Source organism: Silene latifolia, chromosome 11 (genome assembly GCF_048544455.1).
Source record: "Silene latifolia isolate original U9 population chromosome 11, ASM4854445v1, whole genome shotgun sequence".
Classification (NCBI taxonomy): Eukaryota; Viridiplantae; Streptophyta; class Magnoliopsida; order Caryophyllales; family Caryophyllaceae; genus Silene; species Silene latifolia.
Window position 1 is genome coordinate 26,986,007 of NC_133536.1, and position 72,089 is coordinate 27,058,095.

The 72,089-nt window shown below is 36.2% G+C and overlaps 6 protein-coding genes, 1 long non-coding RNA gene and 2 pseudogenes across 7 annotated transcripts; 6 read left to right on the top strand and 3 right to left on the bottom strand.

The window, feature by feature from the left end:
- The first annotated feature begins 2,986 nt into the window (after positions 1-2,986).
- LOC141611448 (deSI-like protein At4g17486) lies at positions 2,987-4,467 on the top strand. The gene is made up of 3 exons (XM_074429983.1): positions 2,987-3,500; positions 3,599-3,886; positions 4,019-4,467. Exons 1-3 carry the CDS (start codon positions 3,368-3,370, stop codon positions 4,291-4,293), a joined length of 696 nt encoding a protein of 231 aa, XP_074286084.1. The 5' UTR covers positions 2,987-3,367; the 3' UTR covers positions 4,294-4,467.
- A 6,164-nt stretch (positions 4,468-10,631) lies between these two features.
- Positions 10,632-11,969, bottom strand: LOC141613153 (uncharacterized). The gene is made up of 2 exons (XM_074431890.1): positions 10,962-11,969; positions 10,632-10,823 (listed from the first exon to the last, which is right to left on the bottom strand). Exons 1-2 carry the CDS (start codon positions 11,967-11,969, stop codon positions 10,632-10,634), a joined length of 1,200 nt encoding a protein of 399 aa, XP_074287991.1.
- Positions 11,970-18,936: 6,967 nt separating this feature from the next.
- Positions 18,937-22,032, top strand: LOC141613842 (uncharacterized). Its single transcript, XR_012529286.1, has 3 exons — positions 18,937-19,204; positions 19,859-19,926; positions 21,741-22,032. It is a non-coding gene; the product is annotated as an uncharacterized LOC141613842 (long non-coding RNA).
- A 12,612-nt stretch (positions 22,033-34,644) lies between these two features.
- On the top strand, positions 34,645-35,860 carry LOC141613846 (ethylene-responsive transcription factor ERF003-like). Its single transcript, XM_074432588.1, has 2 exons — positions 34,645-34,849; positions 35,282-35,860. Exons 1-2 carry the CDS (start codon positions 34,767-34,769, stop codon positions 35,745-35,747), a joined length of 549 nt encoding a protein of 182 aa, XP_074288689.1. The 5' UTR covers positions 34,645-34,766; the 3' UTR covers positions 35,748-35,860.
- A 2,287-nt stretch (positions 35,861-38,147) lies between these two features.
- LOC141611449 (ATPase 9, plasma membrane-type-like) lies at positions 38,148-43,052 on the top strand (annotated as a pseudogene).
- A 6,108-nt stretch (positions 43,053-49,160) lies between these two features.
- Positions 49,161-53,481, top strand: LOC141611450 (ATPase 9, plasma membrane-type-like; annotated as a pseudogene).
- A 742-nt stretch (positions 53,482-54,223) lies between these two features.
- On the bottom strand, positions 54,224-57,338 carry LOC141611452 (putative receptor-like protein kinase At1g80640). The gene is made up of 10 exons (XM_074429984.1): positions 56,999-57,338; positions 56,586-56,762; positions 56,172-56,413; positions 55,945-56,077; positions 55,791-55,854; positions 55,549-55,645; positions 55,301-55,403; positions 55,031-55,149; positions 54,720-54,809; positions 54,224-54,621 (listed from the first exon to the last, which is right to left on the bottom strand). The coding sequence occupies exons 1-10, from the start codon at positions 57,096-57,098 to the stop codon at positions 54,496-54,498; spliced, it is 1,251 nt and encodes a 416-aa protein (XP_074286085.1). The 5' UTR covers positions 57,099-57,338; the 3' UTR covers positions 54,224-54,495.
- A 3,012-nt stretch (positions 57,339-60,350) lies between these two features.
- On the top strand, positions 60,351-60,830 carry LOC141613154 (uncharacterized). The gene has a single exon (XM_074431892.1). It carries the CDS (start codon positions 60,351-60,353, stop codon positions 60,828-60,830), a length of 480 nt encoding a protein of 159 aa, XP_074287993.1.
- A 408-nt stretch (positions 60,831-61,238) lies between these two features.
- Positions 61,239-63,784, bottom strand: LOC141613155 (uncharacterized). The gene is made up of 2 exons (XM_074431893.1): positions 63,522-63,784; positions 61,239-62,877 (listed from the first exon to the last, which is right to left on the bottom strand). Exons 1-2 carry the CDS (start codon positions 63,782-63,784, stop codon positions 61,239-61,241), a joined length of 1,902 nt encoding a protein of 633 aa, XP_074287994.1.
- Positions 63,785-72,089: the final 8,305 nt, after the last annotated feature.

The following is a 72,089-nucleotide window of genomic DNA, read 5'->3' on the forward strand; positions in this document are numbered from 1 at the left end:
AAATCAATCAATTAATACACTCACGAATTAGATAAATCAATCAATTAATACACTCACTAAATGAGTAGCATATGCATTTTACTTTTTGAGGTTATATCATTTCCCAAAACAGTAGGTCTCATGAGAGACCGTCTCTCACTTATTTAGTGAGAGACATAATAAGGGAAAAAAATATTTAGTGGGTCTCTCACCCCATGTGAGAGATCTCTCACCCCATGTGAGAGGTCTCTCAATAACGCTATTGAGAGACCGTCTCTCCGGAATTTTTGTGTTCCCCAAAATAAGATTGAGAGGCAATGTTTTATTCAGAGTGAATGATAATTAATTTTTTTTTCCTTTTAGTAGAGAGTCAAATAGTTTCAGACGAGTATGGTTAAATGTAACCACAGTGGTACAGTCAATATTACAGCTTGTGATAACTTGTTTTTCAATAGTGGTCACATTTGGCTGTATTACAAAATCTCGTTTTATTGTTTCAGATCAAAATGGCCCGTGTTTGAAGCAAGACCAACTGCTACTTGAAATACACTTTAAACAAAAGTAGAATCATATATATTTCTCTAAAGCAATAGCAAAATTAGCTGACATGGCATCTCAAAATTTCATCTCCATCTGATGTGGCAGGTATTTAGAGCCATAAAGAGATTAATAAAGTGATTGGATAAAAAAATCAAAACAGAGTAAACTAAAGAAAGCGCATAATATGACATCAAGAATAGAATATTCCAATTTTATATTTAATGGAATATAGCACAATTTAATATTATGAAAACGAAAAAAGGAAAATCTTAGGTTTTCTTTTATATTATGCTAAAATCATAGGATTCCTTCCAAATTTGACTTGATTGTGCTACATGATTTTCCAAAATTAACTATTTATTACTCCGTATAAATCAGTAGTGATTAGCTATAATAAATCAGTAATTACATTTAATTACTTCGTTGATTATATGAATAAGAACAAGTCAGTTACGACCACACCACACATTAATCCAATACAACGGAAAATTTAGTTTATCTTTTGAAATTATTTTTTCAATATAAATATGCAATGCCATAACAACCGCAATCACCCTCCATCAGTTACATTTCACAAAATACTAAACACCAATTTTAGAATCGGTTTTTTGTTACGTGTACCATTAGAGCACACATTAATAATCTATCTAATTATTAATTTAGAATCGGTTTTTCTAACAGCCTTCCTTTGCACTCTCTTTGCCATACTCATCGGGATCGATTAATTGAGCAATGAACATGCGTCACAGTCGCTTGCTCTGTTAGTTTCGCTAATCAATCGCTTGCTCTGTTAGTTTCTCTAAAAACGTGTTGGAACTTAACCTTTCATCCCGATCGTGAATTAACTCTTTGTACCGATAGACAAGATGAATGAGACTATTACTAACCAATTGATTAAGTCTTACTCATGTTAATGAGCACATATATGATAATTCAAAATAAGTTAATACCTTATATCTTCAGTATTATTAAATCATTATATCTTCACTATGATTAACTAAATTTATTTAAAATATTAAAAGCAATCTTATTATTTAGGGTGTAACAAAACATAGTATATCTATACTGATGCCATGACTTCGCTTATACGAGATAATTTTTTTCTTTATATTTCAATTTCAATAAAAACAAATAAGAAACCACAATAAATGTTTAGAGGGTGATGAGTACATTAAAACACTTAAAAATATTTAAAACTTGACATTTTGTGAGGGTTATGAACACGCTTTGAAAATATAATTTTTACCACAAAGTATTACCCTCCGTTCTTAAATAAATGACGTTTTCATTTTATGGGGTGAGATTTTGAATTCAACTTCTACAAAAATATATTGACTGGAAAATTATAAAAATTACACCATAAAATTCTTTACGAATAGAGCTTTAATATGAGTATACATTTCAATATGTTTATTTTGAGAGATATTGAAGAAAGAATAGAGTATCTCGAAGAGTGAGAATGACAATTAAAAAAGAACAAAAGGGAATAATTTTTATAAATATTAATAATGAAATTATAATCTTTTATACAAAATATTTAAAAGCAGGCCCGTGAATTTTCACGGGTTTAAACTTAGTTACTTTGAAATCGCTAAAATTACGTAGTCAATTCAATGTAATTTTATATTCTACCTGCATTTTAAGTTTTAACAACCATCATTTCCCTTAAAAGGTGTATCATTCATTGTCTTTCTTAAATTGATTTATAAATCTTATTACAGTTTATAAAACCGGGTTTATAGGAGACTCACTACACAACCATTATTTTATCCTACTAAGGAATTCTGCCAAAAAAAAATTATATTGTAAAATACTTTGGTATACAACTACAATTAGAGCTCTACTACGATGCAAGGTAGCTCGGTCTGACCCAACACAGCCTGCCCCTCTAGGTCACGAAACTCCAGCTCGACCAGCCTATAGCTAGCACAGCCCGACTTCCCCCTTGGGTCGGGTTAATATTCACATTTCTTTGGCCAAATTTGGTACCAGCACTAAAAAAACAAAAACAAAAACAAGGAGCCCAGCCTGACTCGCTACTCAATGGGCTAGGCTCGTGCCCGTTCTAGCCCAGCCTAGTGCCCGTTCTAGCCCGATCTCATGTTAGGGTCGTGGCCAACATGCCATGCACCCTAGCCTACTAGCTCGGTCCATCCTGGCCCAAAGCACTGAACATCTGTAACTACAATGGACAAGAAATGACATAAACCTTGTTTTATTTACCTATATGAAGTAATACTTAACTCGTTTTAACCGTCTTGAAGAAGACCACATAATGACATCATAGGATTACCATGAAATATAATATACCCCACAAAGCACCATTATGAGTGTACGTTACTTTCTCCCCTAAAAAATGCAAAACGCCAATTCAAAATTCTTAAAATTCAAGATGAAGAGAAACAAGACAGCTAACAAAGGTGCGACCAACCCCCTTTTCTCTCCTATGATACTCCTTTTCACCCTTATTTTAATATAATCTCATAGACCCAATAATCCACCCCTAATTTACTAGGAACATTTTAATATTAACCAAACTAGGTGGACACTTCCATCTATACTATACTATCCAATATCCATGAGATCCCCAATTTCCATCATCATTTTTCTAAATTAACCCTATAATCGGGACCCGAACTTTTATCCTTTTTAGCGTTAAGAACCCGAACTTCTATTTTCATTTTAATAATTCTTTTGCTAGTAAAATTGCTCATTTTAGCCCAACACCAAAAACCAAGTGCTTAGCATGAGTGCATTTCTATACCACATAATAACACATATTACACATATTATATGTACATGTTATACATGAACTAGTGGAGTACACTAGTTATGATAGTAAGACATAATGTTGTGTAGGAGGAACTCTTGTGTTGACGTCGGGGGTTCGATTCCTGTTTATCTCAATGTCTACGATATAACACCCATCAATGGTTACGCGTATTGGTTTGGTTTAGGAGTCTACCACTCTGGAGTTCAAGGTAATGAAACGATATTTATATTAATAACCCGAGATACAAAACAAGGAAACAAATAAAATAATTGAAGTTTTATTATTTTCATTTTTTGGTTTTCTCAGTTCATGGAGTAGAGTATGCATTCGGAGCACACGAGTATCCAAGCACAGGGATTTTCGAAGGAGAGCCGAAACAATGCCAAGGATTTATGTTCAGGAAAGCGATTTTGGTAGGATGGACAGAGTTAACTGCAGAAGAAGTAAAGAAAGTTATGGAGGAATTGGCAAAGGAATACAGAGGAAATGCTTATAATCTTATTACCAAAAACTGTAACCATTTTTGCAATGATGCTTGTATTAGACTTTCTGGGAATCCAATTCCTAGTTGGGTAAATCGCCTCGCAAGAATTGGTAAGTTATACAAATATTCAGTCGATGCAATTCTTAACGCAATTTTTGTGACGGGTATCTAAAAACAATTTATTTGTGTTATTTAGCTGAATTTTGAAACTGATACTCAGATTTGGTAAAAAATTTGTGCAGGGTTTCTATGCAATTGTATGATTCCAGCAAGTGTAACGATGGCGAGAATCGGGCAGCAGAGGAAAGAACAGAAGATAATAGAGGAAAACAAGAAAGTAAAGAGCAATACTTCAAAGGGGTTAACAACATTATCCAATTCATCGTCGTCTACTTCGTCTTCTTTATCGCCTTCCGATAATACGACTACTTCTGCAAGTAAGTGTACACCAAAAAAGCGATTAGTAACTCCATCTTCACCTTTGATTTTGAGTTCTCCAACTATTAGCAGTTCCTAAAATATTGCAGATATAAAGATCCCATTTTTCTGGGTTCTTTTTTTGGGATTTAAGAATATTCTGTCACTTGTGATCCAAAAATGCATATAATTGTCTGTGATTTGGAGTTTTGGGGCATGTTTGATTGTATAGATCTAGTATTTATCAGAATGATTTCACCGCATTTAATGATTCACAGACAAAATTTACAGTGCTGCAATTCACGTTCTCGTCACATCTGTTAAATAATGTCGAGTTAACTCTTGTCAGCTCTAATCGAATCTAAATTGTAGAACTAAGCACAATGATCTCAGATGGCAAAAATGTGGTAAAACGTATCTCGTCAGCTCTAATCCAGTCTTGCATATGTAGAACTAAACACAATGATCTAAGATGGTAAAAGATGGTCAACATTTATAAAGCCTGGTGTGTAGAGTGACTGACCCGATCAAAATAGAATACCAGTCAAGTGGTTTATTTCATTGTATTGCATGATTGCATCTCGGTTTCGATCTTCATCTCATCGACCTTATTTCAGTTTACTTCGGTTCAATTTAGTTCAGCTTTAGTTCGGCCAACTCTTGTAAGTTCAGCTAAGTTCAGACTTTATAAGTTCAGTTTGTTTAAAGAGTTCTGGTGGAATAAAAGGAGGGCTTATTACTACACTTTCTAGCCTCCCAAGAAGTAAATAAAAGTATAATTAGACAGGAATCTTGAAAAGAGGGGGGGAGGGAATGGTGGAGAAGGGGGCCCAACAGCCCAAGTAGCTCACCTAACAAGAAAAGAGAAAGGAAATGCAACAGGAGAAGGGGAGTATAATTCAGGAGCCATGAATATGATCATGGTATTGAGCATAATTGTAGTAATTGACACATTTTTTAAGAAAGTATGTTTGGAAAAAGTAGAAAATTAATGGGGACCAAACTTTACTTAGATTTTACTGACTGTCTCTCTTGTTACTACCAAAAGTACCAATCTCATGAAATTGACCTCACCTTGATTTTGTAAGATCATACTTCATTTTCAAATATTAAATTCAATTATAACACTTACTACTATATTGATGATAGCAAGATTGCATTCATAGTTAATTGTTGTTGACAACTAGTAAATTGGTGAAGTGTTGAAGTGATTTCGATGGAGGGTAGGTGAATTGATGTCGATTTGAAAATGGAATGCGAATGACGGGCGAATGGTTGATTGTGTGAAACTTTAACCATTCACCCAGAGTTACCCTAACACGGTAACAATCTATTGATGCGATTGTAGATTACTATTGTGTACAAGACTTCTCTTCCTATCATGTCAATTAATTGCGCCAATAATACAAGAGGCAGATAACACCGCTCTGAATTATACCATGTCAATCGTTTTTAAGCATGAAATATATGACTATTTCTAATGCTCTCACAAAAACGAGAGTCATAGTCTATTTCGGAGTGGTGTTAATGTGTGAATCGTGTTTTTGGACTGTTTGACGTAGTTAAGTTAAATGTCAAGTAAGCTCTTACCGAAAATCAACTAACACATTTACACTAGAAAGAAACTTGACTTAAACTCATTAATGACTGCTCGTTATGGAGGCGTTTGCCATCCGTGAAGGGGTGAATAAAGGAGGGAAACCTCAAGGAAGGGAGAAAAACAACAATGAGATACCAAGACTCATCCGAAGATGGTACAAAAAAGTTTCATGTAAATGGTACTTTTAACATTCACCAGCACCATTAACTGAGTAGGAAACTCAGCGTTGCTGCAAGAATACAGTAACTGATATACTGTTGGTGATCTTTTACAAGTATGCATCAAACTATGAAGTATTGCCCTCACGAGTTAGAATGGAGTCGGAAATGTTAATTATTAAGACGGTTCAATTGTTTTCCTTGGTTCAAATGATTTAAATCAATAGTACCTCCAGGCGAAAAAACCCAGTCATTCTGACAGCACCATTATTCAGCAGATAGATAGGTTTCACTTTGAGTGGCCTTCATTCATTTATCAAACTGTCCAGGATTAAAGGCCTTGGTTGAAGTTGCTGAAATCTTGGAAATTTATCTGGAAAAGAACACAACCGCCTATCAGTTCCAATGATAATATATATTGAAAACTGTCATGCGGGTAAAGCATGAAAATTTGACAGAAGCAATAGGAACGACGACTATGCGCTTTCTAGCAGATTAACACCTTCTGGTTATCTAATGAATGGTTGGCTGGTCATTTGTTCCATTTCTAACGGAAGCAAAGACTCGCTATTCTTTGGGTGTGAAACACATCAAATAAAATAGCTCACTAAACTGCCTGTGTGCATCTGATACTTCCTTTAGTTGGTCGTAAATGAGGTCTTTAGAGCACTGGAATAATGTTGTCGTCTGCTGGCTCATACAACTTTGACTACTATTGCGCGAGAGTGTTTCATTGCATGAATAAACACATGCTGAATTTCAAAAGTGTAACCCATTCATCTTTCCTTTTACCACCACCATTTCCCTTCTATTCTCATTTGGTTTGAACTACATTACCCCCAAGAACAATCTCAATGTGTAAAATACAAGAAGTCATACATGGGAAGGATTGTGCCATTTTCCGCAATTCTGAGTCTTCTCAGTAAGTTTCATTTTCAATTTGCTGTTCAACAGTCCAAAGACATATTTTCAGTTCCGATTTCTGAATTTCAACTAGACTTACATGTGCTGCAACATATTGTAACAGTTACTGAGTTACAAGATCAAACATAATGCGTAAGGGTGCCCTCGAATCCTCAGTAAAAACCAAAGTGTTGAGCATCTATAATCCTGATTCCTGAAAGACTTGGGAGCAGACTTACTCAGTTGTACCAGACAGGCTAATGGAATATGTAAACAACTGCTCATTGGTTTCCGGCTTCTCGGAGCTGGCTTTACGTGAAGCTGTACACAATATATAAGAAATAGCCACACATGTGTTTCACTACTCCTTTCCATTCACAAATTCTAAACCAAATCTTACCCACTGACTCTATCGTGAGATTCGTGACCAAGTACATGAATATCCTTCATAACACATTGCGCTCTCATCACTTTGTCCTAATCATTTCTTTACCTTTCTTCAAAATCCCCTCATAGAAAAAATACTCTGTAAATAATTAATTGAGATGCATGGAGTATCATTCCTCACCAAAATTAATACGGAGTACTATAAATAATCATATGCCACGGCGGACAATGCTACAGAGGGATAGCATTTGGCATAGACCTGTTTATGGACACATTACACCCAAACCATTTATACAGACCACCACAAAAGAAGTGAATAATGTACAATGCATTTTTACGTACACCTAAACCGCTAAAGCCTCCCAAACTTGCACATCTATACAACAACAATATTAACCCAATGCCTCAATGGCCCCTAGGGCTCTCAATGATATGAGCCGGCTCGTTGAGCCCTCGGAATCAGCTCTGGCAAAGCTTGGCTCGTGCTCGGTCAAAACAAGCTCGAGCTAGAGCCGAGCTTGGCTAAATACGAGCCCGAGCTCAGCAAGGCTCGGCTCGGAAGCTCGTTTGGGCTCCTTTATAAATTGTTTATAAATTTTTTGAGTATAATCTTTATGTTGTAGTATTATGTTTATTCCAAATTATATGTTATTTAGACATTTATATACGTATATTGTTAAACACAATTAACTCACAACTCTTATGTTTCTCTTATTCCTCATATGGTTAAATAGTACAAACGATAATCATAATAGGGTTTCGCATACGGCCCAACATACGTTGTGGGCTTACAAAGACGATGGACTAAACCACTACAATACAATCTATTACCCCCCCCCCCCCACCCAAGTCGGAGCATACGGATTAAGGATGCCCAACTTGCGTACCAGAGAGGTAAATTGAGAGACACCAAGCGCTTTTGTGAGGACATCCGCCAATTGAACCGTAGTAGACACGTGAGAAGGAACAATAAGGCCATCTTTCATTGCGTCACGAACAAAGTGACAGTCAATCTCGATATGTTTGGTCCGCTCATGAAACACCGGGTTTTGAGCAATGTGTAAGGCTGATTTGCTATCACTGAAAATTTCCACTGGGTCCGGATGAGGTATATCGAGATCACCCAAGAGACCCTTCAGCCATTTGACTTCTCCGGTAATGGCACGAAGGGAACGGTACTCGGCCTCGACCGAAGATAGAGAGACCGTATGTTGCTTCTTAGTTTTCCATGCAATAGGAGAAGACCCAAAGTACACAAGTATGGACCGCATAGGTAATGTCCAGTCGGGTGACGGCTAAGTAGACAAGCCGGCCTACTAAACGTTGGTATTTCGAAGGATCAGCAAGAAAGGGACTACCACTCCGCCCAAGCTGATGATGTTGCTCAAGAGGAGTAGGAGCGGGTTTACATCCAAGTAGACCCACTTCAGCCATAATATCCAGCGTATATTTACGCTGACACAAGAAAATCCCATCCGATTGTCGAGCAACCTCAAGCCCGAGAAAGAATTTCAAATCCCCCAAGTCCTTCATATGGAAGCACTTGTGTAAATAATCTTTGAAGGTTACAAGAGATAAATCATTCCCGGAAATGATTAAATCATCCACATAAATAAGGACATTGAGGCGGATGGCGCCCTTGACAAAAGTGAACAAAGAATAATCGTAATAGCTTTCAGAAAAACCGTACCGTTTCAAGGCAGTGCCAAGTTTAGCAAACCAACATCGAGGTGCTTGTTTAAGGCCGTACAGGGATTTCTTCAAGCGACACACAAGACCGGGTTTAGGAGCAGTGAACCCGGGAGGTAACCTCATAAATACTTCTTCCTCCAAATCACTGTGAAGGAAGGCATTGTGCACATCCATTGGTGTAAGTGTCAATTCTTTGCCGAAGCCACAGAGAGGAAAGTACGGACTGTTGTCATTTTCGCAACGGGGGCAAATGTCTCATCATAATCCACACCCTCGGTTTGATGATTACCAAACACAACCAAGCGAGCTTTAAACCGCTCAATCGACGAATCCGACTTGTATTTGATTTTACACAACCACCGGCTCCCTAAAGCTTTCTTACCCGGTGGCAAAGTATCAAGGACCCAAGTCTCATTAGAGATCAAAGCTCGCATTTCGTCCTCCATGGCCTTGCGCCACTCACTGCTTCGAACGGCGGCCTGAAAATTTCGTGGCTCCGTGTGGGTTGTGAGTGCAGCCAAGTAGGAGCGATGCGAAGGGGAAAATTTATGACAGGATAAATAATTAGCTAAAGGGTAAGGAGTACCTGACGAGGGAGACGACACGAGAAGGCGAGAGGCGCTAGACGGACTACCATCGCTACTGTCGTCACTGTCAAAATCAAGCACATAGTCTTGATAATTTCGATTAGGAACCCGAGTACGCTGACCCTTACCGAGATGCAACTGGGCAGGGGACTGGGCCGAACCAGGGACATCCGAGATGGGAGAGGTCGGGGAGTCCGTGGGTGAATACTCGGCTGGAGAAGTCGGGGCAGAATTGGTAACCGGAGCAGCAATAGCGGGTTCGGTTTCGTCATGATCCCAATCAATAATAAGATTATCATAAGTAGCCGGAGTAGTGGCATCTAAAACAGGTTGGGGCGAATTCGGGTGGAATGGAAACTGATCTTCATAAAATTTGACATCACGAGAAACAAAGAATTCCCGCTGTTCCAAATCGAATAAATACCAGCCTTTTTGTCCCGAAGGATATCCCATAAAAACGCATTTCCGGCTACGACTAGCAAATTTATCACCCTTTGATTTTTGATTATGAGCAAAGCATAGCGATCCAAAGACTCGAAGCATGTCAAAATTTGGTAATTTACCGTAAATCCGAGCATATGGAGTGACACCATTCAACACCCATGATGGTGTACGATTAATAAGGAAAGCAGCAGCTAAAGCACACTCTCCCCAAAATTGAATAGGTAAGCAACTTTGAAAACGCAAAGCCCGAGCCACATTCAGAATGTGTTGGTGTTTTCGCTCGACTCGCCCATTTTGTTGAGGGGTCCCAACACAAGAGGATTGGAATAGAATACCGTGCTCGGAAAAGAATGGCTGCAAGGTATGAAATTCTGTGCCGTTGTCACTGCGCACAATTTTTATCTCGGCCGAAAATTGTCGTCGAATCATAGCAATGAAATTCTTAAATTTCTGAAATACTTCGGTTTTAGCAGTAAGTAAATAAATCCAAACACCACGAGAAAAATCATCAACCAAAGTAAAAAAATAGCGCGCGCCAGTCGTGGAGGGAATATGATACGGACCCCATAAATCACAGTGAATTATTTCAAATGCTTTCAAACTATTATTCGTACTTAAAGGAAAACTGTTACGACTATGTTTAGCTCGATGACAAACTTCACATGGTTTAGACAGAGAGTGCTCGTAAAAAAGGAAGATGCTTAAAAATTTGCTCAGACGGATGTCCTAATCTGTTATGCCATAATGTAAGAGAAGACGATCCAGTATGCGTGACATGGACGGATTCCACAGTAGCGCGAAGGTAGTAAAGACCGTCTAGCCGCTCACCATTGCCAATCGTCTCCCTCGTAGCCCGGTCCTGTATAGTACACGAAGTGGCATTAGTGAGAAATTCACAATTTAAAGCATCGCTCAACTGTGATGCCGAAATTAAATTGCAAGTGAGCTAGGGCACATATAGAACGGGATTGAGAGTAATGTTAGAAGTAACATTTACACGACCCACAAGGGAAGCGTGTATTTTCGAGCCATCAGGCAACCCAACAACACGACGCGGAATTGTTTGAACATCATTAAGAAGAGTAAAGTTACCGGTAACATGATGAGAACAACCCGTATCAATGAGCCACTTACCCGAATGATCATGAGTAGGTGTACCATACACATTTACCAGAGATGCGGAAGCAGTTGGAGAAGCAGCAGTCGACGTACCCGCGGCTGACGTGTGCACGGCATTACTAGCAGCCGGTTTCTCCTCTGTTCGGCTGCTACTGCCATCATCCCGAGATCGATCACCACCATTGCCACGGCCACCCCCACGACCATGTCCAGCAGAGCCACGACCAGAACCTCGTCTAGTAGCCTTAAGTTCATAATACCAATCCGGGGTTTCACCAATTAAGTCAAAGCACATGCTACGGTCGTGTCCATTGCGTTTACAGTGAGTGCAATGTAATTTTTGACGCTCAGTACGCGACAATTGGGACGATGGAGGAGGGAGACTAGTGCTATTCACATTAAAACTAGCAATTTCCAGTTTGGGTTCAGGAATAGCGCCAATACCACGGACCCGTTCCTCGTGACAAACCATATGGTAGGCCCGAGCCACCGTAGGGAGGGGTGTTTGGGCCAAAATAACGGACCTAAGAGACGAGTATGGCTGTGGGAGTAAGCCAAGCAGAAACGAGTGCAACCGCTCAGACTCACGGCGATCAATGTGTTGCTTAGCACTCGTGCAACTAGTACAACACTTGCAGTCAATTATGGGTTGATATTTATCGAGATCATCCCATAATTGACACAGTTTTCCATAGTAAATCGTAACAGACATACCTTCAACCTGACGACAATCGCGGAGTCCACCAAGGAGCTGCTGTATGCGTGACCCGTCAACGACGCCAAACCGTTCCTGTAGGGCATCCCACAGCTTCTTCGCATTCTCAAATTTCGGAAGGAGGGACTTAACCTCCGGGGTGAGGGTGATGGACAACCACGAAACCAACATGGAGTGAATTGTCTCCCAATCTTCATCCGTACAGGGGGCAGCAGGTTCGTATCGTACCGTTAACGAACGCAAATTTCCGTCGCGACCTTAGCGCGATACGAACATCGTGAGACCATTCATTGTAATTTTCGGGGGTAAGGCGAATAGGGGTGATAGAGTCGCCTGGTTTGTCTTGTGGACCGAGATAGTAAGGGGAGGATGGTTCAATTTTCGTGTGAGTGTTCACCGTTCGTCATAGCGACAGCGAGGGTTTTGGAATTTAGGATTTTAATTGTGTTAGGTTTCCTGATACCATGTTAAACACAATTAACTCACAACTCTTATGTTTCTCTTATTCCTCATATGGTTAAATAGTACAAACGATAATCATAATAGGGTTTCGCATACGGCCCAACATACGTTGTGGGCTTACAAAGACGATGGACTAAACCACTACAATACAATCTATTATATATTATGATATATTATGATGTAATAGTTTTTAGTATTTTATAATTTAGTTGTTTTTCAAAAATATTTATATTTAATTAGATTTAAATGGTGAGAAAGTGAAAATATATAATGGCAAAACGAGCATGATTCGAACTTGAGCCGAGCTCAAGCCTCAATTTTTTAGGCTCGACGAGCTTCGAGCCTGAGATCGAGCTAAAAAATTCGAGCCGAGCTTGAGCTCAACTCGGTTCTTTTACACACTAATTATTATTGGTCCCCGCAAATTGTAAGGTAAGGGGATCAGATGTAGGTCTATGGGCCATTAAATTCATATTATGCCTTGACCTCGGCCCATCCCAAATCCCATATTTGTATGATCAGAAATTCAGAATCACTCTTAAACACAAGAATCGAACGTCATAGTACCTTCTTTATACAACTAGGTTACTATGTTGACTTGCGTAGTACGTTGGATACTCCTACTGCGCAACATTATACTACCCTTGACCAGAGAAAACCAGGCCCAATTATACATCCTTTGGCCCAGAGAAAACCAGGCCCAATTATCCAAGAAGATTGACAGACACAAATCCGTATGCCCATTTGTGTTTATACTAGGTTATTTTCGAGCCCATTTTCTCCCCATTTTCTAAAAAGAAATGGAGAGGCAAGTTGCTATCAATGATCCGGATCGCATATTGACAGCATCCAACGATTCTAAATTTACGTATAAAAATAAAGGAAAATGAGGGTGAAAGGGAAATTATTATTTAAGGAGATTATGAGAAGAAATAGAGAGAAAAGAAATGGAGATGATCCATTTTCGTTATTTTCATGTGTTAGGTCTTCTATAAATAGGACCCTTTCTTTATTTTAGCAACTGTACATTCATCTTACATCAATCTATATATTTATCTATCTATATTAATAAAGAAAGCTTTTTTCGAGCGATTACAGAGTCTCCAACATTAATAAAACACCTCCAATTAAAATAATAAGTTAATAAAAGTAGATAATATAAAATATTCATGTTTCTATGACTACAGAATTTCGAAATAATCGTGTTTTTATGACTATGGAATTTCAGAATTACTTACAATCCCCTATTTACTAAATGAATAGGTCAATCTACGTTTTTCCCGCTTAAAATATTATCTTCTAATTGGGCTTTTACTTTTTGCATTCTACTGTGGACTAAGTCTAATGTAAAAAATGATTTCCAAAAAATATTATGTATAACGTTCTATTCTACTATGTGTTAAATGTAGATCATATCAATGATCTTGCCCAAAAATAATGTAACATTTGATTGCTACATATATTATTTGATTGCCAGCAAATGTAGATCATATATTATATTATTTGATTGCCCGGATAATGATTTCAGCAAAATATAACTTATTATCTTGCCCAAGGATGATTATTTGATTGCATATATTATTCTGCAAATTATAGTTGCTGAAATCATTATAAGATATCAGAAAATGTATATCATATCAATGATCTTGCTCAAAAATAATGTAAAATTTGATTGCCAAAAAATAAGTATAAAATCCTCAATCATTGCAAAAAAAAAAATATACGGTCAATCATTTCTATATTTCTACAAGTAAAAAATCCTCGATCATTGCCAAAAATTTGGATTCATATATTACAAATCTCAAAATATATATTTCACTAATCGAAATATATAAAATCATTGCCAAAAAGAATATATCGTCAATCATGCCAAATATTGCACATCAGATAATATATCTTCAAAAAATATCTTCAAATTACCATTACTCATAAGACCATCTTTCACCAATTTTCTATGGCTTCATCCCCTATTTACTAAAAGAATAGGTGAAACTCTAAATTTTCCCGCCTAAAATTTTAGAATCTAAAATTGGGTTATTATTATAGTCTATTCTATAAGTGTATCTTGAACTATAAATGGATATAATCTTTTAATTAGATATATTCATAAATTGAAATGCTCACAATCTGCACAAATTGATTTTCAATGAAAATATAAGAAACTGCGGATCAAAATTATAAATTAATAAAATATTTTAAAATAAAATGATTATGAAGAATGATCTCATTAAAATAGACATTTCTAACATTACTCAATCCTCTTGATTACCTTTTCAATATTGAGTTTTTTTTTTTCAAATCAAAATATACAGATGACGAATGCATAAAAAATTAATGAATTGTCAAGTTATAAACTAAAAAGTAAAACATCATATATACCGTGCATAAATTGCACGGGTCTATACTAATAATACATTAAAATGTGAAATCTCTATATATACCGCGCATTGCGCGGGAGCTAAACTAGTATTATATTAATTAATTAATAGAATAAGAAGAGTTTTTATGAGTTCAAACTTGTGTTTATTTTGTCCTATAAAAGAGATTATAGAGAACGTCCAATGAAGTCGAATCCCATTTAATTTCATCTTATTTCTTTCATAGCTTTTTAACCCTGTTCTTTAATGTGCACATCCTCTCATGTGGCGGGTTCCACAGAGGGCGAAACTAGGGCGTGAAGTCACTCCCGCAAGTGAGTCCACTAAGCCGAGGACACACCTCGCGAACATCATCATCAACCATTACAACACCAATACCAAACTCCAATCCAACAACAGCATTTAATCACAATATCAATCGTACAAACAATTACAACACAATCTTAAATCATTTAAACAATAAACCAAGTAGGGAAACCTTACCGTATCGCTAAACCATGCAAGTGCATCCGACAACTAGCCAAGCAAGACTCCGATGCGAATCCTACATGTAGTAACCATATTCTATTACTAGATTACCCCAAAAACCTACTGAAAGACAACAACAAAACGACGAATTATCTTGCGACGCGAACCGAAGTCGACAACGATGACATCCCGACCCGAAGACTCCAAGCATGAACCATTTCCCCTTCTTGGGTTAGTGTCTAGGCTAGATGAGAGAGTATAGAGAGGTGGGTGAGAGAGAGAGAGAGAGAGAGAGAGAGAGAGAGAGAGAGAGAGAGAGAGAGAGAGAGAGAGAGAGAGATAAAGAACCGTCGAAAATGAAATAAGGTTTACAATCTCGCGTTTTATAATAACGCGTCAACGACCCTGATACACGGTCGAGTATCTTCATACTCGGCTGAGTAAGCCATACTCGGCCGAGTGTTACCACCACTAGGCCGAGTAAACAAATACGTAGGTCCTTTATCCTCTCTCTTATCCATTACTACGAGTCTCCTCTGGTCAAACGGTCGGTCAAGGGGTCCTTAAACAGGGCGGGTATTACATATACACTCAATATTAGGTCGAGTATCGACAAAATAAGGGTCAAAGTAGACAACTGGGTCGAGTGTAGAAGGCCACTCGGCCGAGTAGGCGGCCACTTGGTCTAGTACATAGTACACTCGGCCGAGTGTCACCTGGGCATGATGTTTTCATTCTCAAACTCGTTTCCAAGCTTCCTATTTCATCACTCAATTAGACACTACAATAAGGTCACGATGTACACCGTGGGTGTTCCACCTGACGATTGGGGGGAAACTTTACAAACAACATTTATACTACCGTTCATAGGCCAAAATTTCACCTTACTACTTTCGCACTCCATGCATACACACTTTGCTTAAGCGGCCATACTACATAACATAAGAAATCAGGATACCTTAACGACACAATTGAGCCCACATGCATTACATATTGCGCAACATTGTACTACCCTTGACAAGAGAAAACCAGGCCTAATTATACAACCTTTGGCCCCTGATCCAAGAAGACTGACAGGCACAAATCCCTAGGCCTATTTGTGTTTGTACTAGTTTCTTTTCATGTGTTAGCTTTCCTTGTATAAATAGGACCCTTTCTTAACCAAAAGTTTAAGCTGACGGTTGAGATTCAATCACTTTGCATCTTTGGTCAACCAATGAAGAAAGTCCAATGGTGGTGCTACTCTGCAACTACGACGCTACTCTGCGTCATCTCGAGCACCGTCACCACATCGCACCTTACAGTCCCAAGCCGAACCGTCGGTGCTGATATCACTTGTTGAGTCCTCCGCAACGGGTTATATAAATAGGTGCATGAAACCAGTCCACAAGCAAGTGAGGTTCTATCCTAAAGCCAATTGGTGATAGGAGGAGTAGCCCAATTACTTATTCCCTCCTAATCTGAATGTTGGTTCTTCTTTCCATTTTCATGCTAGTCCGGTGTTGGTTCCCCTTTCCTTTTTGGGTAAGTTTTGTGTGGTTCAAACTCTATTCCATGTGGGGTAGAGTGTTTTGAGTGGTCCAAATTCATTTCCTTAATTTTGGTGCCCAAAAGAAAAAGAACCAACAGATTAGGAAGGAGTATAAGCTAGTCCCTTTACTATTATTCTAGTTATATGAAATAATGACCCTCACACACATGGGAAGAGACCTCAACAATACTCACATTTACTCCCTGTGAGAAAATCAAGAGCATGGCAAACAAGATTAATGATGATGGAAAAGATTATATTCGAAGTTCATGCTTTACACCAGGATACATCCAACCTTATATAACAATACAACTAAGACTCCTCCTTTGACCTTCCTAATTACACTTCTACATACATGGCAACTAAAAGATATTATACAACTGAATATGGAACAATATAATACACTGAATATATGGATGTCAATTTAATCCATATTTGCTCGATATGCTCTATATCAATATTCTAATACTCCCCCTCAAGTTGGAGCACTTGGTAAAGCGAGTCCCAACTTGAATAGTAAATGATCGAAAGATTCTCCTCCAAGAGCCTTTCTAAACAAATCCGCGATTTGTTCTTTACTCGGTACATGATGCGTGTTAATAGCATTGGACACCAAATGTTGTCGCACGAAATGACAATCTATTTCAATATGCTTTGTCCGATCATGAAACACAGGATTCTTTACTATATGTAACGCAGCTTGATTATCACAATACACATGCATCGGCTTAACATGAAAAATTCCCAATGATGCGAGTTAAGACTTAATCCATATTAGTTCACTTGTGTCTGCTCCCATCGCCCTGTATTCTGCCTCTGTCGTGGATTTTGCGACCGTCACTTACTTTTTAGCTTTCCAAGAAATAGGCGAACCTCCAATCGATACAAAATACCCACTTAAAGACCGCCTCGTAATGGGACAACTTGCATAATCCGAGTCACGATAACCACTAAGTTGATAATTCGAATCTCTCTTAAATGTAATTCCCTTACTCGGATTCCTTTTCACATAGCGTACTACTCTCAAAGCCGCATCCCAATGCTCCATTTTTGGTTCATTCACGAATTGAGATAGCACATGTACCGCATATACAAGGTCTGGCCTAGTTATCGTCAAATACACCAATCTCCCAACCAATCGTCAATACTTCATTACATCTTTTAAAACCGGGCCCTTAGCTAGAGCTAAGTTGTGTCGTGATTGTATGGGAGTATATGTTGTTTTGGCTCCCGCCATTCCACTTTCCTCCACAGTGTTAACTGCATATACTTTCTTTGATTTAGAAACAAACCATTCCTTCTATGAGCAACTTCTATTCCCAAGAAGTACTTGAGTTTCCCTAAGTTCTTAACTCCAAACTTTGCATCCAAGAATTGCTTGAAATTCTCACACGCCCTTTGTACATTGCCAACTATGATCATGTCATCTATATACACTAGAACCCCGATAAAAATTCTATTTCATTTTAGTACATTGCCAACTATGATCATGTCATCTATATACACTAGAACTCCGATAAAAATTCTATTTCATCTATATACCCATACCCCTAATGGGTCGGGTATGGGTCTCATTTTTTCAGACCCAATGGGTATGGGTCGGGGATGGGTCTTAAAAATATATTTCGGGTCCGGGTCTGGGTCTAAGTTATGAGACCCATACCCGGCCCTTAGACCCTTTATTTAAAAAAAAAATCAAAATCACAACTTTTCTGAATTCATAGTTGCATACGTAGAAACCCAACTAAAAGTCTCTTTCTTTTCCCTCATCCCATAAAGTGATAAAACTCAACCAAACTCTTCTGACAATACCACCACTCCACTCTACCACTATCACAAGAAAACCACCACCACAACACTGATACGCGACTGGCAACCACCTCTCTAATAGGCGGCGACCGACAACCACCATTAACGGCAGCCAGCGGCGGTCAGATGGAGACGACTATCAAGTACGATATTGATTTTTGGGGTCCGAGTTTGATTCTTTCACATGTATTTGGATGTAAAATTAATTTAGGTCTTCTTTGTCTTTCTTAATCTCTTTGGTATGTATATTGGATTTGGTAGTGTACAATATAGATTAATAAACTCATAATGTTAAAGTAGTATCTTGCTAATCCTCATTACTTAAAGTGGTAAACTCGACCATGGTGACCTGACCCTACCCTTACCCATAGCGTCCGGGTATGGGTCCTCAAATTTCAGACCCTTGCGGGTCTGGGTCGGGTACGGATCCAAAGGGAAAATTTCGGGTCCGAATCTGGGTCTAGCCGGACCCTGCCCATTGCCATCCCTAAACAGAATCGTTATTGCTTCCCCTTCCTGTTTTCTCAAACATTGCTCCATTTTCAACCAAAGTACTCCCTAAATATCTATGACATTAAACAAAGTACTTTTCTATTGAGTGAAAATTATTATCTTTATTTCTCATTTCTCATATATCCTTGTACAAAATTCCAGATATTTCTCTTTCACATATCTATCTTGGTCCATGTTTTAATTTGTATCTAATTTAAAGAAGATAGCAGGATGTGGATTTGAAGAAATTACTTCCTTGAGATAGTGTAAGTCTATAGATCTTCTGCTTTTTATTGTTTAGATTCATGGCATTTGGGATGAATATTGTTTCGATGTGTAATTTATGGGATGGGATGAAATTAGTTGATTTATGGGATTCAGATGAATATTTGTTTTGATATAATTTATGGGATGAGATGAAATTAGTTAATTTATAGCATTCAGGATGAATATTGTTTGGATATGGGTATTGTTTGATTGAATTATAATATGGACTTCATCGTAATATTATAATATGGACTTCATCGTGACTGCAACAAGCGAGAACAATTTGTGATATTATAATATGGACTTCATCGTTACTACTCTTAAATTATAAATCTACATGCTATCCTGATTAGTTTTGTTACAGTGACTTTTGACTTTCTTCAACGCAGGCGGGACTGCCCAAGTCCAACCCACATAATTCTTCTCGCCGATTTAATGATTTCTTTATTCGAATTTTCCGATTTCTCTGCTAATGTAACCTGCTCAAAATCTCTTGGAAGTCGTTTTTTTTAAAAATCGTAGTGATCATGATTTCACATGTGGAAATATTAAGAATGCATTTTGTGATTTATCAAGGAGTAACATCTTTATGCTTGATTCAAATGATCCTATTGTGCTCTGACTTTGAAACTTCTTCCTATTTGTGGGTTTAGGTGTACATCTGTATGTTATATTGTTCAATCCATCCAAAGCATGACTGTCACTCCACCAACTGAATCAGGTATTCCTTCTCATCTCACACTTTTATTTATACTTTTATAGTATTCATATAATTTCATTTACTGACGTTTTGGTGGGATTAATGATTCATAATCTTCCACTTAAAAATTAAAACTATACATCTATTGTATTTTTTCTGGAATTTACTTCAATTTACTGTCTTCTCCAGACCAATGCTAATGCTTTTCTTTAATCCCCGGTTTACTTTGACAACTTAACACCTTTAGTTTTTATCGTGCGCAATACTTTATTGCTTCCCTCAATTTGCTTTAGTTTGATATTTATTGCTACCTACATAATCCTACGGAGACTAGAATACAAAGTTGAAGTATTAAAGTGGTAATTAGACCCCTTAACTCTATTCAATTGTAAAATTAGGTCCCATAAGTTTCAATTGGAGCAATCAAACCCCTTAAATTTCACCAAAAGTGAAATTCAACCCCATTTTTAAAAATTTCACCAAATTCTTATATTAAAATCACTTTTAATACAATTTATCAATTATAAAATATTTCTTTTTATGATTTTAAAACTTTTATATTTATATTAAATATTGAGAATTATTTTTTTGAATTTTATTGTATATAGACAATTTATGATATATGTATGAATACTATACAAGTTATAAACAATTTACTAAATATGTATGTAAAAGTATTTTTCAATGATCAATAAATTATGAACAATTTCGTAAAGTTATAATTAGTACTTAGTATATAATAAATTGTTTAATACTAATATAAAATATTTTTCATTAAATTTTTTGTAAAAATTTTAAAAATGGGGTTGAATTTCACTTTTGGTGAAACTTAAGAGGCTAAATTGCTCCAATTGAAACTTATGGAACCTAATTTCACATTTGAACAAAGTTAAGGGGCTTAATTACCACTTTCGCGTGAAGTATTATAGTGTATAATGAAACAACTCCATGTAACTGACATCACTGTGTGTGCATATTTTAAATTTGGAAACGTTAGGAAAAAATGACTCTCCCAACATGTTAAATTGATGGATGTTTATCAATATCACCTAAACATAAATTAGTTTGGTTTATTGTTGTGATTTCCTAAATGTTGTTTGGTCTTACGATAGTTGTAAGTTCACAACAAGCATGTACTTTTGATTTCAGACTTTGCGGTAAGCCAGTAACTACTGATTTAATATATAATGCACTCTTAAGTACGGTGCTTTATAGTTCAACTCCCAATTTTTTCTTTATTTTGTCATGATTTTCTATTTTCACAATTTTTTGTGACGGCCATGGGTAGCCTTATAGTATTGGCCACTAATAAAAAAGGTAATAATAGTAAAATCATTTTCCGAACAATTGTAGTATGCCAATCTTAGATGTGAAGTTTAACATTAAGTTTAATAAATTTAATTTAAATGATTATTGTACATACATTTAAATGACCATGAAATGAAGTTGGAGCAAATTATTGTCGGTTTGGTCTATGAGAGGAAAAAATCTTCAGCATTTCTTAATTGGGGAACATGGCCATATAAGAAGTTAGTCATGGCTAATTATGTTTATCACAATAATTGTGAATACATTTTTTAATTAGTGATTGCTTAATGATCCGTGGCTTAAGAAACACACTTCATTTTTTTTGGCAGCGGTCGGCTTTTAGAGCTGTTCTGAAGCCTCTGATAACTTAACATTACAAGGACGATAGTTTACCTTCAAAATCAACTTTTGTAACAATAGTACACGATAAACTCCAATACAAGAGATTAAATGCTTACGTCGAGCAAGAGTAGCAATCGAATTACCTTTAGTAAATAGAAAATAACATCCTTCTCACTTTTGTGCAGATTTTACAAGACAAGTTTAAGAAGAAGACGGACAAGGATTATAAAACACGAGAATAGTACGCTGCTAGCCAAATAGATTTCTCTCAAGTCGGAACAACAGATTATCCAACGCTCTAGCGTACCAATTTTGTACTATTTGTAGCTTTGAGTCTTCGAGTTTCAGTCAATGTATTTCATGTGTACTTTATATTTTGTAACAATTTTTTTTAAGATACAGAAAAGACAAGGTTTGCTATACCTTCCAATTTCTTAAATTCGTTTTTTTATAAAGTTATTTTAATTTTGTGGGTAATTCAACCATGATCATCAGTTTTACTTTTGCCATAGTGTAATAAAATAATTTAAGGGGTGAGGAGACAATAAAATTAATTAGTCTTGCTGAAGACGGGTCGGAGCAAGTGAATGATAATGTCACTCACAAAACGGATAGGGGGGACCAATTAGTCTTGCTGAAGACGGGTCGGAGCAAGTGACGGATAATGCCACTCATAAAACGGATAGGGGGGACAAGGTGGGGCACCCTCATGTGCTTCTCACTCTCCTCTATTTGGGTCATTTGTGAGGAAAAATGGTATCCGTCATTTCAAAGTGACGGATACGTGCCGTCACAAATGAGATTTTGTGAAAATGAAATTGTTAACTAACATTTCTTATCAATGAGACCCAAATATTTCTAATGGTTTTATTTATATACAAATAGTTAGTCAGGCAAATGGTTTTTGCTAGAAGTTATCTATATTCTATAATTGTTAATTATTATGTAGGACGTAGTTGGAATAGAGTGACCAATTTAGAGTTGGGTAAATCACAAACTTAATTGTTCAAAGTTGGAAGAAATTGTATATGCTGTAGTGGTCATTTGTTGTCTTTTTCCATATTGAGGTATCTCAGTCATTTGTTGTCCTTTCTATTTTCTGAATGAACTTAATAAGCAATTTGATCATCCATACTCAATTTATTTCACTTGTCATTTAGTAATTGGCCCTTTCCTTTTTCCTTGGTCTTTATGCCAAAACCAAAGGACAACAATTGACCGGGACGGAGGGAATACATAATACTTTACATATCTATACAATAGTCATGTATTAATTATTTTTTTCCCCTAAAATTCTTCTTTATATACCTGTACAACTTTGCACGGGTCCTAAACTAATATGTATATCAATTTATTCCATATTTACTTGATATGCTCTATATCCATATTCTAATACCCTGTGATCGTGCTCTCGAAATTATAGGACCAAAACTAAAATTAACATACATTCCACACCATGGTATGAATAGTGAAACTTGTCATTCGAGCATGAAAAGCTCTAGGAACAATGATATATGACATAGCATGCGCAATCTTGACTTAGTCGTTTAACAAATGGAAAAGGAAATAAAATGCAACAAAGTAATTTGAGTTGGGTAGCAATAGATACAAGTGTTGTTCTGTAAATGATTGGCATGAAAACTATAGGTACTACATGATTAATAAACTGGTCCACATTCCACAATAAACCAATACGTACCAACTTTTTGAAGGTTTACATGAGTTTATTGATTGGTGATAAGGTTATGATCGTTCCTTTATTTTTACGTGCATGATTTATTGTGGAGTAAATCTCAAGTAAAGAATATATCAGATCTGATCCTTTCAGAAAGCGTGCCCCGACAATTGTCTACTAGATTAGTAGCTAGTACTTCGTTCTAATGTACGTCGGTTCTTTTCATTTCCTTTGTTTACCTTTTACTTTGTAAATTTTTTTATACACAAATTCTCATTGAAGACATGACATATCCGTCACAAGCTGAAGACGGATACCATTTTACCTCACAATATACCCACTTTTTCTCTCTCTGCAACACTATTCATGTGGTCCCCTTTCTCCACTAACCCATTTTGTTACCATTTTATCTCACAAAATATCCGTCACAAATGGTAACCCGTCACAAGGGAGACCAATTGTTTTTTATAAGAGTTATTTTAATTAAAAATAAATAAATAATTGATAATAAAAAAAGTATACTCCCTTCATTCAACTCCACAAGGTCATTATGCTTTATCACGTTTGCCAACACGGCTTTTACTCGGCAAATATCTTTAGTTACGTATTTGCAAAAGTTATAAAAGTTAGATATTTTTATTGTACTCTTAAAGACGAATCAAATAAGATCTCACATGAATATATTTTCACTTATGTATCGAGAGAAAATTGAAGTTGAATGTCCGCTTGTGAATAATGTGCAAAAGAGATAACGGCCTTGTGGAGTTGAATGGAGAGAGTATGTCGTAATCAACATGCTGCCATGCATGATGCACGTAAAAATAACTTAGTTTTGCTTAAATTAAAGTATAAAATTGATTTCTGTCAAGGATAAGCTTCTTGTACAAAATTGATCTTGTGATTTCAGTAAATCACAACCTTATCTAACATGGTGGTTCATCTAACATGGTGATTTTAGTAAATTTACTCTTTTCTATAAAATTGATTTCTGTCGAGGATAAGCTTCAGTAAATTTTATACTTTAATTTAAGTAACTGAAATTTCTGTCAAGGATAAGCTTAAATTATTGGTGATAAGGTGTGACACTCGATCGAGTAAGTGCGTGTTACGGGTTGTTTAGTCGGGTTTTGTTAATAATGCGAGGTTAATATTAAAGGGCTTCCTCACTTTGCTTAATCACTTTTTAACCTTCTAAAACCTTTCAAAGAAAAGAAAAGAGTTACGTAGTTCGCATTCATCGCATTATTAGCAAATTCCAAGGCAAGGATCGTCGAATTGTCTTGTTCTTTATATCGTCGTGATCGTCGTGTCAAGGATAAACTTCTTGTACAATTTTTATAGCATTTCGTTGAGTTTGGTTAAAACCCTAAATGGGTAGTTTTGGGCGTTTTGGATATATTGTATTGTTGTGGTGGTAATTATATCTATATATATATATATATATATATAGAGTGAGCATCCCATGAGTCTAGCATCTTAGATGAGTCTAGCATATCAATAAGAACCATTGGATCTAAAGATCCAACGCGCCTCATTGCTCCACGTCTCCTAAAAATTTGTGCGCTGAATATTAAAAGAGGAAGTCAAACGATACTTCTCATATTTAACAACTCTGTTTCTCTCTCTAAAAATCTCTCGCTCTCTCTCTAATCAGTTAAAGCACATTAATTGGTGAACTCGAAAAATAACTTTCTGTCTAAACTCTCTCTTACCAGGAAAAAAACCTCCAAAAGCAACCAAATTCTTCAATAAATCTTCAAAAACATCAACTTAAGATCTTCAAGTTGTTCAATCGCGAGTCTAATACTTCCGTTTCAACATAATAAAGAGGTATAAATCGATTATCTTTATGCGAATTTTTTAGAAATTGTTTTATTGTGTTTAATGTTATCACATAATTTAAACTTTAATTTGTAAGTTGTTATTGTCGATTTTGAATGATACGAAGAAAATGTTCAATTTGATTGTTGTTCTTCTAGATCTAGGGTTAATATTTTGCTCGAACTGAGTAATTGATTTTTCGCCAAAAAATTAGGTTTAATTTGATTGTTGTTGTTCTAGATCTAGAATTATATACATAAACTGACAATTGATTGTATGTTCGCTTTTTCGAACTTAGAAATTCAGAAATTAATTCTCGTTGTTGTTGTTGTTGTTGTTGTTGTTGTTGTTGTTGTTGTTGCTGCTGTTCTTCATGATGTTAATGTCGATTTTATGTTTTCCAACTGTTTGTGCGAAAAAATTAGGGTTAAGACATGATAAAATTCAGTAATAATGTTCGATTTATTTTGTGCTTGTTAAATTGCGATTTATCAAATTAACTTTTGTAAAATACTCGACACCTATTACTGTAACAATGTTACTGTAACATTATTATTTTTGTTGCATTTTCACTATAACACTGTAATAATGTTACTGTAATATTGTTACTGTAACATTGTTACTGTAACATTATTACTGTAACATTATTACTACATGCCATGATATAACTATTATTGAGGAATAGTTCATTACTGTTGAACTGAACCTGAAATATTATTATAACATTGTATATTTGATATTGTATGATTTAACTCAATTAAATTTGTTGGTATAACATTGTTATTAACTTACAAGAGATGTTGATCACTAATGATGGACCATTGGCTTTCACATATATTTTAATTATTAATGGTCGAATGTTTTATTTTGAATGTCAGGAATTTTGAAGAAGAAGGTTTGAGAATAAACCAACATAAAACAAGGCTCGCAAAGAGACGATGTATACAAAGAAGAGAAAGACGCGAAATCAATCATGAAGATATGAGTGAAAAAGGAAACGTTCTTGAAGTTAAAATGCTATTAGAGACTTTTAACGTTATGTGTGATTATGATGTAAACTTGTTGTAAACTTTTCACATTACTGTAATGGGGTATTGCAAATCATTTTAGCATATCAGGATCAGTTTGACTAGTGTGTATTCACTTGCCTTTTACTGTGCAAATAATTTAAGTTTGAACTTTTAACATTGTTTTAGTGTTACTTTGATGAATCAATATTGTTACCATAACATAATTACTGTATTATTATTACTTTAATGAGTAAATGATGTTACAGTAACACTTGTTACTTTCAAGATGAGAAAAATTAATCTCTAACATTACATTTTAGAACTACATTATACACCGTCTTATATAATAAACGAACTAAATAATTATTATTGTAACATTGTTGTCATTTAACATAATTACGATTAGCAAATTAGGTATTACTATAATGAATAAATGATGTTACAAAGAGCAATGTTATTTAAATAATGTTACAAGAGCAATGTTATCAGAATAATGTTACAATAATACTATATTACTCGATGAGTGACTGATGTTACAAGAATAACACAACTACTATAACGCTACGTAAACAAGGATTAATGGTTGTATTAAATATATGAGGAACCGCATACAATAAACAACATTAGACTATATGGTCTGTTTGAAAACTTGACAATACAATCTTAAAGTAACTAAATAGGCTATATGGGATTCGAACCCATACCTTTGTACAAGCTTTGCACATTGCTCTCCCATTTGAGCTAATAGCCTTTAAACTAACTACTCAAACTTTCAAATGAAATGAATAACAATAGAGGTATCCTCCTCCTACAAGCTTAAACTTCACAATGATATAATAATAGCCATTATTCATAGGGAGTTAAATTCTCTTTCATATGGCATAGATGTAAACATTGAAACAACAAATCACTTCTCTAATGTTTATCTATAATAAATGATCATTATAATGAAACAACTTCATCAAAAGAAGAAGCTAAATTAACATAATACAATTATAAAAATATTAGAATACAGTTTCACTATTATTGTAACACACTTACACAATTATATAGTAACAATGTTTCACAATTATTTCAAATTCGATTCGACATAAGCATTGACATTAGTACAGAATATGCACACAGTGGGTACCGCAATGAGAAACTAATGAATGTTACAAGAATAAAGAGAGATTACAATGTGGTGACATTAGCATTGACAAAGAGAACATGAATATTCACATAGGTGAAGCAAGGAGAAGAGCTCAAAAGCAAAGGAGTAATTAAATGTTTTCCAAAATTAATATTAGCGTAGCAGCGTATTGCTAATTTCAACGGGAAAACCAAGGACGATTTTAATCTACGGAAAGAATTAAGCGAATTTGCAAATAAACAACGATTACAAATCAAATTCGATCGAATTTGACGGAGAACAACACCGATGATAATGAAAGCAAAGGATAAAGCGAAAATTGCAAATTCAAGAGAGAAAACAACGATTATAATCAAATTCGATCTAATTTGACGGAGAAAACTAGGACGATTAGAAGCAAAGCAAAGAAAAAGGCGAATTTGCAGCAAAACATATATTATAATCAAATTCGATCGAATATGACGGAAAACAACAACGATTATCATGAAAGCAAAGGATAAAGCGAAATTGCAAATTCAAGAGAGAAAACAACGATTCTAATCAAATTTGACAGGAAAAACAACAACGATTATAATCAAAGAAAAGGCTAAAGCAAAAACAGAAAGCGATTACCTGCGCGCTAACTATTTTCAGTAGAATCGACATCCAAAGGAGTAGCAACAATAAAGCAAAAACTTAGAACGATTGAACTGTTGAATTAATTGAATGATGAATTGAAAAGTAAAATTATTTGTGTATATTTTTTGTTGGATTTGTTTTACGCGAGAACGAAGAAAAAAAAAGGGAAATTCGTAGAGAGAGAAAGATTGTGAATGAAGAGAGAGAAAGTGAAACAGAATTATAAGGTTAGCAGCGTGAAATCTGAGCCTTATGTACTCTAATTATAATTTCTGAGATTTAATCTCAGCCGTTGATTAGGAATAGATCTAATGGATGAGATTAAAATGCTAGACTCACCTAAGATACCTAGACTCACTTGATGCAATTTCTATATATATATATATATATATATATATATATATATATATATGTTATATGAGGAGGATTCATAGAGGAACGTTTTTTATTGGCTGCTGTGACGGTCTCGTGTAGTTGCTATTCTAGGTAGGGTTTCCCTACTCAGTATTGTTTACATGGCATTGTTGATAACTGGTTGTTGTTGTATATCATATTGGTATTGAATTGGATAATGGTTGATTGTATTGTTGGTTGTATAACTGTCTCTGGTTTACGAGGTGCGTCCTTGGCTGAGTGGAGTCACTTGCGGGAGTGGCTTCACGCCTTTGATTCGCCTTCTGTGGAACCCGCCATAGAAGGGATGTGCACATTTAGGAACTTGGGCTTATCGCTCGGATGAGATGAGCGGGGATTAGGTGGGAACGGTTGCGGTCCCCCACTGGCGGTGTGAAATACTTGTTGTGATGAGTATTCTGGCAGGACTACACACATTGTGTAGTCAGGTGTGTGGCGATATGATGGAGGTTGGCTTGGTTGAATTGCATTGTGGTATTGCCTTTGTTGGATTGTTTGTGTAATCAGTACTGACCCCGTTTAATTGTTTTAAAAACTATGGTGATCCATTCGGGGATGGTGAGCAATTATTGAGCAGGTATGAGTTGATGCGCATGGGATAACTAGGATGAAGTCATCACATGAGTCACTAGAGTCTTCCTCTGTGTCATGAACTACTTTTTTTTCAGTTGGTTTGAGGATTTTGAGATACAGTTGTATTTTACTTTATCAGTTTTGGATTTTGGATTTGTATCACTTTAAACTCATCTATTAAAGTATGTTTCGTTATTGTCTATTTGATATACATTACCTCGGGTAACTGAGGTGGTAGCTCTTCCGTGCTTTAAGTGGTCCTGGTAAGGCACTTAGAGTATGAGGGTGTTACAGTAGGAGTGGTGGCAGCACAGGGGGTGGTTCAATGGTGGTCTGAGAGGTGTGGGTCCTAGGAAGTGCAGCTCTGAGGAGGCGGTCTGGCCGACAAGGAGGGACGGTGGGGGGGGGGGGGAGTTGGTGCACGGTGGCGGTGGTTAGATGGTCGTAGTTGGAGTGAGTAAATTGAGAGTATAAATTGGAGTGAAATAAAATTGTAAATTAAGGTACTTTTAAGGGGCATAATGGTCAATCATGTCCATAATTGAGTAAATTATGTCCATGATTAAGCATAACCCCTTACAAATTTGTCATTCTATGGCTCACTCGCTCACCACCCATTTAACCCACCTAAACCCAATTAAAACCCAATACATTATTCGTGTGGCCCCATACAAAGCTTCCAACTTTACCCTTCACTTTTCCATCTTTACTTAAATAACCTCTTTTCCCTTATTTTGGCATTTGTCTGGATCGGAAGGAGTAATTCGTAGCCGTTATAAATTATACGGTTTGCTTCGACTGTTGAAAGACATGTCTAACTGCCCCCAAGACCGATTTAAAATGGGTCTCACATGTGAGGGGGAGTGTCAAGAATTATTTCATATAAACTCACAAGTGAGTGTCCCACATCGATAAAAGAGGAGAAAATTTACTACCTTATACTTATATAAGCGGGTTACTCCCTCTCCAGTCAATTGATTTTAGAATGAAATCTCCTTAGCTTTATAAAACATACTCTCTCTTTCACTTGGATGAGGTCACACCCGTTTCCATGAGTTAACAATTTCAAAGAAAAGATCGATCTATCAAATTTTAATTTTTTTTTTCTTTGTTAGGCAACAATCCCTCCATGCCCTTCTCTAGGTCTCTTCCTCCCAACGTATAGGTCCCTTTTAATCCTACCAATTATTGATGTTATAATGTTGATACATATAAATGAGTAAAAATCCTCTCCATTTCCTAAAAAGAAATGGAGAGTCCATTTCCTATCAATGGACGAGATTGTATTCTATTAACATCGAACGGTTCACGATTTATGCATAGAAATAAAGGATTAATAGAGTATGGAGAGGATAATATTATTAAATGGGTTTGTGAGAGGAAATGGAGAGAAAGGAAATGGAGAGGATCCTACTTGCATATAAATATCCTGGGAAATGTACATGTAGGGTTGAAAATAATGTAGGTAATAAGCAGGAATCCATGTGACATGATGCAACAAATCAAACCACCCTAAGTTCATTGAACCAACCTTCATTTTGTCCACCCATACGTATTATTATTTTTGCTTTCAACTCAATTTCTCCAAATTAAGTAGCACATGGCATTGACCTATCTAGTCACAATAAATGATGTAGTGATCAAACCAAAGGCTCATATTATCTGCTGATCATATGATAAGGCCCTGTTCTTTTGGACTGAAACTTATCTGATCTGAACTGAACTGAACTTATAGGATCTGAACTGAACTGAACTGAACTTATAGGATCTGAAGTGAACTTAAATTAAGTGACTTGAAGTCCAAAAGAACAGGGCCTAAGTCTCCCAACTTCCCACATCATGCACATATACAATTGTGTATAATATAGTCTTATCAAATACAGTTGGTCTCTCTCGCGTACCTGATCACAAATTATGACGGAAGAAATATTATCATTACAAGTATTTATTTATTAAATAATGGTTATATTTTTTATAAAATGGTCACATTTCTCCGTTACAAGCTTGTGACATGTCACAAACGAGAATTTGGAATCAAAATGCATGCAATATTTGGTATTTTGTTGTTTGAAACAACATGGTAGAGTATGGAGTATATATTATCGAGTCAACAATAGCAACTTCAGGTCCTCCTAGAAAGAACATGCATGAGAAAGCAATAGATAAAACACAAAATCTCATTTGTGACTAACACTATCCGTCACTTTGGAGTGACGGATACCATTTTACCTCACAAAGTAACCACTTTTTCTCTCTCTGCAACACTATTCATGTGGTCCCCTTTCTCCACTAACCCATTTTGTTACCATTTTAACTCACAAAATATCCGCCACAAATGGTGACCCGTCACAAGGGAGACCAATTGGAGATAAAAAGAGGCAGAGAAAGAGTAGGATGCATCATATTCATGAGACAATAATAATGAAGATTAACATGGTATTTTTGTCTTCATGTAACAATGTGTCATATGGTTGGTTTCCTCAGTTCACTAGTATCCGATGTCATCCATGTACTATTGTCTACTAATGTCAATGTTTGCATAATTAGTAATTACACATGAAATTTGAATATCAATACTAAAAATTATAACAAAGTTGGTTGATGTAAATGATAAGAACTCTCGTTTCTTTAATTAATTAGTTGTCTGAAGTTTGATTTTTGACTCTTATTAATGAAAAAATTAGATTTGGGAGGAGTCTAACCGCATTAAATTGCTTTCAGTACTGTGAAAAAATTGTCCCAGCTAGGGTGATAATGAGACGAGACATGTAGCTCGAGCTCTCCTCGGTTAAAGGTCCGAAGTATCGATAACGAATACTCTTTATCAACACCAAAAAAAATCCTAAAAGTATAAATCGTCAATAATAATATCAAAGGAGTTATAAAGACAATAGAATACATATATTAAAAGATTAAAATCCGTAAGATTTTGTTCATAGAATCAAAATAGTACTAGGTATTATGACTATTAGTTATGTGCTACTTGAATTTGGTTCGATGTATAAAATCATTCACGGGCTTTCCAACTAGTATTACCTATATTTATTGGGAAAATGACTCAGCGCTACTGGATGACACCCAATCTCGGCGTCACCCTCTCACATGCAATAAGTGGGGACCCCTTCAATAAAGGATACATGTGAGAGGGTGACATCAATCTCGGCGCTTAATTTCTGATAATTTTGTTAGTATTGTTTAGTTTTTATGAATTGGCGTCGGGACAATATAGTAGCAGGTGAGAGGAATTCGAATCTGAAGCCTGCATGTTATTCGCGATATATACCTCAATTTAGAAGAGATGAGCAAATAATATTGGTGTGATTAATATGTACTACTCCCTCCATTAACTCCACACTAACACTTTCTTTTTTCACATTTGTCAACGTGTCTTTTACGCGCTAAATATCGTTAGGTAGGTATTTGCAAAAAATATAAAAGTTAGATATTTTTAATGTACTCGTAACGACGAATAAAACAAGATCCCACATGAATATATTTTCACTTATGTATTGAGAGAAAATTGAAATTAAATGCTTAACTATAAATAGTGTACAAAATAGATAATGATAGTGTGGAGTTGAATGGATGGAGTACGTGATGAGTTTGAAGTTTCGAAATGTTGCAACATGTTAGGTGATTTGGTTATCAACCATGTGTTATGGATTTGGAAATATTTTAGTTCGTCTTGTTTCTTACATGTGCAATGATTTTAGACTAGATGTTTCAAATCATACATAGGTCTATTATAAACACTTCATTAAGGAATATTGGTAGATGTAGATAGCTTGAATTTGCAAATAAAGAGATGTATGTATTAAAAGAGAAAATAATTGGTCCATCTTGTCCTTTTCATTAATTGTAAAATGGTTGGTCATATATATGCCCTACAACTCTACAAGTGAATCAAACATACAACCCATAGACAAAATTTCAGGAGATGTTCTTGTCAACTAATATTCAGGGTTAGACAACACCCTAGGTTATATATACTTTCCCAAACATCTATAATGTGTTTGTTCTTCCTAAATTATTCTCCTCTCATTGTATTTTATTTGGCTAAAATGTCCATAATAGCAAGTTTGGTACCAATGAGTTGATAACATCTGAACAAGTATAATTTCTGTTAAACTTCACAATTACTTAATCGATGAGTTCATAACTTGAAGTCATATTCATTTGAACTAAAACCTGCTGACCTGCTGTATTAAATTGAGGGGGTGTTTGGTTCACCCAATATAGGTATGAGGTATGGGTTTGGAATGAACCAAACCCATACCATGTGTTTGGTTGACAAAATTGAAGGTTTGATACCCATACCTCAAACCCATGAGGTATGGGTTTCTCATACCCAAGGAGGGGGGTGGGTATGAGATTGATACCCATGGTATCAAATTACAAATATTAAAAAGTGATAAAAACAATTGTAAAAAAATCATTTTATATATTTATTTGATTAAATTTTCTCTACATGATTTAATAGTATAAAAATTATTATTAAAAATATTGTATTTTGAAGAGTTTTTAGCTTTGATTAATTTCTAACCCCATACCCCCAAAATTGAACCAAACACAAGGTATGAGGTATCAAGTTCCAACCCGATACCACCCAGGTATGATTCCCGATTCCAAACCCATACCCACGCGTGAACCAAACACCCCCTGAATTTACACTACCTAAATTAAACTTAACTACACTAAAGAATGAAAATGAGTTTAGAATTCCCAAACTAAAATTTACTTAAAAGGACTTGATTTGAAGTAAAGTGAAAACAAAAGAGGTTAATTTAGTAGTTGAGACTATATATACACAATGACTCACAAATGTTTATTGCTCTCCATGTAGAGGCGGCAATCATTGACGTCGCCCAAAAATACGATACGAACCCGATACGAAATTAGCGGGTTAGGGTTAAGAGGTGACCCATTTAATATAAGTAATATGGTTGATATGACACGACACGAAATTTAAATGAGTCGGGTTAGGGTTGATGTCTTTCGACACGAACCCGATACGAATAACCCATTTATTTAAAATTGTCATAATATATTTGGCTTGAGTAAATAATTCAACAAAACAACTTATTAAAAATAAGCATTTTCATTCATCATTTTTAGGATATTTGGGTTATAAAGCGTAATTTGTTGTATTAGTTTATTTGGTTAAACGGGTTAAGTGGGTTAAAATGACTTGCTTAAAATAAATGGGTTAAACAGGTCGGGTTGGGTTATAGAAAAATTAAATGGGTCGGGTTAGGGTTGAGACTAATGACCCGTTTATGTAATTGGGTCGGGTTAGGGTTGAGGTAATGGTGAGCCGTTCAACATTGATACGAACACTACACGACATAATCTGTTTGGCAGGTCTATCTATATAGTTTATTATTCATAAATAACTTGATAATAATAGAGCTGAAAATGACCTGAACTCGAATTGACCGAAGTTTACTTAACTAAAAAATGACTAGATCCGAACTGACTCGACTTAAACCCAAACAGATTAATCCAAACTAGCTCGACTCGAAGTCAAACTATAATAAAGACAATAATGATCCTTGACCACAAACAAATTGCCTTTTGTGACTGTTCATATACAAGGCAACGCATGTTCTAGTGTTAGCCCAAGATCCAACAATCTAAACCTTTTGATCATAAAATATTAACAAAGACAACAACCCATGAAACCAAAGTTACCATTATTCATTATGATTACCTTCATAATAAAGGATCATGATCACAATCTTGAAAAAAAAACCCCAAAAAAACAAAGATTGGTCCCACATGTATTCATTGAAATGCCGCAAAAATTGCCTACAAAAACCCCTTCCCCTCCACACTTCACTCTCCCTACTACTCCAAACACAACACACTCTTTTCTTCTTATTAACAAACTTTCTACCTTAAAAATCCTCAAATACTACTAAGAAAAGAAATTAAACGTTTTAACAAGTTTCCACACCATTTTGTACGTATGGCTAGACCACAACAAAGATATAGAGGCGTACGTCAAAGACATTGGGGCTCTTGGGTCTCCGAAATTCGCCATCCCTTATTGTAATTTCCTACTCCTTTAGATAACCTTGTATAAAACCGTTGTATAAATACAATATAAATAGTTTCAATAATTACCATTAAGTACTACTTCTATTTTCTTGAATTAACCCCAATAGCCGACTTTTTCCGCATAAAAAGTGGGTTTATGGGGGTTTACTCGCTAAAATGGAGGGATTACTAAATAAAGGGATTGATAACATCACTTTCAAATATACTATGTCACTCATTTTAACCATTTGTTTATAATTATTGCTCTAATAAAGTAAGTGACAGAGTATATTTTCGAGTGGCGTTATCATCCCTTCATAAGTTACATAACACTAAAAAAAAAAAAAATTCATACATGATCTTATTAAGTCTCGTGTTTATTATCGTTTCAATTATCCAAAATATACAACGATCTTATATCAGTCTTGTATTTGGTTATGGCAGGAAAACAAGGATATGGTTAGGGACATTCGAAACAGCAGAGGATGCAGCAAGAGCATACGATGAAGCAGCAAGACTAATGTGTGGGCCCAAAGCTAGGACCAACTCCCCTTACAATGGAAGTGGGTCCCACTCATCATCTTCTTCTTCTAAGCTTTTGTCAGCAACTCTTGCAGCAAAATTACATAAATGCCATCTTCAAGCAACCCTTCAACTAACCAAAAGACATGATCATCAAGTTGTTGCTAATAACAATGTGGTTAGTCCTAGGGACAATAATGTCATTTACAATGGAGAGCGGATTGAGGACGGGTTTGTGGTCGAGACGCCGGTGAGTTCGCCGGAGGGGAGTTGGGTAAAGGAAGAACAATGTCCTCCTTTACTTGAAGATGATCACATGCTTATTGAACAAATGATAGAAGAGTTGCTTGATTATGGTTACTTAGAGTTTAGCAATGCACAAACTTAGTACTAGTGTATAAAAGATATTAAAACATTTTCTCATAAATCTCTATTTAATGCTTCTTTTGTAATGCTAATGTTTCTTGAAAATTTAAATAATTTTTTTTAGTACAATGAAAATTAAATAACACTAAATCTCATTGAAGACGGACGATATCCGTCACAAGCTTGTGACGGATACCGTTTCCTGTCACAAAATACACATTGAGAGGTGAGTGAGAAGCACATGGGGGATGCCCCACCTTGTCTCCTCTCCCTTTTTGTGAGAAAATTTCAACTTGTGACGGGATTAGCTCATCACAAACAAGACGCTTTGATTAAATAAATACAGGAGTGAGTGACGAATATGATAAATTGAGGTGTAGAAGTCTGGTCCGATTGTAAATTGATGACACCATGTTCTATGCTAGATAGTTCACAATAAGTGTTACAAGTATAACTTTTAAGTGTGATTGACCAAAGTTTATTCCGTGAGTATTATACAGCAAATAAATATATTTTCATATTTATCGTTTTAATTTTATTAGATGTTCTTAAAGTAAAAAAAACATGTTTTTCTTTTACAAATTGAAAATCAATTTTGTTATACTAGAAGAAAAAGTTGAATCATAGTACACAAGATAGGACAAATTTGAGCTACTTTTGACAAGAGTGGCTACATACTTTTTTTTGGGTGGTTTTCTAAAGTGTGAAAAGAGAGGGGATAGTATTAGAAGGTTCAATATTCCTCATTTTTTTGCTTTATTAAAGAGTCAGACTCCTTTTTTGCTTTGGATGTATTGGGCCTTGTAAAAAGGATTAGGAAATTTTCCAACATGAACTATACAATGTCAAGCTCAAGCATATGTATTGGTTTCAAAGCAATTTCCAAGTTTATTTTTCTTTGTGAAAGTAATAGTAACAAAATTTTACACTCAATATTATGGAGCTAGACCTGATAAAACTGACCGATTTAAGTGATACGACCTGAATAATCCTTCACACATGAATTGAGGACCCGAATTTGACCCGTTATCTGAATTGACTTAATCCAATATCGGTTGACTAGATGTTTATTGAAGCACACTTATCATTATCACTAATACCTTGTTAACAATTGAGCCGAAAATTACTCGAACCTGACCCTCTATCTAATCCGAAATTCGAAATTGTCTCATACTCGACGGGTTGACCCGTAAGATCTATATTGAATTCATATACTCCCTCCGTACCAGACCAAAGGTAACACTTACTATAAACGGACGTACCACACCAAAGGTAACATTCCTTATTTGGCCCATAACATTACCAAGTTATCCTTATACTCATTTGATATTTACACAAAATGTCATTACATACCCCACCTACCAACCCACAATTAAACCCACAATTACATACCCCACCTATTTTTTCCCTCTTTACCCTTACTTTTTCCACTTTTTCATAAATACTCCAATTTTCCCTACCTTTGGTGTGGTACGGAGGGAGTACTTAAGTAGTTAAGACTATTAAATAAGGTATATAACATTAAAAAAATGTTATAGGCATAAACGGTCTTATCCATCTTGACTTTGATAATTAACTTTGATATCAATGTTTTCAAACATATCTAAAGGTGCAATGTCAAATTTGCCATGCTTAATTATCATCAAAAATATTTTATATTTGTTTTCGTAATAACATATAGAGTAGTTGTTTTAATTATGTGTAATAGAACATTCAAAGACGACCATCAATATGAAATGAGAACAATGTAGATGAGAGAATAAGGTCGTATCGATCTCAATATTATACATAAACGACGGTGTTGGTTCATAGTCACATTTGCAATTAACTTGAGAAGAAGTAATTTGTGTATTACTCATTTACTCCGTATATACTTATGTGGTACGTTGTACATTATACTACGGAGTACATCATTTTATTTTTTCACTTACTAATTACTATAAGGATACGCTATTTACAACACAAATATTACTTCCATTTTTTTAGACTTTTTTAGGCTTGTATTTTGATGAGTTTGTTGAGATCTCAAGACTCTCAACCAAGTAAGATTAACTAACTCATAAACTCATAATAACACCTAAAAAAACTTATATTAAATACAAATTTAGTATGTTACTATAAATGTTTCATCTAATTTTCTAATTTGGAATATTCCCACATTCCATAATTAGCATCACAAAAAGTGTAAATCAAACAACAAAAAACTAATCAAATGACAAATGTCATTATAAGATATAAGCCCTAATGCGAAACTAACTCATCCCAAAATTGTAGTGTAAAGTGTAAACTGTTATTAGCTAACAATTCTCTTATTTTAGAAACTTTCTTACTATATATATTACCTCATTTTAACTCGAAAACACACAACATTCAACACAAATCTTCTCTTTAAAACCCTCAAACCTCTTAATCATTTCTTCACAACACAATTAAACTAATTAATATTTTCTATCTTTCTTAATTACATTCTCATTTTATGTTATTTCTTAATTTCTTCTACTAATTCTAAAGAGTAGACTTCATGGCTAGCTTGGAGGATATCAAGAAGGAGAATGTCGACCTTGTAAGATTATTCACTTCTTTTTTATCTGTTTTTTTCTAAATGTAGATCACTAAAAGTTACCTATATCGAGTTTTAACATAAAACATAAAAGTAATGTATAAACATTGTTGATCATAATCGATAAAGGTCACTAAAAGTCGTAAAAATGGTTACTAACGTTATGAAAATTGAAAATGATTATTCGCTAAAAGAGTAATTGTCGCGCATTAGAATAAAAAAAAACGCGTCAGCATTAGAAAGGTCGTCTAATGTCGTGTGAATTCGATTATGACAATGATGCATGTAAACAGGAGAGTATTCCAGTGGATGAAGTATTTGAACAGTTGAAATGTACAAGAGAAGGACTGACAGATGATGAATGCAAGAAAAGGCTAGAGATTTTCGGCCCTAATAAGCTCGAAGAGAAGACGGCAATCACTTACATTCCCTATTTTCGTCTTCTTTTTCATTTTCGACTACTTGTAATCCAACACTAATTATAATGCTGATATTTTTTCCCTGTGAAAATTCAACAGGAAAACAAATTTTTGAAATTTCTAGGATTCATGTGGAATCCATTATCATGGGTTATGGAGATGGCTGCTATCATGGCTATTGCCTTGGCAAATGGAGGGGTAATATCATCGACTCATAACGATTCACTCATTTTCCTTATTCTTCTTATAACTTGTGTTAATGTTATCTAATTCTGTTTAAAACAATCTAAAAATACAGGGAAAACCCGCGGACTGGCAAGATTTTGTGGGAATAGTGACATTGTTAATCATCAACTCAACCATAAGTTTCATCGAAGAAAACAATGCAGGGAATGCGGCTGCTGCTCTAATGGCGGGTCTTGCTCCTAAGGCAAAGGTGCTAAGAGATGGGAGATGGAGCGAAATCGAGGCAGAGATTCTAGTTCCAGGAGATATAATAAGCATCAAGCTAGGAGACATTGTTCCAGCAGACTCACGTCTATTGGAAGGCGATGCTCTTAAGATTGATCAGTCTGCGCTCACTGGGGGAGTCCCTGCCAGTGAACAAAAGCCCCGGTGATGAAGTATTCTCAGGGTCAACCTGTAAGCAGGGTGAGATCGAGGCGATTGTTATAGCCACTGGTGTTCACACCTTCTTTGGTAAGGCTGCACACCTTGTTGACAGCACCAACCAAGTGGGTCACTTCCAGAAGGTGTTAACAGCAATCGGAAACTTCTGCATAGTCTCAATCGCAGTTGGGATCGTAATAGAGTTAGTAGTTATGTACCCAATTCAGCACAGGAGGTATAGAGATGGAATTGATAATCTGTTGGTGTTGCTCATTGGTGGAATCCCGATTGCTATGCCCACAGTCTTGTCTGTCACCATGGCTATTGGATCACACCGTCTCTCTCAGCAGGGCGCTATTACCAAGAGGATGACCGCCATTGAAGAAATGGCTGGCATGGATGTTCTCTGCAGTGACAAGACTGGAACTCTCACTCTCAACAAACTTACTGTTGATCGAACCATGATTGAGACTTTTAACCCTGATGTTGATAGGGACACTGCTGTTCTCTATGCTGCTAGGGCTTCTCGTGTCGAAAACCAAGATGCTATTGATGCTTGCATTGTTGGAAATTTGGCTGACCCTAAAGAGGTCTGTTTTTTTTTTACACTTCATTTTCCTGCAAACATGAAAAGTAATTGAGCTGACGCTGAAAACGGCTTATATATTTACAGGCTAGAGCCGGAATCACTGAGGTGCACTTCCTGCCCTTCAACCCAGTCGAAAAGCGTACAGCAATAACATTCTATGACAGCAAGGGTGATTGGTATCGCATAAGCAAGGGAGCTCCCGAGCAGATTATTGAACTCTGCAACCTCGGTCCTGATGTGAAGAACAAGGCACATGCCATCATTGATAAGTTTGCTGACCGCGGTCTTAGATCTCTTGGTGTTGCTCTGCAGGTAACATTAAAAAAAAAAAGTAACTGTGTTCGTTCGTCTAAAATCTGAGACCATCTGATACAAATCTTTTAATGACAGACAATTCCCGAGAAGAACAAGGAAAGTGCAGGAGGACCATGGAGATTTATTGCTCTATTGCCTCTATTTGACCCACCAAGACATGACAGTGCGGAAACTATCAGACGAGCACTGAGCCTTGGTGTAAACGTAAAGATGATTACTGGTGACCAACTGGCAATCGGTAAGGAAACAGGTCGTAGGCTTGGGATGGGTACCAACATGTATCCTTCATCTTCCTTACTTGGTCAGCACAAGGATGAAAGCATAGCTGCCATACCAATTGAGGAGCTCATTGAAAAGGCTGATGGGTTTGCCGGAGTTTTCCCAGAGCACAAGTACGAGATTGTGAAGAAGCTTCAAGAAAGGAAGCACATTTGTGGGATGACAGGAGACGGTGTGAATGATGCTCCAGCCTTGAAGAGGGCAGACATTGGTATTGCTGTTGATGATGCCACTGACGCAGCAAGAAGTGCGTCCGACATTGTCCTCACTGAGCCAGGGCTAAGTGTGATCATCAGTGCAGTGTTGACCAGCCGAGCCATTTTCCAAAGAATGAAGAACTACACCATTTACGCAGTTTCCATTACTATCCGAATTGTCATGGGGTTCATGCTTATTGCTCTTATCTGGAAGTTTGATTTCTCTCCTTTCATGGTTCTTATCATTGCCATACTCAATGACGGAACTATAATGACCATCTCTAAGGACAGAGTCAAGCCGTCTCCTACCCCCGATTCTTGGAAGCTCAAGGAGATATTCGCCACTGGTGTTGTCCTCGGCACTTACCTTGCTGTCATGACTGTCATATTCTTCTGGCTTGCTCATGACTCTGACTTCTTCACAGTAAGAATGTTATATTATGATATTATCATTTTCAGATTACAATTCGTCTAAAATCACTCACTTACCATAATTATCACGTTTAATGATGAACAGGAAAAATTCGGTGTAAGAAGCATTAGGAACAATGACAAAGAACTAATGGCCGCTTTATACCTACAAGTGAGCATTGTGAGCCAGGCGTTAATCTTTGTAACTCGATCAAGGAGCTGGTCCTTCATTGAACGCCCTGGTGCTTGGCTCGTTATTGCCTTCTTCATAGCGCAACTGGTGAGTTAACAAATTGAATTATTTTGATTAGCTTAATTGATGATCTCTGTAGCACAAGGCAAATTAATCAGTTTGTTTTTCGTTGGGGTTGAACAGATTGCTACAGTAATAGCAGTGTATGCAAACTGGGGATTTGCGCATATCACAGGCATCGGTTGGGGATGGGCCGGTGTGATCTGGCTATACAGTATTGTCTTCTACATTCCTTTAGATGTATTGAAGTTCATCATCAGGTACACATTAACGGGCCGTGCCTGGGACAACCTCATTGAAAAGAAGGTAAACATTACATATCAACAGTACAGTACAGTCCTTAATTCTGCTCTCGGACAGGAATGTATAATAACCTTGTGAATTCCAATGTTTATAGACCGCTTTCACAAGCAAGAAGGATTACGGACGAGGTGAACGAGAGGCACAATGGGCTGCTGCTCAACGTACCCTACACGGCCTCAATCAGTCAGGAACACCCGACATACTAGCTGACAAGACTAACTACAGAGAGTTATCTGAAATCGCTGAGCAGGCCAAGAGACGCGCTGAGATTGCAAGGTTGAGGGAACTCCACACACTGAAAGGACATGTTGAATCAGTTGTCAAGCTGAAGGGACTAGATATCGATACTATCCAGCAACACTACACAGTCTAAGGCGGAAGCAAGAGCGCTCCAGTCAAAATTTCTACATATGCATCGTACCAAGAAATACATAAATGAAAGACGAGGAAGAAACAAGAAAAAAAATGTAAGCTAGCTATTATTTGTTCCCTTTTTTTCTTATTCAATTTCCGAGAGGATGTTGATGCAAGGATTAATGGCAATAAACCAGCCATGGAGAGTTCACTCGGAGAAAATCCACGGCACTTTAGAGGTCACTTTGAAATATACTATGTCACTCATTTTAACCATTTGTTTATGATTATTGCTCTAATAAAGTAAGTGACAGAGTATATTTTCGAGTGGCGTTATCATCCCTTCATAAGTTACATAACACTAAAAAAAAAAATTCATATATGATCTTATTTAAGTCTCATCTTTATTATCCTTTCAATTATCCAAAATATACAACGATCTTATATCAGTCTTGTATTTGGTCATAGCAGGAAAACAAGGATATGGTTAGGGACATTCGAAACAGCAGAGGATGCAGCAAGAGCATACGATGAAGCAGCAAGACTAATGTGTGGGCCGAAAGCTAGGACCAACTTCCCTTACAATGGAAGTGGGTCCCACTCATAATCTTCTTCTTCTAAGCTTTTGTCAGCAACTCTTGCAGCAAAATTACATAAATGCCATCTTCAAGCCACCCTTCAACTTACTAAAAGACATGATCAAGTTGTTGCTAATAATAACAATGTGGTTAGTCCTAGGGACAATAATGTCATTTACAATGGAGAGCGGATTGAAGAAGGGTTTGTGGTCGAGACGCCGGTGAGTTCGCCGGAGGGGAGTTTGGTAAAGGAAGAACAGTGTCCTCCTTTACTTGAAGATGATCACATGCTTATTGAACAAATGATAGAAGAGTTGCTTGATTATGGTTACTTAGAGTTTAGCAATGCACAAACTTAGTACTAGTGTATAAAAGATATTAAAACATTTTCTCATAAATCTCTATTTAATGCTTCTTTTGTAATGCTAATGTTTCTTGAAAACTAAATAATTTTTTTTAGTACAATGAAAATTAAATAAATACATGGGTGCGTAACAAATACGGAGTATGATAAAATGAGGTGTACAAGTCTGATCCGATTGTAAATTGATGACACCATGTTCTATGCTAGATAGTTTACAATAATGGGGTGTTTGGTTGGGGCATTTGGAATGGATTGGAATGGATTCCATCCATTCAAGTGTTTGGTTGGACCCTTTTGAAATGGAGTTTGATATCCAAGGGGTTCTAATTCATTCCAACCCTTTGGAATCTCATACCTTAGTCTCAACTCATGATTCTAACTCCATTCCACTATATACAAACCCTAAAATTGTAAAAGGCAAGAAAAAGAAAAAAAAACTTTAAACATTCAACGTAATATCTCCAATAGTCCAACTCTCCATTGATATTTTCTTAAATTTTCATTGTCATGTACGTAATTAGCTTGCAAGTTTCTTTTTTTTTTTGTTTGATTAAAATCTGGGTACGTACATCGGTACGTAGTACTGGATTTGCTCTTCAATTATGATGCTTTTTTTGTAATAGTTTGTTCTTCATACATACAAATATATGATTTATCATTAGCGCATAATTTATTTAAAGCAATTTGATACCTAATTATATATAAGCTACTCTTCGATTGAATTTGTACGCTTATGATAATTTTTTATGGAATAATTGGGATTTTTGATTTTCTTATAATCTTGTATTAATTAATTTTAATAACAAATAATATTGTAGTCATTAGTTATAATGATAAAAAAAAACAAATTGATTTGAAATTCATTCTAAATGTGGACCAAGTTACAAAAAAAAAAAAAAAACACTTACAATCCATTACAAGATCAAACCAAACAAGCATTAAAAGGTATGAGGTTTTAACTCCATACTACATTGGTTTTAGAATCCATTCCATTCCATTCCAATTATTTGAACCAAACGGCCCCTAAGTGTTAGGAGTATAACTTTTATGTATCGATTGACCAAAGTTTATTCCGCAAGTACTATATAGCAAATAAATATATTTTAATATTGGGTAATGCTAAATACAACCCAGTGGGTTATATTTAAACATTAAATACCTTTTAATTTGGGTATTAGTTTAGGAATTAAGAACTAAATTACACATTAACCAATATAATTAATGCATATATTAAGAATTTATTTCCTTTTTTGATTTCTTAAATACAACCCACTGGGTTGTATTTATCATTACCCTTAATATTTACCATCTCAATTTTATCAGAAATTCTTAAAAAAAAAAATACTCCCTCCTAGTCTAATTGTTGGCTTCCTTTTTTCACTAAAACTTGGGAGAGACGGTCTCTCACTAAGTTATTGAGAGACCAATCTTTCGTACCCTTTTATTTGTATTTCGTACCATTTTTATTGTTGATTGTGACATAGTAATTTTGTACCTATATACATAATAAATGTACCCATTTTATCATTAATCATGATTTGTACCTATTTTATTACCTTTAGTACCACCTTTTCTTAAAATTGTACAATGGTCTCTCAATAAAGTTTATTAAGAGACCGTCTCTCAGGAGACCTACTCTCCTTTTTTTGGGCACCAAAATTAAGGAAATGAATTTGGACCACACAAAGTATCATACCCCACATGAAATTGAATTTGCACCACATAAAACATACCAAAAAAAGAAAGAAAGGGGAACCAACACCCGATTAACATCGAAAAGAAAAGAGGAACCAACAATCAGACTAAGAGAGTATATATTTTTCTTTTTCAAATTGAAAATCAATTTTGTTATATTAGAAGAAAAAGTTGAATCATAGTACACAAGATAGGACAAATTTGAGCTACTTTTGACAAGAGTGGCCCATTGCTTTTTTTTTTTTTTGGGTGGTTTTCTAAAGTGTATGAAAAGAGAGGGGATAATATTAGAAGGTTCAATATTTCACATTTTTTTGCTTTATTTTCTTTATCGTTGCCAAAAAAAAAAAAACATTTTTTTGCTTTATTAAAGAGTCGGACTCCTTTTTTGCTTTGGATGTATTGGGCCTTGTAAAAAGGACTAGGAAATTCCATAAAGGGCCGATAGATGTTCCAACATGAACTATAGAATGTCAAGCTCAAATATATACTATCCTATTTATTAAAGGAACAATTATAGATAGGGATGGCAATGGGTCGGGGACCCGACCCAGACCCTGAGCGTCGGACCCTAATGGGTCGGGTACGGGTCTCATTTTTTCAGACCCAATGGGTATGGGTCGGGTATGGGTCTTAATAAAATATTTCGGGTCCGGGTCCGGGTCTAAGTTATGAGACCCATACCCGCCCCTTAGACCCTTTATAAAAGAAAAAAAATCAAAATTACAACTTTTCTGAATGTATACAGGGAGACTGTAGAAACCCAACTAAAGTCTCTTTCTCTTCCCTCATCCCATAAAATGATAAAACTCAACCAAACTCTTCTGACAATACCACCACTCCACCACTGACACAAGAAAACCACCACCGACTGGCAATCACCTCTCTAATAGCCGGTGACCGACAACCACCATTAACGGCAGATTAATAAACTCATAATGTTAAAGTAGTATGATTTTTTTTTTTAATATTATAGATCATATAGCTGTTAATCTTATTACTAAGGTGGCTGAAACTCGGACCCGCGGGTAGACCCAGACCCTACCCTTACCCATAGGGTCCGGGTATGGGTCCTCAAATTTTAGACCCTTACGGGTCTGGGTCGGGTACGGGTCCAAAGGGAAAATCTCGGGTCGGGTCCGGGTCTAGGCGGACCCTACCCAGACCCTACCCATTGCCATCCCTAATCACAGAGCATATGTGTCGCTCTGTGGTTAAAAGTCAACTATTCAAAGTGGGGCCTTTTCTTTGCTAATTTTAAGGAGCCACTTTCTTTTACGGATTTAATTACACAATTTGATTTGTTACTTGCCAATATGAATTGTTCAGTCAATTAGTTACAATTATAATAAAAAAATTAAACAACTTGAATAATCAATGTAATTATACTATAGTATACTAATTATAATTTAGCATCATCATACAAATATAATATAAAATTTGTTATTATCGAGATAATTTAATAATGGTATACCATAACAATACTACCACATGTATGTGATATGGGAAAAAATAAGAACACTTATATTTTTTCAACTAATTAAACCGAGTAAATAAATAGAGAAAACGTAGCTATATGAAAATTATGTTTAAATTGTGAAGAAATATAAAATAAATTGGATTTCACAAACAATGAAATGCAACATTTTGTAAAAAAATATGTATATACCTTAAAACACATAGAAATAACTCTTCAATAAAAGGCAAATTCGATTATAGCAAAAATAAATGAAGTAGAATTTATATAAAAAAAATAGTTAATGCACAAAAATGTTGTAGATCAAATTATTTTGACATGCAAAACAGAACTACCTTTTTCACTACAAATATCAATCTCACAAAAAATTAGTCGGAGGATTGGAGAGGTAATTGCTTGCCTAATTGATATGGAGGTGAGTTACGGTATTCACATAGGGTTACAGCTTAAGGGTGAGGAATTTTAGTGTAGGTATATTTATTGAGTGGAATTTTGGAATGTTGACTATTTGTAAAATACATGGGCCATATTCTTTTCACTAATTCTCATTTATTACGGGCTCTTTTCGTCAAAAATTATGACGGACCTAAATGTGACCATTTCTATGAAAAAATGTGACCATTATTTGATAAGTAACATTTTATAAGTGATTATTTTTATCATAATGTGGTCACATTTAGGACCGTCACAATTTGTGACCGTCATAAGAGAGACCAACTTTTTTTTAGCAAGTATTGCCCGGTAAATTTTGAGTTATTGTGTTTTACACATAAATTGTTTATACTCCATATTTTTATAGGCTAATTAACATCTTTATTGACAAATACACTTGTGGGGAAAGTACTGGCTAAAAGTTTTTGCGATTTTAAAATTATATCACTGGTTCGTATATCAAATTTTACATCATATTTGTATAATTATATGACGGATTTTTATATTTAACAATTCGACAAAATTGTTATAAAATATGCACGGGTCACAATTTTTATTTTGTCCTATTTTCATTGGTTAATACTACATGATTTGTACTAGATGATAAACGGGGCCAAAAGTTCTCATTTTAGTGCACCGGTTCTCCAAACATGCACGCACGAGTTTGACTAAATTAAAAATGAGTATAACAATTTGCACGGATGACTCGTGCAATTTGACTAATTATGTGTTATTTTTTTAATTTAAGTAATTTTGTTTCATACACCGCTTTATATCATTTACGCTAATTGTAATTTAAATTTATAATCCAAATATAAAATCATAATATGACTATGCGAAACTCAACTATTACTTAGCTTTTGTAATATAAAATTGTCTAAAAAAAGGCAAAGAGCTATTATTGCTTTATTTTTAAATTTTATTTCTAAAGATAATTAACTTTAACAGAAAGATTATTAATCAATGTAAAACGCATCTTAAAAATTTACATTTTTGTATAGTAACAAATTTAAAAGAGCATACTCGTGCATTTTGTATGGGTTTAAGACTAATATAATTAATATTGCACGGGTTATACAACAATTCACATTGCTACAATATTTACTTTTGTTATGCTTTGATATATGACTATATAAATTGTAATTTTATTATTGCCATATTTTAGATATCCTCGATAGATACAATTTTGGTAATTGCTAACGAAACATTGAGAACATGAAATATGAGTTCAGTTAAAGACCAACCATTATTAACACACCTTGCTACAACATTCTAAATAACAAACCCGTGCAATTTGCACGGATTTAAGACTAGTTGGTTTCAAAGCAATTTCCACATTGCTTTCCAAGATTTTTTTTTTCCCATTGTGCAAGTAATATCAAAATTCAAAACTAGTATAGATATCGCGCATACATGCGCGGTATATATAAACTCTTTATTTTTTAGTATATTATTTATTTATACATTTTAATTTAAACGTCGTTAATTTTTCCTATTTCATCCCTTTTATTTTCATATTAGAAAAAGTAAAATTGAATTGAAAAACTAATCAAGAAAACTGAGTGAAGTCATGAAATGTGTATTTTAATGAAAATATTATTTTACCACAAAAGTAATAATTTAAATTTATAAAATTTCTCAAATAATTTTAATGATTTTGTTCTATAACAAACTAATAATATCAGTTTGTAATTCTTTTTTATACTGGGTAAGTTTGTATTAAGTCATTCTCTAATAGCACTAATAAAAAAATTTAGACATTTAAAATTTTTGGATTTTTATCAGTTATATTTTATTTTAATTCAATGATTATAATTTAGAATTTAGAAAAGATTATATTTTAATGAAAAGATAGGGTTATCATATAGAAAAACCCAAAATATTTTAAATTTGTTTTCGTAATAACATAGAGTAGTTAGTTTTAATTATGTGTAAAAGAACAGTTAAAGTCAACCATCAATATGAAATGAGAACAATGTAGATGAGACAATAAGGTCGTATCGATCTCAATATTTTACATAGATGACGACGTTGGTTCATAGTCACATTTGCAATTAAACTGAAAAGAAGTAATTTTTGTATTACTTCGTATATATTTGTGTGGTACGTTATACACTATACTACGAAGTACATCATTTTGTTTTTCACTTACTAATTGCTATAGGAATACGCTATTTCCAACACAAATATTACTTCATATTTTTAGACTTTTTCCGACTTTTTAACGCATGTATTTTGATGAGTTTGTTGAGATCTCAAGACTCTCAACGAAGTAAGATTAGCTAACTCATATACTCATAATAACACCTTAAAAAAACTCATATTAGATACAAATTTAGTATGTTACTATAAATGTTTCATCTAATTTTCTAATTTGGAATATTCCCACATTCCATAATTAGCATCACAAAAAGTGTAAATCAAACAATAAAAAACTAATCAAATGACAAATGTCATTATAAGATTTAAGCCCTAATGCGAAACTAACTCATCCCAAAATTGTAGTGTAAAGTGTAAACTGTTATTAGCTAACAATTCTCTTATTTTAGAAACTTTCTTACTATATATATTACCCCATTTTAACTCGAAAACACACAACATTCAACACAAATCTTCTCTTTAAAACCCTCAAACCTCTTAATCATTTCTTCACAACACAATTAAACTAATTAATATTTTCTATCTTTCTTAATTACATTCTCATTTTATGTTATTTCTTAATTTCTTCTACTAATTCTAAAGAGTAGACTTCATGGCTAGCTTGGAGGATATCAAGAAGGAGAATGTCGACCTTGTAAGATTATTCACTTCTTTTTTATCTGTTTTTTTCTAAATGTAGATCGCTAAAAGTTACCTATATCGAGTTTTAACATAAAACATAAAAATAATGTATAAAAATTGTTGATCATAATCGATAAAGGTCACTAAAAGTCGTAAAAATGGTTACTAACGTTATGAAAATTGAAAATGATTATTCGCTAAAAGAGTAATTGTCGCGCATTAGAATAAAAAAAAACGCGTCAGCATTAGAAAGGTCGTCTAATGTCGTATGAATTCGATTATGACAATGATGCATGTAAACAGGAGAGTATTCCAGTGGATGAAGTATTTGAACAGTTGAAATGTACAAGAGAAGGACTGACAGATGATGAATGCAAGAAAAGGCTAGAGATTTTCGGCCCTAATAAGCTCGAAGAGAAGACGGCAATCACTTACATTCCCTATTTTCGTCTTCTTTTTCATTTTCGACTACTTGTAATCCAACACTAATTATAATGCTGATATTTTTTCCCTGTGAAAATTCAACAGGAAAACAAATTTTTGAAATTTCTAGGATTCATGTGGAATCCATTATCATGGGTTATGGAGATGGCTGCTATCATGGCTATTGCCTTGGCAAATGGAGGGGTAATATCATCGACTCATAACGATTCACTCATTTTCCTTATTCTTCTTATAACTTGTGTTAATGTTATCTAATTCTGTTTAAAACAATCTAAAAATACAGGGAAAACCCGCGGACTGGCAAGATTTTGTGGGAATAGTGACATTGTTAATCATCAACTCAACCATAAGTTTCATCGAAGAAAACAATGCAGGGAATGCGGCTGCTGCTCTAATGGCGGGTCTTGCTCCTAAGGCAAAGGTGCTAAGAGATGGGAGATGGAGCGAAATCGAGGCAGAGATTCTAGTTCCAGGAGATATAATAAGCATCAAGCTAGGAGACATTGTTCCAGCAGACTCACGTCTATTGGAAGGCGATGCTCTTAAGATTGATCAGTCTGCGCTCACTGGGGAGTCCCTGCCAGTGAACAAAAGCCCCGGTGATGAAGTATTCTCAGGGTCAACCTGTAAGCAGGGTGAGATCGAGGCGATTGTTATAGCCACTGGTGTTCACACCTTCTTTGGTAAGGCTGCACACCTTGTTGACAGCACCAACCAAGTGGGTCACTTCCAGAAGGTGTTAACAGCAATCGGAAACTTCTGCATAGTCTCAATCGCAGTTGGGATCGTAATAGAGTTAGTAGTTATGTACCCAATTCAGCACAGGAGGTATAGAGATGGAATTGATAATCTGTTGGTGTTGCTCATTGGTGGAATCCCGATTGCTATGCCCACAGTCTTGTCTGTCACCATGGCTATTGGATCACACCGTCTCTCTCAGCAGGGCGCTATTACCAAGAGGATGACCGCCATTGAAGAAATGGCTGGCATGGATGTTCTCTGCAGTGACAAGACTGGAACTCTCACTCTCAACAAACTTACTGTTGATCGAACCATGATTGAGACTTTTAACCCTGATGTTGATAGGGACACTGCTGTTCTCTATGCTGCTAGGGCTTCTCGTGTCGAAAACCAAGATGCTATTGATGCTTGCATTGTTGGAAATTTGGCTGACCCTAAAGAGGTCTGTTTTTTTTTACACTTCATTTTCCTGCAAACATGAAAAGTAATTGAGCTGACGCTGAAAACGGCTTATATATTTGCAGGCTAGAGCCGGAATCACTGAGGTGCACTTCCTGCCCTTCAACCCGATCAAAAGCGTCGCAAGAATAACATTCTATGACAGCAAGGGTGATTGGTATCGCATAAGCAAGGGAGCTCCCGAGCAGATTATTGAACTCTGCAACCTCGGTCCTGATGTGAAGAACAAGGCACATGCCATCATTGATAAGTTTGCTGACCGCGGTCTTAGATCTCTTGGTGTTGCTCTGCAGGTAACATTAAAAAAAAAAAAAGTAACTGTGTTCGTTCGTCTAAAATCTGAGACCATCTGATACAAATCTTTTAATGACAGACAATTCCCGAGAAGAACAAGGAAAGTGCAGGAGGACCATGGAGATTTATTGCTCTATTGCCTCTATTTGACCCACCAAGACATGACAGTGCGGAAACTATCAGACGAGCACTGAGCCTTGGTGTAAACGTAAAGATGATTACTGGTGACCAACTGGCAATCGGTAAGGAAACAGGTCGTAGGCTTGGGATGGGTACCAACATGTATCCTTCATCTTCCTTACTTGGTCAGCACAAGGATGAAAGCATAGCTGCCATACCAATTGAGGAGCTCATTGAAAAGGCTGATGGGTTTGCCGGAGTTTTCCCAGAGCACAAGTACGAGATTGTGAAGAAGCTTCAAGAAAGGAAGCACATTTGTGGGATGACAGGAGACGGTGTGAATGATGCTCCAGCCTTGAAGAGGGCAGACATTGGTATTGCTGTTGATGATGCCACTGACGCAGCAAGAAGTGCGTCCGACATTGTCCTCACTGAGCCAGGGCTAAGTGTGATCATCAGTGCAGTGTTGACCAGCCGAGCCATTTTCCAAAGAATGAAGAACTACACCATTTACGCAGTTTCCATTACTATCCGAATTGTCATGGGGTTCATGCTTATTGCTCTTATCTGGAAGTTTGATTTCTCTCCTTTCATGGTTCTTATCATTGCCATACTCAATGACGGAACTATAATGACCATCTCTAAGGACAGAGTCAAGCCGTCTCCTACCCCCGATTCTTGGAAGCTCAAGGAGATATTCGCCACTGGTGTTGTCCTCGGCACTTACCTTGCTGTCATGACTGTCATATTCTTCTGGCTTGCTCATGACTCTGACTTCTTCACAGTAAGAATGTTATATTATGATATTATCATTTTCAGATTACAATTCGTCTAAAATCACTCACTTACCATAATTATCACGTTTAATGATGAACAGGAAAAATTCGGTGTAAGAAGCATTAGGAACAATGACAAAGAACTAATGGCCGCTTTATACCTACAAGTGAGCATTGTGAGCCAGGCGTTAATCTTTGTAACTCGATCAAGGAGTCGGTCCTTCATTGAACGCCCGGTGCTTGGCTCGTTATTGCCTTCTTCATAGCGCAAATCCGGTGAGTTAACAAATTGAATTATTTTGATTAGCTTAATTGATGATCTCGTAGCACAAGGCAAATTAATCGGTTTGTTTTTCGTTGGGGTTGAACAGTTGCTACGATAATAGCAAAGTGTATGCAAATCGGGGATTTGCGCATATCACGGGCATCGGTTGGGGATGGGCGGTGTGATCTCGGCTATACAATTGTCTTCTACATTCCTTTAGATGTATTGAAGTTCATCATCGGTACACATTAACGGGCCGTGCAGGGGACAACCTCATTGAAAAGAAGGTAAACATTACATATCAACGATGACAAAGATACGGTCCTTAATTCTGCTCTCGGACAGGAATGTATAATAACCTTGTGAATTCCAATGTTTATAGACCGCTTTCACAAGCAAGAAGGATTACGGACGAGGTGAACGAGAGGCACAATGGGCTGCTGCTCAACGTACCCTACACGGCCTCAATCAGTCAGGAACACCCGACATACTAGCTGACAAGACTAACTACAGAGAGTTATCTGAAATCGCTGAGCAGGCCAAGAGACGCGCTGAGATTGCAAGGTTGAGGGAACTCCACACACTGAAAGGACATGTTGAATCAGTTGTCAAGCTGAAGGGACTAGATATCGATACTATCCAGCAACACTACACAGTCTAAGGCGGAAGCAAGAGCGTGCCCGTCAAAATTTCTACATATGCATCGTACCAAGAAATGCATAAATGAGAGAAGAGGAAGAAATAAGAAAAAAAATGGAAGCTAGCTATTATTTGTTCCCTTTTTTCTTATTCAATTTCCGAGAGGATGTTGATGCAAGGATTAATGGCAATAAACCAGCCATGAAGAGTTCACTCGGAGAAAATCCACGGCGCTTTAGAGGTCATAAGACTAAGTACTATCTCATCAAAAAAAAATCCAAAAATATTAAGACTATAGTACTATTGTGAGTCTTACATAATGTAACACTGTTCCGCTCTCTCAATGAAGAAATGCCAAGTTTTTTTTTTCCTTAATAAAAGTACTTCAATCTACTTTCTACTATGTCTCAATGTCTCATTGTCTTTATTCCAATGTTACTCCGATATCATATCAGTGATTCAGTGGCACTCATTTCTGATACCATCCTGCAACGATCTTTCTTTGAAATTCTCAATCTGTTATTGATACATGAATCTAAGTATCTAACCTCCCTTACCCCGTCATCTGTGAATCCCTTGAGTCACTGACGATATTGGTGTCGTATAATGAGTAATAGACTAAGAAGTAGAAGTGAGAAACTCGTGAACTCTAAACAATGATATATACTGCTAGTTGAGGAAAGTCAGGCAGAAGGAAATCTTGTGACCATCATTAATGCTTCTTTCTTTCAATCTTTTGACACACCAACATTAATGCAATGCTCACCAATCTGTGAACCTATACTGCAGGCTGTCACTACTGAGCAAAATCTCAAGATAACACATAGTTAAAGATATTAAAAGGCATTATAGTCATGGTATTAAATCAAGTTGACGAAACCGAAACACAGACTTTAGTAAAATTTGTGAAGGTTACAGTGGGGTCTTATAAAGTAAAATCAGTATAGAAATAGAGACCGTCATATCTTACTGTAAGATTGCAAATAGTCGTGGGGTCTTGAGACGCCACTATGCCCAACTTCCCTTCGCGTTTGATTATATTTTTTTACATTACTAGAACCGAGATTTTATACTATGATTACAGTATAAGGAATAATTTAGGCTCGAATCTTGAGTGTAAGAAATAAGCGTAGAAGACGAACGATTGCCAAATGATTACTAATTAGATGGATAATATTTGTCATCAGAATAGCACAAAACTACACCTACTATAGTTGGTATGTTATATACAAAGGGATGACTGAAGGAAAAGTTTTTAAGATGCTATCTCTCTAATGACTGCTGTAATGTGCTCAAGACAAGTCGGGGAATAAGGCATACGTAATTCTGAGGCTACCCCGTAATGAATAGTTGACAGACGACATTTCTCTGCGATTTGTCAGCAAAATACTCTCTTAATCCAGAGTGTTCAGAGGTTTAGGCAATTCGGAGAGATCCACCGAGGTCAACAGGTACTAGTGGGATCAAAGAATGTAGGACATCTGTTATCAAAGGCCTGTAACTTGGTTCTGGCTGCACGCACAGCACTGCCACAGCTGCAACCTGTGCAACATTATATTGACGGTAAGAAGAATGTTAAAAGTTGTTTTCTTTTAATGTGCAGAGTATGTTATTCAATCCAGGGATAATGCAAGAAGAACCTGATACAAGTGTTTTGGGTCCATTTTATCTCGGATCACGGGATCCAAAATGTCTGGAAGCTTGGTCCTGTCAGTGAATTGAGGCATAGCCTGCAAGTAGATTGAAGATGGTCTTGTGTTATATAATGTGCGATGAACCCATTTAAATATAACTCCGCCCATATACTCGCTAACTCAAGAATAACTACACTATCTGAGTCCCATATGGGTTGGCCTTGTACGAGCTTGTGACCGAGAAATGTCGTAGACTACACTCACCTACAGAACATTTAACTTGGTTATTACTGAGTGAAGCAGAGTTAAATGCGTACCCAGGTTACTACAGATAATTGATGAGTAGGCGATAATTTCTCGACAGGCTTCCTCCCCGTCAACAGCTCTAGAAGAACGACTCCAAAGGCATAAACATCACTTTTATCAGTTAGCTTACCTGTAAAGATCAACGGCCTTGCGATGAATAAGACATGAAAGTTATAACAGTTGCAGCAAAACCAGTGAAGTTCATCAGAAACATGAAATGATTAGAAAAAGTAACGTACTAGCTCAAAACAATATGAAGCGTGTTAACTACTGAAGCTTACCATCAAGTAAGTACTCTGGTGCTAAATAACCCAAACTTTCAGTAATCTTCAAATCATTTTTGTTTTGCATTGCTGCAGTGACAGCTAAGCTAAAGCCTGAAAGCTGAACCATAATTATAACGTTCAAGCGGGTTAGACCAAAGCCAAACCGCGCCAAGAATTTTACATCCCAACGAAAACTCAATCAGGATGTGCCTGCTAAGAACAAAACAAGGAGATAAGGATATCAACGGAATACATGGATGTACCTTCGCACTGAAGGTGGAGTCCAGTAATATGTTGGATGATTTTATATTCCTGTGAATGACAGCAGGATCACAGCGTTCATGCAAATACTCCAGTCCTCTGCAACGTAGTATCATTATCATGAAAAAAAAGACCTCAAATTACGGAAGACTGATGATTTTGGATGCTAAATGGAAAATGGAATATGTAAAATCAACTGAAAGCCAAGAAAACAATAGGTATGATTTGGTGGAATGGTGCGCACCTAGCGATATCAAGGGCAATTTTCATCCTCAATGACCAGTTTAACGTAGAGCCTCTAGTAGCACCTACACGAGGAGAAGTAAGAAAAAGGTTTGATTATCGTATTACATTAAAATTTGCATTGATATATTAACACATGAAACATGTCATTTTACCATGCAAGTGACTCTCCAGTGAACCGTTCTGCAACATTTCATAAACCAGAAATTTAGTATCCTCGTGTACAGAACTTCCTATAAGGGAAACAATGTTTTGATGCTGAATTTTGCTCAACCAACCAATCTCATTCTGCATTTTCAACCAAATCATCAGTTGAAAGAGCATAGAAACAACCCTCGCGATTTAAACCTTCAAAGATCAAACCAAGTTTCCGATCAATTACCTGAAATTCTTTGTCTGCACCTACATTGACAATCTTGACCGCGGCAAGAACATTCTCACCCAAACAGGCTTTGTAAACACGCCCTAGACCTCCCTCCCCTATCTTACTGCTTTCCTCAAAGCTGTTTGTTGCTTCTACCAGCAAATTGTACTCCAAAACAGGAACATTACCCTTCTTACCTCCCATCCTTAATGAGTTCAACTTACTTAATACCGGAACTAGGGACCGCCTTTTTGAAACATCTTCATTGCCAAAATAAATACAAGTTACAACAAAACCTAATATGGCCCTCTAACATACATACATTAAACATAACAACAACAACTAATGTGGCCCCCTATAATCCATGGTTCCAAACATTAAACACACCAAATGTAAAAAATTCAAAGAGGAAGTAAATAAATTAAATCATACCCAATTGCAGTTGCATATCTTTAGTGGATTTCTTCAATCTTTTCATTCTTATAACCCACAAACAGCATAATAACAGTAACACTACAGTAAGTACAGCAGAAGCAGCAATTAATGATATAATAATAATCTTCTTTGAATTTCCATGATTTTCTTCTATAACCTCATCATCAGCCATTCCTGTTGCATCAAACAGACATGTTCACATTACCAAAAATGAACAAACAGGTCCTCCAGTCCTGATTATTGTTTACCTTTTATATTCTTGGTAGAATTACTTTAATCAAACGTAAAGAAATGATTGTGATGGCGTATTATTGATGAAAACAAACATTATATGAACTACCCACATGGAAATTCCCTATAAAAACATGATTAACAACTACACAACCTAATAATCATAAAAAAGGAAGTACCTTTAGGAGGTTGAGTGTTAGCATAAACTTGGGAAATGGGCACATTATATTCAGATGTTACGACAGAAAACAAAGTGAAAAATACCCAAAACAGCAACATTATTGATAAATTTGTTCAGTCATATACTGAAGGGAAAAAAAGAGAGGAATTTAATGGGGATTTGAGAATTGAATAGAGGATTTAGTATTAAATTGTATTGGGAATTTGAAAATGGTAATATACTGTAGCAGTACTTTAGTTGCTGCAGGATGCAGGTTTGATGCGCATTTGTTTTGTCTGACTGACATAAATGAAAAATGTGAGACAATAATATAATATAATATATAGTCATGCTGGTTTAAATAAAGACGTTAAAATAGGGAAAAGGGGTAAAAAGAAGCAATTGGTCTCCTTTGTGACGGGTTACCATTTGTGCGGATATTTTGTGAGATAAAATGGTAACAAAATTGGTTAGTGGAGAAAGGGGACCATATGAATAGTGTTGCAGAGAGATAAAAAGTGCGTACTTTGTGGGGTAAAGTGGTATCCGTCATAAGCTTGTGACGGATATGTCAGGTGAGAATTTGTGAAAAAGAAGGCGACATGGGGAAAATGGTAAGAGTACAGTCAAGTATAAGACGTGAGTGGGGTAACAAGTGAGAGCTGTTGGATCATGGATGTAGTAGTTACAAAAGATGTGGGTAATCAACGATTTTGTGGGTTTTTTAAGACCGTCTTGTAGGCTATAATTAAGGGTGTTGCTCATTCATGTACATGATTTACTCAATCATGTACATAATTTACCATTTTACCCTCCTCATTTCAACACCCACTTTTTCAATTTTTTACCAATTTCGCTTTTCCCTTTTAACTTCCTCCCTTCACCACCCAATCACCACCTTTGCCGTTGCCACCCCTCCCGCACTGACCCCTTCCTATGCGCACCCGGCCAACCGTCGTCTCCCGCTCCTTTCGCAACCGCCCTGCTCCATTCCCTTTAGATATATATGTTTGATTATGAGACCAAAAATTATTTGGCACCGTGGTCTCCATGCTACGACTCCGTTAACTGCAATAATGATGGTTTCTGGTTGTCAAAAATTCTAGACAAGGGTCACGTGAAGGCTAAATATGATTTCCTAGTTACTACTAATGGATTCATGATTACTGGCTTTATTTATAAATTAGATCTTAATTCTAATCCTAATTTTATGAAAAATTTCTCTCTTGGGGATCTTATGAATGGTCCCGCAACTGAAACAACGACGATGTTGTGGAGTTTGCTGATGGTGGACGAGACCAGGTTGTTAACTGGGTGGAGGAAGGGTGGTTGTTAGGGCTAGTTGATGATGGTGGGTAATAATTAGGGAATGGAGGGAGGGAGGATAGAAAGGGTAGGGTATGTCAATTTTATGAAAAAATGTCCATGATTGAGTAAAAATCGTACTTGAAAGAGCAACTACGATAATTAAATGCCTTAAACGAGAAAAAAACAAAATTAATTATTTTTTAAACAAAGATCAAATAATTAATGGTTTTCTAAAAATTTTTTAATGAAAGATGTTGTGGCCATGTAGGTGATAACTAGTTGAACCGAGAACAAGTCTGACCTTTCTCGGATTATGCTAAAGTAAATTTTAAACTAAAAAAAAAAAACTATATAATTGTCTTAACCTATGCTCAAACTACAGAGATAGGTGTAGATATTGTGAATCCGTTTTTGAAATAATGCTGAAAAATAAAATAATTGTCGTTTTGGGTCGATTTTGAAAATAATTATCGAAATGGTGTCCACGTAGGCTCGATTTTTACGAGCCTGTGTGGGGTTTAATCACGCCATACGTATTGGCGTGTTTAGGCTAGAAAACACGTCATATTATCCAATGGCGTGTTTCTTCAGTTAAATTTTCCAACTCAATCCAGTAGCTGTGCTATTGCAAACAAATAGAACACGCCATTACGTATGGCGTGTCTTCTTCAATAAACACGCCCAATACGTATGGCGTGTTTCCTCATAATTCCTTTTTTTTAACAAATTTAGTCTATTTCCGTCACTTTCTACCAAAAAATACAAACCATTCACCATCTCCTCCTCACAAACACCCTAAGTGCGACACAACAAACTTCACTTCTCTCATTTTTTCTTCACCCCACTCTCCTCTCCGGCGAATCTCCGGCGTGTCTCCGGCGTTATATTGGGTTTGCTTTTCAAATTAAACATTCTACCTAATTAGCAAGGTAATTTAATTCTTTTTAACTTATTTAATTTCATCTTTTGAAGGTAGATTTAGCTTATTTTGTCTTCATTGTTGGTAATTATGTTGTTTTGTGCTTAGATCTACAACTTATATATGTTAATTTAAGGTTGTCTAAAAAAACTCCCAAATTTCGAAACCTTAATTAAGATGAATGATTTATGCATTTTAATTGTTGTTTAGGTATGTATTTTAGGGAAATTAGGTTATAGTTAGTTGATTTATACTAAATTTGTTCAATTTTTTTGTATAGAATGGAAATTTGTGATTTTCCTCTTATTTGTTATTGGGATGGAGAAGTGTTGGAGCAAAATGGATGTGTAACTTATAGAGGAGGGAATCAATGTTTTATTTTAGCTAGTACAAAGATGACATATCTTGAATTAGTCGAAGAGATATATAAGGGAATCGACATTCAAAGTTTGGGTACTCAATTGAGGGTGATGATGAAATTTCCAAGTTCCGGGTGTTTCAAAATTGTACCCCTTAATAATGAGGGAGCCTTTAAAGCATTATGGGCAAGTATTCGTCATTCACATGCTCATTCAATGGACATATTTGTAGAAGTTTTCACTAGTCAAATTGTCACTCCTACACCAAGTATTAGGCTAGATGATGTTGCTCAATTTGTTTCACTTGAAACTAATGACGTAAATGATGGAGAATTTGATGGTAACTTACAAGGTGATGAGATTGATGAGGAATTGACAATACTTGATGAGAATTTGTTGGCAAATGAAGAAGATGGTGATGATGATCTTGTCTTTGCTAGTGCTCTCATTGTTGAGTTTAATAAGATTGATCAATTAGATGAGGATGAATTGAATAGTTGGAAAACTTGGGAAAATATGGTAAGACATGAACAAGGGAAAGAGTTTGATGTTGGACAAGTGTTCCCAAACAAAGCTTCATTTAGCGATGAGTGACATCATATTGTGTTAAAGCAAATCAATTTTTCAAAGTTGCCGAATCAAAGCCTAATACTATTACCTTCAAATGTGGCCGGTCTCCTACACCATGTAATTGGCGGTTAAGGGCTACACAAAAATACTTTCATTCTAAAGTTTTTACCATTGTCACATACAAAGGTCCTCATGACGAGTCTTGTGTTTGTGACATGGTTCCTCAAGACCACATTAATTTCAAACGAGCATTCATAAGTCATGAGATTCGTAACCTTGTTGAGGGAGATTGGGGATATAAAGTTAACTCTGTTGTTACTTATATTTTAGATAAGTATGGTTACACAATTTCATACACCAAGGCTTGGAATGCAAAACAAAGAGCAATTGAGGAAATATTTGGAGATTGGGATAAATCATATGAGTTGCTACCTCGTTTCATGCAAGGTTTAAAAGAATCTAATCCTGGAACTATTGTCCAATTTTATACAACACCAACAACAAATCCAAATGTGCAAACATTCAAGCGTGTTTTTTGGGCATTTAAACCATGTATTGATGGCTTTGAACATTGTCGACCAGTTTTAAGCATTGATGGAACTCACTTATATGGAAAGTTCAAGGGAACTATTTTGATAGCAGTGTCAATTGATGCCAATAACCAAATTTTTGCCGGTTGCTTTTGCTATTGTTGAAGCCGAAAATACCGATAGTTGGCCTTGGTTTATGTCTTGCATAAGATTATTTGTCACCAAAAGAAGTGGGTTGTGTGTCATATCCGATAGACACAAGGGGATTATGAAAGCAATGAGTGAAGTTGGTAGTGGGTAGGAGGGGCCGTATGCTTATCATAAAGTTTGCATTCGTCATTTGGCTTCAAATGTTAATACAAGATTTAGAAATAATGCAGTGAAAGAAATGTTTGGGTCAACGGCAATGCAATTACAAAACAAGAAGTTTGACATAGGATTTCATCGCCTAGGTGAGTTGAATAGAAAGGCACAACAATATGTTGTTGAAATTGGAATAGAGAAGTGGTCAATTTGCCATGATGGTGGACATAGATATTTTTTTTTTTTTTTGGCAAGTGGCAAGAAAGGTTCCTACACAGCTTGTAATGCTCGCCTAGCGAGACGGTGGGCGTCCCCATTCGAAACCCTGCAAACATAGCTAAGACATAGACAATGAAAATAAGAAGATAAAGACCCAATATCATCCAGTAGTCCTTTGATCTGATAATGCTGATCCTCATTTCCAGCCCATTGAAGAATGAGCTGAAGGCAATCGGAAGATATCTCCAGGTGAAGAATACCACATCCTCTGGCCCAAAGAATAACCTCTTTTACCCCTAGAGTTTCCGCTTGAATAAGAGATTCCGCTCGACACTTCAAGCTTCCTTCAAAACATCTCCCACCACCTTCCTGAACCGCAATCCATCCAATACCAGCCTTACCAGATTTATCCCAACTCGCATCAACCTTAACCCGCGTCATTGTACAGGAGCCAAAGTTGCCCACTCCATAGACAGGTCTTCCTTCCTTAATCATGACAAGGTCATTCTCCAATTCCTGTTCAATTTGACAAGATCCCATAGTTTTATCCTCTTTTCTATCGTCATCCTCCTTCAGAGCTTTAAATACCAAAGATACCAAGTAGTTGTAGAAAATGAAAAAGCTATAGGGGTTGGCCTTCACCCCTCTAAAAATAACCCCGTTTCTACAATTCCAGATACCCACAACAACAGCCAAAAAAAGAATAATACGAGACTTACTCCCCTTTAGTCGGCTGAGGTAGCAAATCCAGTTAATGATCCAGTCACCCACAAGAGTATTTGGTAAATGCGAGGTGGAAATACCTAATGGTGAACTTGCCCAAATCCTAGAGACAAAGGTGCAGTCCCGAAAAAGGTGATCAATGGTCTCCATCTCCCGACTCTCCTTCTGGCAAAGGGGACAAGTTGCGTCACGTCCCATATTTCGTTTAACAAATTCCCAGCCCACCGGAAGAGAATTGGTGATGATCTTCCAAATCAGGATTTTCCATGTTTGCGGTCCAGGTAATCTCCATAGTTTACTCTTGCAAAACCTTTTCCTTTCATCACTTATCCTAGACCTATCTGTAATTGAAGCCTTCACCTCATAATAGTCCTTGAAGATAAGTGCATAGCCACTTTTTACATTGTACTTTCCATTCCTTGAGAATGGCCAAATCACCTCGTCTTCAATTTGTGTTGCGCTTAGCGGAATAGCCAATATCCTGTTAGCACTTTCCTCTTCAAAAAGTAACTTGATCAGTCCTTCATTCCACCTTTCATTTCCTGAGGTAAGGTCCCTTACCCTCAGGTCCTTTAGGAAGTTAAATTCTGGTGATAAAAGAGTTGCCACAGGCTCTGGATTACTACCATTTACCCATTTTGAGTTCCAGACATTAAGGTTTGACCGCACTCCCGGTCTCCAACAGAGGTTGTCGAGGATGAAGTTTAACCCATACAGAACGCTTTTGGTCCCCCAAGAAGTAATCCCCCTTGACCCATAAGTTAAATCCGAATGACACCCCCTTATACCAAAAATTTTCCCTCTGAAGACCGAGCAAAAAGCTGATTTTTCATTCGTCACAAGTCTCCATGCGTGTTTTGCTAGTAAGGCCTTATTAAGACACTCAATGTTACGAATCCCAAGTCCTCCCTCACTCTTCGGAAGACTAGTGAACAACCTACTACACCAGTGGAGGGAATTTCCTGATCTACATCCAGTCCACCAAAAATGTGACAAAAGAGAATTAATCTTATTTGTCACACTTACCGGTATTTTGAAGACCGATAGAAAGTAATTAGAGATGTTGGACATAACAGATGAAATCAAAGTTAATCGCCCCGCTGGTGAGAGGAAAACACCATTCCAAGAGGAAATGCGTTTTGTAACATTTTCAATGAGTCCTTTGAAAATAGATTTTTTGCTACCTTGAAACTCAGTCGGCATACCCAGGTACTTACCGATCCCATGATTCCTTTTAATTTTTAGAACTTTGATACACGTTCAAATTTTTGCCAACTTCATGCTCGGGCTAAAAAGAATTCCACATTTATCTTCATTGATAACCTAGCCCGAAGCCCTACAGTAGCAACTAAGAAGCTTCTTAAGATGATGAATAGACTTACCTTTATCTTGTAGGAAGAAGATCGAATCATCCGCAAAGAAAAGATGAGTTAAAGGATTCACGCCCCGGCAGATCTAAATACCACGGATGCATCCTTTTCTCTGAGCATTATCCAATGTTGCAGATAAAGCTTCCGTACAAAGGAGAAACAGGTAAGGTGATAGAAGGTCTCCTTGCGGAAGGCCCCTCTCCGGTCGAAAATTTTTAAGTGGTGCCCCGTTAAACAAGACCTCATAAGAAACTGTATGACACAGTTCATGATAAGCTTAATAATCTTCTCCGGGAAACCAAATTTTGTAAGGACAACTTGAAGGAAGTTCCAGTTAACCCTGTCATAAGCCTTACTCATGTCCGTTTTATAAGCAAAAAAACCATGCTTCCCTTTCTTATGAGAGTTTATCTTATGAATTGCTTCATGCGCCAGGAGTATATTATCACTTATGTGCCTGCCCGAGACAAAAGCATTCTGATGATCCCCAACCAGATATCCCATGATCTTTGTGAGACGATTTGTGATACACTTGGTGACGATCCTCATGATGACATTACAAAGACTTATAGGGCGATAGTCCTTCACCTCCTCCGGGTTATCACATTTTGGTATTAAGACAATAAAAGTTCTGTTAATTTCCCTTAACACCAATGTTGTCAGGATCGAGATCCTACTTTGGATCGAAGAGGGGTGGTAGGATCGGATCGCAGGATCGAATCGTAGGATCGTAAGATCCTACAAATAGCTTAGATAAACAAGTTTATGTAAACTATTTGGTATAATTTGTGATGTATAATGTTAAAAAGTTTATTTAATGACATGAAAGTCTTAATAATCATATCAATATATTACATATACCTTTAATTTAGAGTTGTAAGTATAGAAGAACAACCAACTCACAAATTTGTTGAACAAATAAGCATTTTACGATCCTGAACGATCCTACCATCGATCCTACACGATCCTGTACGATCCTATCCGATCCTATCCGATCCTGACCGATCCTATACCGATCCTACCACCAAAACGATCCTACGACGATTTGAATCGTTTTCCACTTTTTGGATCGTAGGATCGTACGATCCTACGATCCGGATCGCGATTTTAACAACAATGCTTAACACAATCCCCGAATTAAGAATTTATAGTACCGCCCTAGTGAAGTCGTCTTTAACCACATGCTAACACTTTTGATAGAAAATTGTCGGGATGCCATCAGGACCCGGAGATTTCATTGGTCCCATTTGAAACACAGCCCGTCGGACCTCCTTAGCCGTAAACGAAAGGCACAACATATCATTATCGTCTTCCTTTATCGTGGGTCTCAAGTGTTTTAGGACACATTCATAATTTTGACCATCATTGGTCATTGTTCCCATTAACCGTGGTGTCTCAGAAGATGAGTATAAATCTTCAAAGAAACTTTGAAAAATATTACTAACCTCTTTAGGAGTGTACCACCAAGCTCCGTCTCCGTCCTTAACTCCCAGAATAAAGTTTCTTCCTGCTCTGCCTTTAACCCAATTAAAGAAGTACTTGGTACAGGTATCCCCATCGACAATCCATTTCATCTTAGCTCTTTGCTTCCAATAACTTGCTGCTGCCTTGGCATACTCCCGAACCTCCTCAGATACCCTGTTATATTCCTCATCACCAACACCGTTTACTGCACATTCCATGCCTTCTTCAAGCTTTTTATCAAACAAGTCCCACTTCCCTAACCACTCCTTTCTTTTTTCCAGCGTCCAATTTTTTACCCATTGTCTTACTCTTGCAGTTTTCCGTACCACCCCGCCAAGTGTCCTTAATCCCCTCAATACATTCTTTGTAATCGATAGCCCAAGCATCTAACTTATAAGGTTTCTTGCTATCATTTTTTGTAAGATTAACATCAACCTCAATGGGTGCATGATCAGAAATCTGAATCGGGTAATGTTTAATCCCAGTACACGGGAAAAACGTGAACCAATCCTTGGATCCGAAAGCCTAATCTATTCGTTCAAAGACCTTCTTGTCCCCTTTCCTATTGTTACACCAAGTAAATCTCGGACCCTTAAACGGAATATCCAACAACTCATTCCGCACCTTCCAATTTGTAAAATAATATGCACCCGGTATATGGTTTTTATTAGAACTGAGCTTATCTGAGGCATATTCAACTTGGTTAAAATCTCCTATGATTAGGAACGGGTGGTCCAATCTCCCCAAACATTCCTCTAACTTTTCTAACACCATGTCTCTCTGACTTGTATTTGGATAACCATAAAATAACACAAGATACCATAACAACCCATTATATTTCTCAACTAAAAGCACCACAAAATGACTACATGACTCCACAAAGCTCATTCGAGCTTCCTTTTTCCATCCTACCCATAACCCACCGGCTTTCCCCCTAGCATCTACGCCGGCCGTCTTGACAAAACCCATAGAACGAAAAGTAGGACTAATATCGACTACATTACATTTAGTTTCAATAAGAAAAAGAAAATCATAGTACTTATTATTATTAAGCGCTCTTAGCTTTTGGAATTGTAGGGGCAAGCGCATCATTAAGACCCCTACAATTCCATATGATTCCACTCATGGTGAAAGAGGAGGTTGTGATGGCCCAACCTACGCAAAGCCCTTCTCAGAACATTCAGAGCAGGAGTCACTGGACTCCATCATGTCATCATCAGTAATCTTCAAATGGAAACCACATTCCATCTTCTCAGCTTCCCTGTTATGAATACCATCACCCCAGCAGCCACGCTTACCCAGCTTCCTCAAGAACTCCTTTGCCTTGACCAAGGAACTCACCTCCTCAGATGGGACCAGAACCTCAGTCACCTCAGTACAACACTTCCTTTTTTCCGCCCTCTGAATAGCTTCCGTATAGCTCTCACCCAACTCAGACTTATGGTAAATGTCAGCCAACCCCATGAACCCATCTGAGGTACTTTGCACATCAATATCAGCAAACAGCCTTGGGACATTCCCAACTGCAGGAACATAAAAAAATCTCCCCTTCTTCTCCATTATTTTTGTGCTGTCAGACAATCCCTCCTGTTCAGCTTGTTTGTTCTGCTCAGCCTGCCTCATATCAGTCCCATCAACAGAGATTTTGAAAATATCCTCCAATGGCATTAAGGAGGAGGAACCCCTATGGAGTTCCATATCTTTCCTTGCAATAGAGGAAGCCAACAAGTCCAGAGGACCCTCAGTAGCTTCCCTTGTAGCCTGATCCCCTTATGCATCTTCTTCAGCTGGTAAAAACAATTCAGCACGAGCAGTAGTAACCTCCCTCCCAATCCCAGAGTCCATTAACACATATATCACAGCACCAGACTCAGAATCAGAGGACTTGTACCATGAGAGTTAACAATTCACAAGGTGTCATGTAGCTGGTAAAAACAATGGGGAAAAGGAAGACGGAAGAATAAAAGATTTCTTAATGAAATGGATAAGAAGAGTAAGAACAAGGTGTCATGTAGTTTGTGTCGTGGTTTAGGCCACAATAAAAAAAGTTGTACCATGAGAGTTAACAATTCACAAGGGTATTCTACTACTTACGCTTATTATTTCCATAATTTTTTTTATTTCCATAATTTTTTTTGTTATTTCAACATTTATTTTATGCTAATCTAACAACTCTTCAACTCTTTCAAATGTGCAGGATTAATGGAACAACATCAACAACCAGGCCCGGTGAACCCGAAACTCCTCACACAACAAGAGGTTCACAGGATCAAGGCAATATTGGAAGGGGAGGGACGTTGGTTCCCTCCGACGTAGGTCACATTTAGTTTCACACAAGGGGTTTTTGGTAAGTGATCATGTAGTTAATTTCATTAGGGACACACAATTTTTTTTTTATTCATAGGTTTGTAGGTTTGAAGTTTAATATGGATTTAATAAGTGCTTTGGTTGAGTGATGGAGGCCGAAAACCCATTCATTTCACTTGACTATTGGCGAGGCTACTGTGACCTTGCAAGATGTTCAAGTGTTATTAGGGCTAAGGATTAGAGGGGATATTGTTAGTGGAACAACCGCTTATAATTGGCCCTTGTTATTAACTGAACTCTTAGAAAAAACACTGGGTGATGGAGACCTTAAAGGGGCTTCTCTAAGGATTTGGTTGGTTGTTGGAACAATTTAGTGGTCTTTCGGAAGATGCAAATGAAGATGTTATGTATCAATATGTGAGAGCGTATTTGCTTATCTTAATGGCAACTATCATGTTTCCGGATAAGAGTGGTAATGACATTCAAGTTGTTTATTTGCCTTTGTTGAGGGATTTGACCAACTTAGATAATTACTCTTGGGGAAGTGCCGTTCTTGCTACTTTATATCGTAATTTATGTAGAGCAAGCAACGTCAAGTCAAGAGACATTGGAGGTCCCCTTATTCTATTGCAATTGTGGGCGTGGGAGAGGATTAGTATTGGTCGACCTACACTCATGGGACCCGTTAATGCTACTCATCATGGACCGAACCCATTAGGTTCTCAATATCAAATAAGGATTGACTCATTGGGTCGTAAGTGGGTAAGTGTGAATCGTAAGAGACCGGAAGATATTACCACACTAATTGGGTATAGGGATGCTTTCGATACAATGCGACATGATCAGTTTATATGACAACCTTACACCCAACAGATTTTATCTTTTTTGCCTGGGTTTTGTTATGATGACTCCGACGATTCGGCAGTGATGGCACCTATGATTTGTTTCGACATTGTTGAGTGGCATTTTCCTAATAGGGTAGCTCGTCAATTTGGGTGGAAATAATATATCCCTTTAAATTCTAATACCGAACCTAACTTGAACAAAGTTGACAAAAGGGGTGCCTCTTCACGGAATTGGATAGAAAGACATCAACCATACATATCAAGTTGGGTTATGAGGGCTGATTTTAGGTACCGTGGTGTAGAGGGTGATAATGAAATGAGCTACTACGACCCTTACATGGTTTGGTACCGGAATCGCACTATTCTTCGCATGAACCCTTTCTCCCAACAAGCTATTTATCAAGGACCATTTGGAGCCATACAATATCTTGTAAGTATACTTAATATACTTGTCTTTTAATTCTTAACCAATATTTCATAAAATGTGATTTGTGATACTACTTATTTTGTTTTAGGCGCATGGTTTTGTCAATATCCATGATACATGTGATAAGGAGCTTCAACAAATGCCTCTTGAGGTGCCTCCTCATTTCCGCACAATGGTTTCACGCATCCGGGACTACTCCTCTCAATCTCTTCAACATGTAGGCTATTCTCATCTTCTTCAACCAACCGAAGAACCACGGGAAGACGGTTCACCTATGGTTCAAGAGTCACTCGACTCAATGAATGTGGATGACGATGCACCTTTGGTTCAATACACTAGGAGGGCTAGATGCTCTAATCCTTCTATGTCTTCCATGTCAACCATCAATGAACAAGGTACCCCGGAGCCTTCACAAGGGAAAGGGTTTTGGAGTTGCCTTCGAGGAAAGAACAAGAAGAAGACTTGAAGAACTTAATGTAATAGTTAGACAGTTAATGTATTTGACACTTTAGACGGTTAATGTATTTGACATTTTAGTTGGAAAACTTTGAATTTAAACCCCTTGTGCTAAAATATGTGGTGTGTAAACTCTATTTTAATTTTCAATAGACAATGGTTTCTGTCCAATTTGCATTGTTGAGTTTGGTTGTGCCTTTTGACAATGGAACTAAATGAGGACGAAGTGAAAATGGGTAGCTTTGTAAAAAAAAAAAAATGATACTGCATAGACACGCCATACGTATTGGCGTTTCTAGGTTTAACCAATTTCAAGCTTAGTTTTAATAGTGCTGAAGACACGCCACATCCAATGGCGTGTTTACTATAGAAGACACGCCATTTCTAATGGCGTGTTAAGGTTGTATCATTTAAGGCAGCTACTGGATTGGAGCTGGAAAATGTGACTGAGGAAACACGCCATACGTATTGGCGTGTTTATTGAAGAAGACACGCCATACGTAATGACGTGTTCTATTTGTTTGCAATAGCACAGCTACTGGATTGAGTTGGAAAATTTGACTGAAGAAACACGTCATTGAATATGGCGTGTTTTATAGCCTAAACACGCCAATACGTATGACGTGTTTAAACTCCACACAGGCTCGTAAAAACTGAGCCTACGTGGACACCATTTCGATAATTATTTTCAAAACCGACCCAAAACAACAATTATTTTATTTTTCAGCATTATTTCAAAAACGGACTCAGATATTGTATAAAAACAATTTAGAAGATCATCGTAAATATAAATGAATATTACTGAAATAAAATTAAAAGTTAAGAGTTTACAATTATACCTTCGCATCTTTACTCTTTCGCATACGTCTTTTACAATTATACCCTTCTCATTTTTCCCCCTCAAGTGCTTTTTTTCATCCCCTTCCTTTCACCCTCCCCGAAAACGTTACTTCGGTCGACCCGTGCTCCGGCGACCTTGGCTTAATTCCCCTTTCTCCGACTACCCTTGCCTGGCCTCCCGTCTCTTACACGTTCTCCCTCGCAATCTGTCTACCCAGCATTTCAGCAAAGTGCTCAATCATGAAATCGAAAGAGAACACGCTAACTAGGTTATACATGTGCACTAATTTTAAACCCGTGCAGAATTGCACAGGATTAAATAATATTTAATAATTTGGATGTATGCACAAATCTTGAAAAATAAAACGTAATGACACAATAGCGTGAGATAATAAAAGATACGCAATATCAGTTACAAACATGTATATTCAAGAAATTGAAGCAACCATAAAATTAATAGCATCTTTAAAAAAGTCGTTCCCCTAAAACTACACGTTCGAAGATGATATCGCCTTTTATTATTATAAAGTAAGTTAGACTGTAAATTATGATCATCCATATACCACAATAGATAGATGTATAGATGATGGTCAAAATAATATTCATCCTATATACTCTCTAATTTAATTTTAAATATAAATAATTCATTGATAAGAAATCAATCAAAATATGGATGTATAAAAATTGGATATTTCAATATAAAAGGGAATGAAAATACACAAATAATATCCTTTGACACTTAAAATGAACCCTAAATATTAAAATTAGAGGGAAAAATCACAACAAAAATCTCAATAATAAAAAAAATTAAGAAAAATGAGAATTATGGGCCAAAATCCCATTCTAAATAAAGTTTAAAATAGGTATAAGGCCAATTAATTAAATCAACTACCCAAGATATACTCCATGCTCCATAGCCCTTTCTTATTTCTCGGTAATTCGGTATAACCCTAGCTCATTCCTCTCCTAGCCTCCTACAATATCTCCTCATCTTCCTCATTCCTCATTCCTCATTCCTCATATCCAATATGTTACTCCCCCGTATCCCTCAAACTCCTTATTCCTTATCTCAAATGCACTATATCCTTTTGATCTCACTACTTTAATAATCAATACTCATAATTCATGTAAACAATATATATGAATCCCTCACTCAATCATCCTCCATCCTAATCTATAAACGCGCTTCAACCTTGTTCAAGTCGTCAATTTTATGTTTCGATTGTCATGAGTTGAACTATTTCGATGACAAAATTAATTTAGAGCTATGCATGTGTATTTTAACTAATTTTCTTTGTATTTTTTCATTGAATATATTATATTTTAAATGTTTTATTTTGTCTCGTCTATATAAAACCTATTTGTATTCATTTACAAAAATCCACTTAATTTAAATAAATTGTGAAATAAATAAATTGTGAAATACTCCGTAGTCGAGTAATTTTAATAAGGAAAATATTCTAATCTACTTAATTTAAATGAATGGATGTTTTTTAGAAAAAAAAAACTTATCTGATAAATTCCTTGAGCATTTTGTTTTGATGTGATTTTTATTTATGTTTCGATGGCCTATGTTCCGTATGTTTTGTTAGATATATTATTGGAATAAACAGTAGATTTATTACCAAATTGTAAAAAATAAATTTGATTAAAGTATCTTGTTTATACTCTTTCACTCAATTTTTAATTCCACTTATAATTTTTTAGTCATACAGGCAATATATTCTGGAAGTCTGGGCATCATTGATTATATCATACTTTTATAATTCATCAAGTCATTATAAAATAGTTTTGAAATGGTGGAGTCATTATTATAGAAGGGAGGGTAATTAAATATGTAAAGAATATGGTCCCTACAATAACTTTTTACTTTTTCACTCCTTAAAAATGAGGAGCCAATAGAAACATCTTAAATGTTTCAGCTTTTATATAAAGAGGATCATATACACCCTTTTCATTGAATCACAGGTGGAAGTTTTCAGAGTTTTGGTTGGTCAATCATATACACACTAACATCGGATTTCCGAACAATTCTTGTATTAGCATCGCATCATACTGTAGCTTCACAATTAATTGATCGTAATTTCATTATTGATAAATCCTAATAATTTCAACAAAACATGTCCAATAATTGCTAAACAGCTCGATTATTTCACTAATTGGAGAATTACAATCCACTAGTTTTAAACCCGTGCAGAAAATGCACGGGTCATAATAATAACAGTGGGACCGTCTCCCACTAATTTAGTGGGAGACATAATAGAGAAAAAAGAAATTCAGTGGATCCCTCACCCCATCATGTGAGAGGTCTCTCAATAACGCTATTGAGAGACCGTCTCTCCGGAGTTTTTGTGTAATAATAATAGGCGTCATGTCAATGTAAATAAGTCTATAATTAGAAATTCAACGTACATATAATTTAAGTTATTAATCACTATCATCTGATGCAAAGTTTGTTACAAAGTGTATA

Excerpts from the sequence above, each read along its gene's own strand:
- LOC141611448 (XM_074429983.1), top strand. The coding sequence starts at position 3,368 with ATGTTGTGTAGGAGGAACTCTTGTGTTGACGTCGGGGGTTCGATTCCT. Across the intron at positions 3,501-3,598 it reads CTACCACTCTGGAGTTCAAG|TTCATGGAGTAGAGTATGCA; the intron begins GTAATGAAACGA and ends TGGTTTTCTCAG. Across the intron at positions 3,887-4,018 it reads AAATCGCCTCGCAAGAATTG|GGTTTCTATGCAATTGTATG; the intron begins GTAAGTTATACA and ends AAATTTGTGCAG.
- LOC141613153 (XM_074431890.1), bottom strand. The coding sequence starts at position 11,969 with ATGTTGGTTTCGTGGTTGTCCATCACCCTCACCCCGGAGGTTAAGTCC. Across the intron at positions 10,824-10,961 it reads ACGCTTCCCTTGTGGGTCGT|GACCGGGCTACGAGGGAGAC; the intron begins GTAAATGTTACT and ends TGTACTATACAG.
- LOC141613846 (XM_074432588.1), top strand. The coding sequence starts at position 34,767 with ATGGCTAGACCACAACAAAGATATAGAGGCGTACGTCAAAGACATTGG. Across the intron at positions 34,850-35,281 it reads GAAATTCGCCATCCCTTATT|GAAAACAAGGATATGGTTAG; the intron begins GTAATTTCCTAC and ends TGGTTATGGCAG.
- LOC141611452 (XM_074429984.1), bottom strand. The coding sequence starts at position 57,098 with ATGTTGCTGTTTTGGGTATTTTTCACTTTGTTTTCTGTCGTAACATCT. Across the intron at positions 56,763-56,998 it reads TAACACTCAACCTCCTAAAG|GAATGGCTGATGATGAGGTT; the intron begins GTACTTCCTTTT and ends TTGATGCAACAG. Across the intron at positions 54,810-55,030 it reads AATTATCTGTAGTAACCTGG|GCTATGCCTCAATTCACTGA; the intron begins GTACGCATTTAA and ends ATCTACTTGCAG.
- LOC141613154 (XM_074431892.1), top strand. The coding sequence starts at position 60,351 with ATGGTTCCTCAAGACCACATTAATTTCAAACGAGCATTCATAAGTCAT.
- LOC141613155 (XM_074431893.1), bottom strand. The coding sequence starts at position 63,784 with ATGGGATATCTGGTTGGGGATCATCAGAATGCTTTTGTCTCGGGCAGG. Across the intron at positions 62,878-63,521 it reads GTCATACAGTTTCTTATGAG|ATCAGGAAATTCCCTCCACT; the intron begins GTCTTGTTTAAC and ends GACTGGATGTAG.